Below are 72,089 nucleotides of genomic sequence, written 5' to 3'. Positions count from 1 at the left end.
GAATTCCGATGCAATTTCTGTGTTTCATCGTCAATAAGAAGGTACAAGGGATACAGTTAACCTGAAGTGAAGCGTCGGAATCTATAACTAGTGCCACAGGAATGGTTATAAACATAGACAGTAGGAAGAGTCAGTGTTCTTGTACTTAAGGCGGCATTGTTTCTTTTGTATTTAATTCCGATGCAATTTCTTTGTTTCACCGTCAATACGAGGGTCAGAGGGATACAGTAAACATGAAGTGAAGCATCGGAATCTATAACTAGTGTCACAGGAATGGTTCAAACATAGTCAGTACGAAGATTGAGTCTTCTTGTCCTTAAGTCGGCATTGTGCCCTTTGTATTTAATTCCGATGCAATTTCTGTGTTTCATAGTCAATAAGTAGTTCCAAGGGATACAGGAAACCTAGAGTGAAGCACCGGAATCTATAACTAGAGTCACAGTAAAGGATCAAAACATAGACAGTAAGAAGAGTCGGTCTTCTTGTACTTAAGTCGGCATTGTGCCTTTTGTATTTAATTGCGATGCTTTTTCTGTGTTTCATCGTCAATAAGAAGGTCCAAGGGATACAGTAAACATGAAGTGAAGCATCGGAATCTATAACTAGTGTCACTGGAATAGTTCAAAATATAGACAGTAAGAAGAGTCAATCTTCTTGTACTTAAGTCGGCATTGTGCCTTTTGTATTTAATTCCGATGCAATTTCTGTGATTCATCGTCAATAAGAATGTCAGAGGGATACAGTAAACCTGAAGTGAAGCATCGGAATACAAAACTAGTGTCACAGGAACGGTTCAAAACATAGACAGTAGGAAGAGTCAGCCTTCTTGTACGTAAGTCGGCATTGTGCCTTTTGTATTTAATTCCGATGCAATTTCTGTGTTTTATCGTCAATAAGAAGGTCCAAGGTATACAGCAAACCTGAAGTGAAGCATCGGAATCTATAACTAGTGTCACAGGAATGGTTCAAAACATAGTCAGTAAGAAGAGTCAGGCTTCTTGTACTTAAGTCGGCATTGTGCCTTTTCAATTTAATTCCGATGCAATTTCTGTGTTTCATCGTCAATAAGAATGTCAAAGGGATACAGTAAACCTGGAGTGAAGCATCGGAATCTATCACTAGAGTCACAGGAATGGTTCGAATCATAGACTGTAAGAAGAGTCAGTCCTCTTGTACTTAAGTCGACATTGTGCCTTTTCTATTTAATTCCGAAGCCATTTCTGTGTTTCATCGTCAATACGAAGGTCAGAGGGATACAATAAACCTAAAGTGAAGCATCGGAATCTATAACAAGTGTCACAGGAAAGGTTCAAAGCATAGACAGTAAGAAGACTCAGTCTTCTTGTCCTAAAGTCGGCATTGTGTCTTTTGTATTTAATTCCGATGCAATTTCTGTGTTTCATCGTCAATAAGTAGGTCTAAGGGATACAGTAAACCTGGAGTGAAGCACCGGAATCTATAACTAGAGTCACAGTAATGGTTCAAAACATGGACAGTAAGAAGAGTCGGTCTTCTTGTACTTAAGTCGGCATTGTGCCTTTTGTATTTAATTCCGATGCAATTTCTGTGTTTCATCGTCAATAAGAAGGTCCAAGGGATACAGTAAACCTGAAGTGAAGCATCGGAATCTATAACTAGAGTCACAGGAATGGTTCAAAATATAGTCAGTAAGAAGAGACCGTCTTCTTGTACTTAAGTCGGCATTGTGCCCTTTGTATTTAATTCCGATGCAATTTCTGTGTTTCATCGTCAATAAGTAGGTCCAAGGGATACAGTAAACCTGGAGTGAAGCACCGGAATCTATAACTAGAGTCACAGTAATCAATCAAAACATAGACAGTAAGAAGAGTCGGTCTTCTTGTACTTAAGTCGGCATTGTGCCTTTTGTATTTGATTCCGATGCAATTTCTGTGATTCATCGTCAATAAGGAGGCCCAAGGGATACAGCAAACCTGAAGTGAAGCTACGGAATCTATAACTAGTATCACAGGAATGGTTCAAATCATTATCAATAAGAAGAGTCAGTCTTCTTGTACTTAAGTCGGCATTGTGCCTTTTGTATTTAATGCCGAAGCAATTACTGTGTTTCATCGTCAATTAGAAGGTACAAGGGATACAGTTAACCTGAAGTGAAGCGTCGGAACCTATAAATAGTGCCACAGGAATGGTTCAAAACATAGACAGTAGGAAGAGTCAGTGTTCTTGTACATAAGTCGGCATTGTGCCTTTTGTATTTAATTCCGATGCAATTTCTGTGTTTCATCGTCAATAAGAAGGTCCAAGGGATACAGTAAACCTGAAGTGAAGCATCGGAATCTACAACTAGTGTCACAGGATTGGTTGAAATCATAGATATTAAGAAGAGTCAGTCTTCTTATACTTAAGTCGGCATTGTGCCTTTTCTATTTAATTCCGATGCAATATCTGTGTTTCATCGTCAGTAAGAGGGTCAGTGGGATACTGTAAACCTCAAGTGAAGCATCGGAATCTATAACTAGTGTCACAGGAATGGTTCAAAACATAGTCAGTAAGAAGAGTCAGTCTTCTTGTACTTAAGTCGGCATTGTGCCTTTTGTATTTAATTCCGATGCAATTTCTGTGTTTCATCGTCAATATGTAGGTCCAAGGGATACAGTAAACCTGGAGTGAAGCACCGGAATCTATAACTAGAGTCACAGTAACAGATCAAAACATAGACAGTAAGAAGAGTCGGTCATCTTGTACATAAGTCGGCATTGTGCCTTTTGTATTTAATTCCGATGCAATTTCTCTGTTTCATCGTCAATAAGAAGGTCCAAGGGAACAAGTAAACATGAAGTAAAGCATCGGAATCTATAACTAGTGTCACTGGAATAGTTCAAAATATAGACAGTAAGAAGAGTCAGTCTTCTTGTACTTAAGTCGGCATTGTGCCTTTTGTATTTAATTCCGATGCAATTTCTGTGATTCATCGTCAGTAACAACGTCAGAGGTATACAGTAAACCTGAAGTGAAGCATCGGAACCAATAACTAGTGTCACAGGAATGGTTCAAAACATAGACAGTAGGAAGAGTCAGTCTTCTTGTACTTAAGTCGGCATTGTGCCATTTGTATTTAATTCCGATGCAATTACTGTGTTTCATAGTCAATACGAAGGTCAGAGGGATACAGTAAACCTGAAGTGAAGCATCGGAATACAAAACTAGTGTCACAGGAACGGTTCAAAACATAGACAGTAGGAAGAGTCAGTCTTCTTGTACGTAAGTCGGCATTGTACCTTTTGTATTTAATTCCGATGCAATTTCTGTGTTTCATCGTCAATAAGAAGGTCCAAGGTATACAGTAAACCTGAAGTAAAGTATCGGAATCTATAACTAGTGTCACAGGAATGGTTCAAACTATAATCAGAAAGAAGAGTCAGTCTTCTTGTGCTAAAGTCGTCATTGTGCCTTTTCTATTTAAATCCGATGCAATTTCTGTGTTTCATCGTCAATAAGAAGATCCAAGGGATACAGTAAACCTGGAGTGAAGCATCGGAATCTATAACTAGTGTCACAGGAATGGTTCAAAACATAGTCAGTAAGAAGAGTAAGTCTTCTTGACCTTAAGTTCTGCATTGTGCCTTTTGTATTTAATTCCGATGCAATTTCTGTGTTTCATCGTCAATAAGAAGGTCCAAGGTATACAGTAAACCTGAAGTAAAGTATCGGAATCTATAACTAGTGTCACTGGAATGGTTCAAACTATAATCAGAGAGAAGAGTCAGTCTTCTTGTACTAAAGTCGGCATTGTGCCTTTTCTATTTAATTCCGATGCAATTTCTGTGTTTCATCGTCAATAAGAAGGTCCAAGGGATACAGTAAACCTGGAGTGAAGCATCGGAATCTATAACTAGTGTCACAGGAAAGGTTCAAATCATAGACAGTAAGAAGAGTCAGTCTTCTTGTACTTAAGTCGACATTGTCCTTTTTGTATTTAATTCCGATGCAATTTCTGTGTTTTATCATCAATAAGAAGGTCCAAGGGATACAGTTAACCTGAAGTGAAGCATCGGAATCTATAACTAGTGTCACAGGAATGGTTCATAACATAGTCAGTAAGAAGAGTCAGTCTTCTTGCACTTATGTCGGCATTGTGCCTTTTCTATTTAATTCCGATGCAATTTCTGTGTTTCATCGTCAATAAGAAGGTCCAAGGGAAACAGTAAACCTGGAGTGAAGCAACGGAATCTGTAACTAGTGTCAATGGAATGGTTCAAAACATAGACAGTAAGAAGAGCCAGTCTTCTTGTACTTAAGTCGGCATTGTGCCTTTTGTATTTATTTCCGATGCTATTTCTGAGTTTCATCGTCAATAAGAAGGTCAGAGGGATACAGTAAACCTGAAGGGAAGCATCGCAATCTATAAGTAAGGTCATAGGAATGGTACAAAACATAGTCAGTAAGAAGAGTCAGTCTTCTTGTACTTAAGTCGGCATTGTGCCTATCGTATTTAATTCAGATGCAATTTCTGTGTTTCACCGTCAATAAGAGGGTCAGAGGGATACAGTAAACCTGAAGTGAAGCATCGGAATCTATAACTAGTGTCACACTAATGGTTCAAATCATAGACAGTAAGAAGAGTCAGTCTTCTTGTACTAAAGTCGGCATTGTGCATTTTGTATTTGATTCCGATGCAATTTCTGTGTTTCATCGTCAATACGAAGGTCCAAGGGATACAGTAAACATGAAGTGAAGCATCGGAATCTATAACTAGTGTCACTGGAATGGTTCAAAATATAGACAGTAAGAAGAGTCAGTCTTCCTGTACATAAGTCGGCATTGTGGCTTTTGTGTTTCATTCCGATACAATTTCTGTGATTCATCGTCAATAAGAAGGTCCAAGGGAAACAGTAAACCTTAAGTGAAGCATCGGAATCTATAACTAGTGTCACAGGAAAGGTTGAAAACATAGACAGTAGGAAGAGTCAGTATTCTTGTACTTAAGGCAGCATTGTGCCTTTTGTATTTAATTCCGATGCAATTTCTGTGTTTCATCGTCAATACGAGGGTCAGAGGGATACAGTAAACATGAAGTGAGGCATCGGAATCTATAACTAGTGTCACAGTATTGGTTCAAACATAGTCAGTAAGAAGATTCAGTCTTCTTGTCCTTAAGTCGGCATTGTGCCCTTTGTATTTCATTCCGATGCAATTTCTGTGTTTCATAGTCAATAAGTAGGTCCAAGGGATACAGGAAACCTGGAGTGAAGCACCGGAATCTATAACTAGAGTCACAGTGAAGGATCAAAACATAGACAGTACGAAGTGGCTGTGCGGTTAAAGGCGCTGCAGTCTGGAACCGCAAGACCGCTACGGTCGCAGGTTCGAATCCTGCCTCGGGCATGGATGTTTGTGATGTCCTTAGGTTAGTTAGGTTTAACTAGTTCTAAGTTCTAGGGGACTAATGACCTCAGCAGTTGAGTCCCATAGTGCTCAGAGCCATTTGAACCACCATAGACAGTAAGAAGAGTCCGTCTTCTTGTACTTAAGTCGGCATTGTGCCTTTTGTATCTAATTCCGATGCAATTTCTGTGTTTCATCGCCAGTAATAAGGTCCAAGAGATACAGAAAACCTGAAGTGAAGCATCGGAATCTATAACTAGTGTCACAGGAATTGTTCAAATCATTGTCAATAAGAAGAGTTGGTCTTCATGTACTTAAGTCGGCATTGTGCCTTTTGGTTTAATTCCGATGCAATTTCTGTGGTTCAACGTCAATATGAAGGTACAAGGAATACAGTAAACCTGAAGTGAAGCATCGGAATCTATAACTAGTGTCACACTAATGGTTCAAATCATAGACAGTAAGAAGAGTCAGTCTTCTTGTACTAAAGTCGGCATTGTGCCTTTTGTATTTGATTCCGATGCAATTTCTGTGTTTCATCGTCAATACGAAGGACCAAGGGATACAGTAAACCTGAAGTGAAGCATCGGAATCTATAACTAGTGTCACTGGAATGGTTCAAAATATAGACAGTAAGAAGAGTCAGTCTTCCTGTACATAAGTCGGCATTGTGGCTTTTGTGTTTCATTCCGATGCAATTTCTGTGATTCATCGTCAATAAGAAGGTCCAAGGGAAACAGTAAACCTTAAGTGAGGCATCGGAATCTATAACTAGTGTCACAGGAAAGGTTGAAAACATAGACAGTAGGAAGAGTCAGTATTCTTGTACTTAAGGCAGCATTGTGCCTTTTGTATTTAATTCCGATGCTATTTCTGTGTTTCTTCGTCAACAAGTACGTCCAAGGAATACAGTAAACCTAAAGTGAAGCATCGGAATCTACAACTAGTGTCACAGGATTGGTTCAAAACATAGACAGTAAGAACAGTCAATCTTCTTGTAGTTAATTCGGCATTGTGCCTTTACTATTTAATTCCGATGCAATTTCTGTGTTTCATCTTCAATAAGAATGTCCAAGGTATACAGCAAACCTGAAGGGAAGCATCGGAATCTATAACTAGTGTCACAGGAATGGTTAAAAAATAGTCAGTAAGAAGAGTCAGTCTTCTTGTACTTAAGTCGCCATTGTGCCTTTTGTATTTAATTTCGATGCAATTTCTGTGATTCATCGTCAATAAGAAGGTCCAAGGGAAACAGTGAACCTTAAGTGAAGCATCGGAATCTATAACTAGTGTCACAGGAAAGGTTGAAAACATAGACAGTAGGAAGAGTCGGTTTTCTCGTACTTAAGTCGGCATTGTGCCTTTTGTATTTAATTGCGATGCAATTTCTGTGCTTCATCGTCAATAAGAAGGTCCAAGGGATACAGTAAACATGAAGTGAAGCATCGGAATCTATAACTAGTGTCACTGGAATAGTTCAAAATGTAGACAGTAAGAAGAGTCAGTCTTCTTGTACTTAAGTCGGCATTGTGCCTTTTGTATTTAATTCCGATGCAATTTCTGTGATTCATCGTCAATAAGAACGTCAGAGGGATACAGTAAACCTGAAGTGAAGCATCGGAATCTATAACTAGTGTCACAGGAATGGTTCAAAAATAGTCAGTAAGTAGAGTCAGTCTTCTTGTCCTTAAGTCGGCATTGTGCCTTTTGTATTTAATTCCGATGCAATTTCTGTGTTTCATCGGCAATAAGGTCAGAAGGATACAGTAAACCTGAAGTGAAGCATCGGAACCTATAACTAGTGTCACAGGAATGGTTCAGACATAGACATTAGGAAGAGTCAGTCTTCTTGTACCTAAGTCGGCATTGTGCCTTTTGTAATTGATTCTGATGCAATTTCTGTAATTCATAGTCAATAAGAAGGTCAGAGGGATACAGTAAACGTGAAGTGGAGCATCGGAATACAAAACTAGTGTCACAGGAACGGTTACAAAACATAGACAGTAGGAAGGGTCAGCCTTCTTTTACGTAAGTCGGCATTGTGCCGTTCGTATTTAATTCCGATGCAATTTCTGTGTTTCACCGTCAATAAGAAGGTCAGAGGGATACAGTAAACCTGAAGTGAAGCATCGGAATCTATAACTAGTGTCACAGGAATGGTTCAAACACATACAGTAAGAAGAGTCAGTCTTCTTGTACTTAAGTCGGCATTGTGCCTTTTTTTTCAATTCCGATGCAATTTCTGTGTTTCTTCGTCAATAAGTAGGTCCAAGGAATACAGTAAACCTGAAGTAAAGCATCGGAATCTACAACTAGTGTCACAGGATTGGTTCAAAACAGAGACAGTAAGAAGAGTCAATCTTCTTGTACTTAATTCGTCATTGTGCCTTTCCTATTTAATTCCGATGCAATTTCTGTGTTTCATCGTCAATAAGAAGGTCCACGGTATACAGCAAACCTGAAGTGAAGCATCGGAATCTATAACTAGTGTCACAGGAATGGTTAAAAACATAGTCAGTAAGAAGAGTCAGTCTTCTTGCACTTAAGCCGGCATTGTGCCTTTTGTATTTAATTTGGATGCAATTTCTGTGTTTCAACGTCAATAAGAGGGTCAGAGGGATACAGTAAACCTGAAGTGTAGCCTCGGAATCTATATCTAGTGTCACAGGAATGGTTCAAAATATTGTCAGTATGTGGAGACCGTCTTCTTGTACTTAAGTCGTCATTGTGCCTTTTGTATTTAATTCCGATGCAATTTCTGTGTTTCATCGTCAATATGTAGGTCCAAGGGATACAGTAAACCTGGAGTGAAGCACCTGAATCTATAACTAGAGTCACAGTAATAGATCAAAACATAGCCAGTAAGAAGAGTCGGTCTTCTTGTACTTAAGTCGGCATTGTGCCTTTTGTATTTAATTCCGATGCAATTTCTCTGTTTCATCGTCAATAAGAAGGTCCAAGGGAACAAGTAAACATGAAGTGAAGCATCGGAATCTATAACTAGTGTCACTGGAATAGTTCAAAATATAGACAGTAAGAAGAGTCAGTCTTCTTGTACTTAAGTCGGCATTGTGCCTTTTGTATTTAATTCCGATGCAATTTCTGTGATTCATCGTCACTAAGAACGTCAGAGGGATACAGTAAACCTGAAGTGAAGCATCGGAACCTATAACTAGTGTCACAGGAATGGTTCAAAACATAGACAGTAGGAGGAGTCAGTCTTCTTGTACTTAAGTCGGCATTGTGCCATTTGTATTTAATTCCGATGCAATTACTGTGTTTCATAGTCAATACGAAGGTCAGAGGGATACAGTAAACCTGAAGTGAAGCATCGGAATACAAAACTAGTGTCACAGGAACGGTTCAAAACGTAGACAGTAGGAAGAGTCAGTCTTCTTGTACGTAAGTCGGCATTGTACCTTTTGTATTTAATTCCGATGCAATTTCTGTGTTTCATCGTCAATAAGAAGGTCCAAGGTATACAGTAAACCTGAAGTAAAGTATCGGAATCTATAACTGGTGTCACAGGAATGGTTCAAACTATAATCAGAAAGAAGAGTCAGTCTTCTTGTACTAAAGTCGGCATTGTGCCTTTTCTATTTAATTCCGATGCAATTTCTGTGTTTTATCGTCAATAAGAAGGTCCAAGGGATACAGTAAACCTGGAGTGAAGCATCGGAATCTATAACTAGTGTCACAGGAAAGGTTCAAATCATAGACAGTAAGAAGAGTCAGTCTTCTTGTACTTAAGTCGACATTGTGCCTTTTGTATTTAATTCCGATGCAATTTCTGTTTTTTGTCATCAATAAGAAGGTCCAAGGGATACAGTAAACCTGAAGTGAAGCATCGGAATCTATAACTAGTGTCACAGGAATGGTTCATAACATAGTCAGTAAGAAGAGTCAGTCTTCTTGCACTTATGTCGGCATTGTGCCCTTTCTATTTAATTCCAATGCAATTTCTGTGTTTCATCGTCAATAAGGAGGTCCAAGGGAAACAGTAAACCTGGAGTGAAGCAACGGAATCTGTAACTAGTGTCAATGGAATGGTTCAAAACATAGACAGTAAGAAGAGCCAGTCTTCTTGTACTTAAGTCGGCATTGTGCCTTTTGTATTTATTTCCGATGCTATTTCTGAGTTTCATCGTCAATAAGAAGGTCAGAGGGATACAGTAAACCTGAAGGGAAGCATCGCAATCTATAAGTAGTGTCATAGGAATGGTACAAAACATAGTCAGTAAGAAGAGTCAGTCTTCTTGTCCTTAAGTCGGCATTGTGCCTTTTGTATTTAATTTCGATGCAATTTCTGTGTTTCATCGTCAATAAGAAGGTCCAAGGGATATAGAAAACCTGGAGTGAAGCATCGGAATCTATAACTAGTGTCACAGGAATGGTTCAAACATAGACAGTAAGAATAGTCAGTCAACTTGTACTTAAGTCGGCATTGTGCCTTTTGTATTTAATTCCGATGCAATTTCTGTGTTTCATCGCCAATAAGAAGGTCCAAGGGATACTGTAAACCTGAAGTGAAGCATCGGAATCTATAACTAGTGTCACAGGAATGGTTTAAATCATTGTCAATAAGAAGAGTCGGTCTTCATGTACTTATGTCGGCATTGTGCATTTTGTATTTAATTCCGATGCAATTTCGGTGTTTCAACGTCAATAAGAAGGTACAAGTTATACAGTAAACCTGAAGTGAAGCGTCGGAAACTATAACTAGTGTCAATGGAATGGTTCAAATCATAGACAGTAAGAAGAGTCAGTCTTCTTGTACTTAAGTCGGCATTGTGCGTTTTGTGTTTAATTCCGATGCTATTTCTGAGATTCATCGTCAATAAGAAGGTCAGAGCGATACAGTAAACCTGAAGTGAAGCATCGGAATCTATAACTAGTGTCACAGGGATGGTTCAAAACATAGTCAGTAAGAAGAGTCAGTCTTCTTGTCCGTAAGTCGGCATTGTGCATTTTGTATTTAATTCCGATGCAATTTCTGTGTTTCATCGTCAATAGGAAGGTCCAAGGAATACAGTAAACCTGGAGTGAAGCATCGGAATCTATAACTAGTGTCACAGGAATGGTTCAAAACATAGTCAGTAAGAAGAGTCAGTCTTCTTGTCCTTTAGTTCTGCATTGTGCCTTTTGTATTTAATTCCGATGCAATTTCTGTGTTTCATCGTCAATAAGAAGGTCAGAGAGATACAGTAAACCAGGAGTGAAGCATCGGAATCTATAATTAGCCTCACAGGAATGGTTCAAAACATAGTCAGTAAGAGGAGTCAGTCTTCTTGTCCTTAAGTTGGCATTGTGCCTTTTGTATTTAATTGCGATGCAATTTCAGTGTTTCATCGTCAATAAGAAGGTCCAAGGGATACAGTAAACCTGAAGTGAAGCATCGGAATCTATAACTAGTGTCACAGGAATGGTTCAATCATTGTCAGTAAGAAGAGTCAGTCTTCTTGCACTTAAGTCGGCATTGTGCATTTTCTATTTAATTCCGATGCAATTTCTGTGTTTCATCGTCAATAAGAAGGTCCAAGGGAAACAGTAATCCTGGAGTGAACCATCGGAATCTGTAACTAGTGTCAATGGAATGGTTCAAAACATAGACAGTAAGAAGAGCCAGTCTTCTTGTACTTAAGTCGGCATTGTGCCTTTTGTATTTATTTCCGATGCTATTTCTGAGTTTCATCGTAAATAAGAAGGTCAGAGGGATACAGTAAATCTGAAGGGAAGCATCGGAATCAATAACTAGTGTCACAGGAGTGGTTCAAAACATAGTCAGTAAGAAGAGACCGTCTTCTTGTACTTAAAACGGCATTGTGCCTTTTGTATTTAATTCCGATGCAATTTCTGTGTTTCATCGTCAATACGAGGGTCAGAGGGATACAGTAAACATGAAGTGAAGCTTCGGAATCTATAACTAGTGTCACAGTATTGGTTCAAACATAGTCAGTAAGAAGATTCAGTCTTCTTGTCCTTAAGTCGGCATTGTGCCCTTTGTATTTCATTCCGATGCAATTTCTGTGTTTCATAGTCAATAAGTAGGTCCAAGGGATACAGGAAACCTGGAGTGAAGCACCGGAATCTATAACTAGAGTCACAGTGAAGGATCAAAACATAGACAGTAAGAAGAGTCCGTCTTCTTGTACTTAAGTCGGCATTGTGCCTTTTGCATTTGATTCCGATGCAATTTCTGTGTTTCATCGCCAATAATAAGGTCCAAGAGATACAGTAAACCTGAAGTGAAGCATCGGAATCTATAACTAGTGTCACTGGAATGGTTCAAAATATAGACAGAAAGAAGAGTCAGTCTTCCTGTACATAAGTCGGCATTGTGGCTTTTGTGTTTCATTACGATGCAATTTCTATGATTCATCGTCAATAAGAAGGTCCAAGGGAAACAGTAAACCTTAAGTGAAGCATCGGAATCTATAACTAGTGTCACAGGAAAGGTTGAAAACATAGACAGTAGGAAGAGTCAGTATTCTTGTACTTAAGGCAGCATTGTGCCTTTTGTATATAATTCCGATGCTATTTCTGTGTTTCTTCGTCAATAAGTAGGTCCAAGGAATACAGTAAACCTAAAGTGAAGCATCGGAATCTACAACTAGTGTCACAGGATTGGTTCAAAACATAGACAGTAAGAACAGTCAAAGTTCTTGTAGTTAATTCGGCATTGTGCCTTTTCTATTTAATTCCGATGCAATTTCTGTGTTTCATCGTCAATAAGAATGTCCAAGGTATACAGCAAACCTGAAGTGAAGCATCGGAATCTATAACTAGTGTCACAGGAATGGTTAAAAAATAGTCAGTAAGAAGAGTCAGTCTTCTTGAACTTAAGTCGCCATTGTGCCTTTTGTATTTAATTTCGATGCAATTTCTGTGATTCATCGTCAATAAGAAGGTCCAAGGGAAGCAATAAACCTTAAGTGAAGCATCGGAATCTATAACTAGTGTCACAGGAAAGGTTAAAAAGATAGACAGTAGGAAGAGTCGGTCTTCTTGTACTTAAGTTGGCATTGTGCCTTTTGTATTTAATTGCGATGCAATTTCTGTGTTTCATCGTCAATAAGAAGGTCCAAGGGATACAGTAAACATGAAGTGAAGCATCGGAATCGATAACTAGTGTCACTGGAATAGTTCAAAATGTAGGCAGTAAGAAGAGTCAGTCTTCTTGTACTTAAGTCGGCATTGTGCCTTTTGTATTTAATTCCGATGCAATTTCTGTGATTCATCGTCAATACGAACGTCAGAGGGATACAGTAAACCTGAAGTGGAGCATCGGAATACAAAACTAGTGTCACAGGAACGGTTACAAAACATAGACAGTAGGAAGGGTCAGCCTTCTTTTACGTAAGTCGGCATTGTGCCGTTTGTATTTAATTCCGATGCAATTTCTGTGTTTCATCGTCAAGAAGAAGGTCCAAGGTATACAGCAAACCTGAAGTGAAGCATCGGAATCTATAACTAGTGTCACAGGAATGGTTCAAAACATAGTCAGTAAGAAGAGTCAATCTTCTTGTACTTAAGTTGGCATTGTGCCTTTTCAATTTAATTTCGATGCAATTTCTGTGTTTCGTCGTCAATAAGAATGTCCAAGGGATACAGTAAACCTGGAGTGAAGCATCGGAATCTATCACTAGAGTCACAGGAATGGTTCAAATCATAGACTGTAAGAAGAGTCAGTCCTCTTGTACTTAAATCGACATTGTGACTTTTCTATTTAATTCCGATGCCATTTCTGTGTTTCATCGTCAATACGAAGGTCAGAGGGATACAATAAACCTGAAGTGAAGCATCGGAATCTATAACAAGTGTCACAGGAAAGGTTCAAAGCATAGCCAGTAAGAAGAGTCAGTCTTCTTGTCCTAAAGTCGGCATTGTGACTTTTGTATTTAATTCCGATGCAATTTCTGTGTTTCATCGTCAATAAGTAGGTCTAAGGGATACAGTGAACCTGGAGTGAAGCACCGGAATCTATAACTAGAGTCACAGTAATGGTTCAAAGCATGGACAGTAAGAAGAGTCGGTCTTCTTGTACTTAAGTCGGCATTGTGTCTTTTGTATTTAATTCCGATGCAATTTCAGTGTTTCATCGTCAATAAGAAGGTCCAAGGGATACAGTAAACCTGAAGTGAAGCACCGGAATCTATAACTAGTGTCACTGGAATGGATCAAAATTATAGACAGTAAGAAGAGTCAGTCTTCTTGTACTTAAGTCGGCATTGTGCCTTTTGTATTTAATTCCGATGCAATTTCTGTGATTCATCGTCAATAAGAAGGTACAAGGGATACAGTTAACCGGGAGTGAAGCACCGGATTCTATAACTAGAGTCACAGTAATGGTTAAAACATAGACAGTAAGAAGAGTCGGTCTTCTTGTACTTAAGTCGGCATTGTGCCTTTTGTATTTATTTCCGATGCAATTTCTGTGTTTCATCGTCAATAAGAGGGTCCAAGGGATACAGTAAAACTGAAGGGAAGCATCGGAATCTATAACTAGTGTCACTGGAATGGTTCAAAATATAGACAGTAAGAAGAGTCAGTCTTGTTGTACTTAAGTCGGCATTGTGCCTTTTGTATTGAATTCCGATGCAATATCTGTGTTTCATCGTCAACAAGAAGGTACAAGGGATACAGTTAACCCGAAGTGAAGCGTCGGAATCTATAACTAGTGCCACAGGAATGGTTAAAATCATAGACAGTAGGAAGAGTCAGTGTTCTTGTACTTAAGGCCATATTGTGCCTTTTGTATTTAATTCCGATGCTATTTCTGTGTTTCTTGTCAATATGTAGGTCCAAGGAATACAGTAAACCTGAAGTGAAGCATCGGAATCTACAACTAGTGTCACAGGATTGGTTCAAAACATAGACAGTAAGAAGAGTCAATCTTCTTGTATTTAATTCGGCATTGTGCCTTTACTATTTAATTCCGATGCAATTTCTGTGTTTCATCGTCAATAAGAAGGTCCAAGGTATACAGCAAATCTGAAGTGAAGCATCGGAATCTATAACTAGTGTCACTGGAATAGTTCAAAATATAGACAGTAAGAAGAGTCAATCTTCTTGTACTTAAGTCGGCATTGTGCCTTTTGTATTTAAATCCGATGCAATTTCTGTGATTCATCGTCAATAAGAACGTCAGAGGGATACAGTAAACCTGAAGTGAAGCATCGGAATCTACAACTAGTGTCACAGGATTCGTTCAAACATATACAGTAAGAAGCGTCAGTCTTCTTGTACTTAAGTCGGCCTTGTGCCTTTTGTATTTAATTCCGATGCAATTTCTGTGTTTCATCGTCAATACGAGGGTCAGAGGGATACAGTAAACATGAAGTGAGGCATCGGAATCTATAACTAGTGTCACAGGAATGGTTCAAAAATAGTCAGTAAGAAGAGTCAGTCTTCTTCTCTATAAGTCGGCATTGTGCCTTTTGTATTTAATTCCGATGCAAATTCTTTGTTTCATCGGCAATAAGGTCAGAGGGATACAGAAAACCTGAAGTGAAGCATCGGAACCTATAACTAGTGTCACAGAAATGGTTCAAAACATAGACAATAGGAAGAGTCAGTCTTCTTGTACTTAAGTCGGCATTGTGCCTTTTGTATTTAATTCCGATGCAATTTCTGTGTTTTATCGTCAATAAGAAGGTCCAAGGTATACAGCAAACCTGAAGTGAAGCATCGGAATCTATAACTAGTGTCACAGGAATGGTTCAAATCATAGTCAGTAAGAAGAGTCAGTCTTCTTGTACTTAAGTCGGCATTGTGCCTTTTCAATTTAATTCCGATGCAATTTCTGTGTTGCATCGTCAATAAGAATGTCCAAGGGATACAGTAAACCTGGAGTGAAGCATCGGAATCTATCACTAGAGTCACAATAATGGTTCGAATCATAGACTGTAAGAAGAGTCAGTCCTCTTGTACTTAAGTCGACATTGTGCCTTTTCTAGTTAATTCCGATGCCATTTCTGTGTTTCATCGTCAATACGAAGGTCAGAGGGATACAATAAACCTGAAGTGAAGCATCGGAATCTATAACAAGTGTCACAGGAAAGGTTCAAAGCATAGACAGTAAGAAGACTCAGTCTTCTTGTCCTAAAGTCGGCATTGTGTCTTTTGTATTTAATTCCGATGCAATTTCTGTGTTTCATCGTCAATAAGTAGGTCTAAGGGATACAGTAAACCTGGAGTGAAGCACCGGAATCTGTAACTAGAGTCACAGTAATGGTTCAAAACATGGACAGTAAGAAGAGTCGGTCTTCCTGTACTTAAGTCGGCATTGTGCCTTTTGTATTTAATTCCGATGCAATTTCTGTGTTTCATCGTCAATAAGAAGGTCCAAGGGATACAGTAAACCTGAAGTGAAGCATCGGAATCTATAACTAGTGTCACTGGAATGGTTAAAAATTATAGACAGTAAGAAGAGTCAGTCTTCTTGTACTTAAGTCGGCATTTAGCCATTTGTATTTAATTCCGATGCAATTTCTGTGATTCATCGTCAATAAGAAGGTACAAGGGATACAGTTAACCTGAAGTGAAGCGTCGGAATCTATAACTAGTGCCTCAGGAATGGTTAAAAACATAGACAGTAGGAAGAGTCAGTGTTCTTGTACTTAATTCGGCATTGTGCCTTTTATATTTAATTCCGATTCCATTTCTGTCTTTCTTCGTCAATAAGTGGGTCCAAGGAATACAGTAAACCTGAAGTGAAGCATCGGAATCTACAACTAGTGCCACAGGATTGGTTCAAAACAGAGACAGTAAGAAGGGTCAATCCTCTTGTACTTAATTCGTCATTGTGCCTTTTCTATTTAATTCCGATGCAATTTCTGTGTTTCATCGTCAATAAGAAGGTCCAAGGTATACAGCAGACCTGAAGTGAAGCATCGGAATCTATAACTGGTGTCACAGGAATGGTTCAAAACATAGTCAGTAAGAAGAGTCAGTCTTCTTGTACTTAAGTCGGCATTGTGCCTTTTGAATTTAATTCGGATGCAATTTCTGAGTTTCATCGTCAATAAGAGGGTCAGAGAGATACAGTAAACCTGAAGTGAAGCATTGGAATCTATAACTAGTGTCACAGGAATGGTTCAAAATATAGACAGTAAGAAGAGACCGTCTTCTTGTACTTAAGTCGGCGTTGTGCCCTTTGTATTTAATTCCGATGCAATTTCTGTGTTTCATCGTCAATAAGTAGGTCCAAGGGATACAGTAAACCTGGAGTGAAGCACCGGAATCTATAACTAGAGTCAAAGTAATGGATCAAAACATAGACAGTAAGAAGAGTCGGTCTTCTTGTACTTATGTCGGCATTGTGCCTTTTGTATTTAATTCCGATGTAATTTATGTGTTTCATCGTCAATAAGAAGATCCAAGGGATACAGTAAACATGAAGTGCAGCATCTGAATCTGTAACTAGTGTCACTGGAATAGTTCAAAATATAGACAGTAAAAAGTGTCAGTCTTCTTGTACTTAAGTCGGCATTGTGCCTTTTGTATTTGATTCCGACGCAGTTTCTGTGATTCATCGTCAATAAGAAGGTCCAAGGGATACAGTAAACCTGAAGTGAAGCATCGGAATCTATAACTAGTATCACATGAATGGTTCAAATCATTACCAATAAGTAGAGTCAGTCTTCATGTACTTAAGTCGGCATTGTGCCTTTTGTATTTAATTCCGATGCACTTACTGTGTTTCATCGTCAATAAGAAGGTACAAGGGATACAGTTAACCTGAAGTGAAGCGTCGGAATCTAAAAATAGTGCCACAGGAGTGGTTCAAAACATAGACAGTAGGAAGAGTCAGTGTTCTTGTACTTAAGGCGGCATTGTGCCTTTTGTATTTAATTCCGATGCAATTTCTGTGTTTCATCGACAACAAGAAGGTCCAAGGGATACAGTAAACCTGAAGTGAAGCATCGGAATCTACAACTAGTGTCACAGGATTGGTTCAAATCATAGATAGTAAGAAGAGTCAGTCTTCTTATACTTAAGTCGGCATTGTGCCTTTTCTATTTAATTCCGATGCAATATCTGTGTTTCATCGTCAGTAAGAGGGTCAGTGGGATACAGTAAACCTCAAGTGAAGCATCGGAATCTATAACTAGTGTCACAGGAATGGTTCAAAACATAGTCAGTAAGAAGAGTCAGTCTTCTTGTACTTAAGTCAGCATTGTGCCTTTCGTATTTAATTCCGATGCAATTTCTGTGTTTCACCGTCAATAAGAAGGTCAGAGGGATACAGTAAACCTGAAGTGAAGCATCGGAATCTATAACTAGTGTCACAGGAATGGTTCAAACACATACAGTAAGAAGAGTCAGTCTTCTTGTACTTAAGTCGGCATTGTGCCTTTTGTATTTAATTCCGATGCAATTTCTGTGTTTCTTCGTCAATAAGTAGGTCCAAGGAATACAGTAAACCTGAAGTAAAGCATCGGAATCTATAACTAGTGTCACAGGAATGGTTAAAAACATAGTCAGTAAGAAGAGTCAGTCTTCTTGTACTTAAGTCGGCATTGTGTCTTTTGTATTTAATTCGGATGCAATTTCTGTGTTTCAACGTCAATAAGAGGGTCAGAGGGATACAGTAAACCTGAAGTGTAGCCTCGGAATCTATATCTAGTGTCACAGGAATGGTTCAAAATATTGTCAGTAAGTAGAGACCGTCTTCTTGTACTTACGTCGGCATTGTGCCTTTTGTATTTAATTCCGATGCAATTTCTGTGTTTCATCGTCAATAAGTAGGTCCAAGGGATACAGTAATCCTGAAGTGAAGCACCGGAATCTATAACTAGAGTCACAGTAATGGATCAAAACATAGACAGTAAGAAGAGTCGGTCCTCTTGTACTTAAGTCGGCATTGTGCCTTTTGTATTTAATTCCGATGTAATTTCTGTGTTTCATCGTCAATAAGAAGGTCCAAGGGATACAGTAAACATGAAGTGAAGTATCTCAATCTGTAACTAGTGTCACTGGAATAGTTCAAAATATAGACAGTAAAAAGAATCAGTCTTCTCGTACTTCAGTCTGCATTGTGCCTTTTGTATTTGATTCCGATGCAATTTCTGTGATTCATCGTCAATAAGAAGGTCCAAGGGATACAGTAAACCTGGAGTGAAGCATCGGAATCTATAACTAGTATCACAGGAATGGATCAAATCATTGTCAATAAGAAGAGTCGGTCTTCGTGTATTTAAGTAGGCATTGTTCCTTTTGTATTTAATTCCGATGCAATTTCTGTGTTTCATCGTCAATAAGAAGGTACAAGATATACAGTTAACCTGAAGTGAAGCGTCGGAATCTATAACTAGTGCCACAGGAATGGTTCGAAACATAGACAGTAGGAAGAGTCAGTGTTCTTGTACTTAAGTCGGCATTGTGCCCTTTGTATTTAATTCCTATGCAATTTCTGTGATTCATCGTCAATAAGAAGGTCCAAGGGATACAGTAAACCTCAAATAAAGCATCGGAATCAATAACTAGTGTCACAGGAATGGTTCAAAACATAGTCAGTAAGAAGAGTCCTTCTTCTCGTACTGAAGTCGGCTTTGTGACTTTCGTATTTAATTCCGATGCAATTTCTGTGTTTCACCGTCAATAAGAAGGTCGGAGGGATACAGTAAACCTGAAGTGAAGCATCGGAATGTATAACTAGTGACTCAGGAATGGTTCAAACACATACAGTAAGAAGAGTCAGTCTTCTTGTTCTTAAGTCGGCATTGTGCCTTTTGTATTTAATTCCGATGCAATTTCTGTGTTTCATCGTCAATAAGAGGTTCAGAGGGATACAATAAACATGAAGTGAAGCATCGGAATCTATAACTAGTGTCACTGGAATGGTTCAAAATATTGTCAGTAAGAAGAGTGTCTTCTTGTCCTTAAGTCGGCATTGTGCCTTTTGTATTTAATTCCGACGCAATTTCTGTGTTTCATCGACAGTAAGTACGTCCAAGGGATACAGTAAACCTGATGTGAAGCATCGGACTCTATAACTAGTGTCACAGAAATGGTTCAAAGCATAGACAGTACGAAGAGTCAGTCATCTCATACTTAAATCGGCATTGTGCCTTTTGTATTTAATTCCGATGCAATTTCTGTGTTTCATCGTCAACACGAAGGTCTGAGGGATACAATAAACCTGAAGTGAAGCATCGGAATCTATAAGAAGTGTCACAGGAAAGGTTCAAAACATAGACAGTAAGATGAGTCAGTCTTCGTGTACTTAGGTCGGCATTGTGCCTTTTCTATTTAATTCCGATGCAATTTCTGTGTTTCATCGTCAATAAGAAGGTCAGAGGGATACAGTAAACCTGTGGTGAAGCATCGGAATCTATAACTAGTGTCACAGGAATGGTTCAAATCATAGTCAGGAAGAAGACTCAGTCTTCTTGTACTTACTTCGGCATTGTGCCTTTTGTATTTAATTCCGATGCAATTTCTGTGTTTCATCGTCAATAAGAAGGTCCAAGGGATACAGTAATCCTGAAGGCAAGCCTCGGAATCTATAACTAGTGTCACAGGAATGGTTCAAAACATTGTCAGTAAGAAGAGTCAGTCTTCTTGCACTTACGTCGGCATTGTGCCTTTTGTATTTAATTCCGATGCAATTTCTGTAGTTCATCGTCAATAAGAAGGTCCAAGGTATACAGCAAACCTGAAGTGAAGCATCGGAATCTATAACTAGTGTCACAGGAATGGTTCAAAACATTGTCAGTAAGGAGAGACAGTCTTCTTGACCTTAAGTAGGCATTGTGCCTTTTGTATTTAATTCCGATGCAATTTCTGTGTTTCATCGTCAATAAGAAGGGCCAAGGGATATAGTAAACCTGGAGTGAAGAATCGGAATCTATAACTAGTGGCACAGGAATGGTTCAAAACATAGACAGTAAGAAGAGTCAGTCTTCTTGTACTTAAGTCGGCATTCTGCCTTTTGTATATAATTCCGAAGCAATTTCAGTGTGTCATCGTCAATTAGAATGACCAAGGGATACAGCAAACCTGAAATGAAGTATCGGAATCAATAACTAGTATCACAGGAATGGTTCAAATCATTGTCAATAAGAAGAGTCGGTCTTCATGTACTTAAGTCGGCATTATGCATTTTGTATCTAATTCCAATGCAATTTCTGTGTTTCATCGTCAAAAAGAAGGTCCAAGGGATACAGTAAACCTGGAGTGAAGCATCGGAATCTGTAACTTATGTCAGTGGAATGGTTCAAAACATAGACAGTAAGAAGAGTCAGTCTTCTTGTACCTCAGTCTGCATTGTGCCTTTTGTATTTTATACCGATGCTATTTCTGAGTTTCATCGTCAATAAGAAGGTCAGAGGGATACAGTAAATCTGAAGTGAAGCATCGGAATCTATAACTAGTGTCACAGGAATGGTTCAAACATTGTCAGTAAGAAGAGACAGTCTTCTTGTCCTTAAGTCGGCATTTTGGCTTTTGTATTTGATTCCGACGCAATTTCTGTGTTTCATCGACAGTAAGTACGTCCAAGATATACAGTAAACCTAGAGTGAAGCACCGGAATCTATAACTAGAGTCACAGTAATGGATCAAAACATAGACAGTAAGAAGAGACGGTCTTCTTGTACTTAAGTCGGCATTGTGCCTTTTGTATTTAATTCCGATGTAATTTATGTGTTTCATCGTCAATAAGAAGAGCCAAGGGATACAGTAAACATGAAGTGAAGCATCTGAATTTGTAACTAGTGTCACTGGAATAGTTCAAAATATAGACAGTAAAAAGAGTCAGTCTTCTTGTACTTAAGTCGGCATTGAGCCTTTTGTATTTGATTCCGATGCAATTTCTGTGATTCATCGTCAATAAGAAAGTCCAGGGGATACAGTAAACCTGAAGTGAAGCATCGGAATCTATAACTAGTATCACAGGAATGGTTCAAATCATTATCAATAAGAAGAGTCAGTCTTCATGTACTTAAGTCGGCATTGTGCCTTTTGTATTTAATTCCGATGCAATTACTGTGTTTCATCGTCAATAAGAAGGTACAAGGGATACAGTTAACCTGAAGTGAAGCGTCGGAATCTATAAATAGTGCCAAAGGAATGGTTCAAAACATAGACAGTAGGAAGAGTCAGTGTTCTTGTACTTAAGTCGGCATTGTGCCTTTTGTATTTATTTCCGATGCAATTTCTGTGTTTCATCGTCAATAAGAAGGTCCAAGGGATACAGTAAACCTGAAGTGAAGCATCGGAATCTACAACTAGTGTCACAGGATTGGTTCAAATCATAGATAGTAAGAAGATTTAGTCTTCTTATACTTAAGTCGGCATTGTGCCTTTTCTATTTAATTCCGATGCAATTTCTGTGTTTCATCGTCAATAAGAATGTCCAAGGTATTCAGCAAACCTGAAGTGAAGCATCGGAATCTATAACTAGTGTCACAGGAATGGTTCAATACATAGTCAGTAAGAAGAGTCAGTCTTCTTGTACTTAAGTCGGCATTGTGCCTTTCGTATTTAATTCCGATGCAATTTCTGTGTTTCACCGTCAATAAGAAGGTCAGAGGGATACAGTAAACCTGAAGTGAAGAATCGGAATCTATAACTAGTGTCACAGGAATGGTTCAAACACATAGAGTAAGAATAGTCAGTCTTCTTCTACTTAAGTCGGCATTGTGCCTTTTGTATTTAATTCCGATGCAATTTCCGTGTTTCATCGTCAATAAGAGGGTCAGAGGGATACAGTAAACCTGAAGTGAAGCCTCGGAATCTATATCTAGTGTCACAGGAATGGTTCAAAATATTGTCAGTAAGTAGAGACCGTCTTCTTGTACTTAAGTCAGCATTGTGCCTTTTGTATTTGATTCCGATGCCATTTCTGTGATTCATCGTCAATAAGAAGGTCCAAGGGATACAGTAAACCTGAAGTGAAGCATCGGAATCTATAACTAGTATCACAGGAATGGTTCAAATCATTGTCAATAAGAAGAGTCGGTCTTCATGTATTTAAGTCGGCATTGTGCCTTTTGTATTTAATTCCGATGCAATTTCTGTGTTTCATCGTCAATAAGAAGGTACAAGATATACAGTTAACCTGAAGTGAAGCGTCGGAATCTATAACTAGTGCCACAGGAATGGTTCAAAACTTAGACAGTAGGAAGAGTCAGTGTACTTGTACTTAAGTCGGCATTGTGCCTTTTGTATTTAATTCCGATGCAATTTCTGTGTTTCATCGTCAATAAGAAGGTCCAAGGGATACAGTAAACCTGAAGTGAAGCATCGGAATCTACAACTAGTGTCAAAGGATTGGATCAATCATAGATAGTATGAAGAGTCAGTCTTCTTGTACTTAAGTCGGCATTGTGCCTTTTCTATTTAATTCCGATGCAATATCTGTGTTTCATCGTCAATAAGAGGGTCAGAGGGATACAGTAAACCTCAAGTGAAGCATCGGAATCAATAACTAGTGTCACAGGAATGGTTAAAAACATAGTCAGTAAAAAGAGTCCTTCTTCTTGTACTTAAGTCGGCATTGTGACTTTCGTATTTTATTCCGATGCAATTTCTGTGTTTCACCGTCAATAAGAAGGTCAGAGGGATACAGTAAACCTGAAGTGAAGCATCGGAATATATAACTAGTGTCACAGGAATGGTTCAAACACATACAGTAAGAAGAGTCAGTCTTCTTGTTCTTAAGTCGGCATTGAGCCTTTTGTATTTAATTCCGATGCAATTTCTGTGTTTCATCGTCAATAAGAGGGTCAGAGGGATACAATAAACATGAAGTGAAGCATCGGAATCGATAACTAGTGTCACAGAAATGGTTCAAAGCATTGTCAGTAAGAAGAGTCAGTCTTCTTGTCCTAAAGGCGGCATTGTGCCTTTTGTATTTAATTCCGATGCAATTTCTGTGTTCCATCGCCAATAAGTAGGTCTAAGGGATACAGTAAACCTGGAGTGAAGCACCGGAATCTATAACTAGAGTCACAGTAATGGTTCAAAACATAGACAGTAGGAAGAGTCGGTCTTCTTGTACTTAAGTCGGCATTGTGCCTTTTGTATTTAATTCCGATGCAATTTCTGTGTTTCATCGTCAATAAGAAGGTCCAAGCGATACAGTAAACCTGAAGTGAAGCATCGGAATCTATAACTAGTGTCACTGGAATGGTTCAAAATATGGACAGTAAGAAGTGTCAGTATTCTTGACTTATGTCGGCATTGTGCCTTTTGTATTTAATTCCGATGCAAATTCTGTGTTTAATCGTCAATAAGAAGGTACAAGGGATATAGTTAACCTGAAGTGAAGCGTCGGAATCTGTAACTAGTGCCAAAGGAATGGTTAAAAACATAGACAGTAGGAAGAGTCAGTGTTCTTGTACTTAAGTCGGCATTGTGCCATTTGTATTTAATTCCGATGCAATTTCTGTGTTTCATCGTCAATAAGAAGGTCAGAGGGATACAGTAAACCTGAGGTGAAGCATCGGAATCTATAACTAGTGTCACAGGAATGGTTCAAATCATAGTCAGGAAGAAGAGTCAGTCTTCTTGTACTTACTCCGGCATTGTGCCTTTTGTATTTAATTCCGATGCAATTTCTGTGTTTCATCGTCAATAAGAAGGTCCAAGGGATACAGTAATCCTGAAGGCAAGCCTCGGAATCTATAACTAGTGTCACAGGAATGGTTCAAAACATTGTCAGTAAGAAGAGTCAGTCTTCTTGCACTTACGTCAGCATTGTGCCTTTTGTATTTAATTCCGATGCAATTTCTGTAGTTCATCGTCAATAAGAAGGTCCAAGGGATACAGTAAACCTGGAGTGAAGCATCGGAATCTGTTACTTGTGTCAATGGAATGGTTCAAAACATAGACAGTAAGAAGAGTCAGTCTTCTTGTACTTAAGTCGGCATTGTGCCTTTTGTATTTAATACCGATGCTATTTCTGAGTTTCATCGTCAATAAGAAGGACAGAGGGATACAGTAAACCTGAAGTGAAGCATCGGAATCTATAACTAGTGTCACAGGAATGGTTCAAACATAGTCAGTAAGGAGAGACAGTCTTCTTGTCCTTAAGTATTCATTGTGCCTTTTGTATTTAATTCCGATGCAATTTCTGTGTTTCATCGTCAATAAGAAGGGCCAAGGGATATAGTAAACCTGGAGTGAAGCATCGGAATCTATAACTAGTGGCACAGGAATGGTTCAAAACATAGACAGTAAGAAGAGTCAGTCTTCTTGTACTTAAGTCGGCATTCTGCCTTTTGTATATAATTCCGATGCAATTTCAGTGTTTCATCGTCAATTAGAATGACCAAGGGATACAGCAAACCTGAAATGAAGTATCGGAATCAATAACTAGTATCACCGGAATGGTTCAAATCATTGTCAATAAGAAGAGTCGGTCTTCATGTACTTAAGTAGGCATTATGCATTTGTATTTAATTCCGATGCAATTTCTGTGTTTCATCGTCAAAAAGAAGGTCCAAGGGATACAGTAAACCTGGAGTGAAGCATCGGAATCTGTAACTTATGTCAGTGGAATGGTTCAAAACATAGACAGTAAGAAGAGTCAGTCTTCTTGTACTTCAGTCTGCATTGTGCCTTTTGTATTTTATACCGATGCTATTTCTGAGTTTCATCGTCAATAAGAAGGTCAGAGGGATACAGTAAACCTGAAGTGAAGCATCGGAATCTATAACTAGTGTCACAGGAATGGTTCAAACATTGTCAGTAAGAAGAGACAGTCTTCTTGTCCTTAAGTCGGCATTTTGGCTTTTGTATTTGATTCCGACGCAATTTCTGTGTTTCGTCGACAGTAAGTACGTCCAAGGGATACAGTAAACCTAGAGTGAAGCACCGGAATCTATAACTAGAGTCACAGTAATGGATCAAAACATAGACAGTAAGAAGAGACGGTCTTCTTGTACTTAAGTCGGCATTGTGCCTTTTGTATTTAATTCCGATGTAATTTATGTGTTTCATCGTCAATAAGAAGAGCCAAGGGATACAGTAAACATGAAGTGAAGCATCTGAATTTGTAACTAGTGTCACTGGAATAGTTCAAAATATAGACAGTAAAAAGGGTCAGTCTTCTTGTACTTAAGTCGGCATTGAGCCTTTTGTATTTGATTCCGATGCAATTTCTGTGATTCATCGTCAATAAGAAAGTCCAGGGGATACAGTAAACCTGAAGTGAAGAATCGGAATCAATAACTAGTGTCACAGGAATGGTTAAAAACATAGTCAGTAAAAAGAGTCCTTCTTCTTGTACTTAAGTCGGCATTGTGCCATTTGTATTTAATTCCGATGCAATTTCTATGTTTCTTCGTCAATAAGTAGGTCCAAGGAATACAGTAAACCTGAAGTGAAGCATCGGAATCTACAACTAGTGTCACAGGATTGGTTCAAAGCATAGACAGTAAGAAGAGTCAATGTTCTTGTACTTAATTCGGCATTGTGCCGTTTCTATTTAATTCCTATGCAATTTCTGTGTTTCATCGTCAATAAGAAGGTCCAAGGTATACAGCAAACCTGAAGTGAAGCATCGGAATCTATTACTAGTGTCACAGGAATGGTTCAAAACATAGTCAGTAAGAAGAGTCAGTCTTCTTGTACTTAAGTCGGCATTGTGCCTTTTGTATTTAATTCCGATGCAATTTCTGTGTTTCATCGTCAATAAGAGGGTCAGTGGGATACAGTAAACCTGAAGTGAAGCATCGGAATCTATAACTAGTGTCACTGGAATGGTTCAAAACATAGTCAGTAAGAAGAGACCGTCTTCTTATACTTAAGTCGGCATTGTGCCTTTTGTATTTAATTCCGATGCAATATATGTGATTCACCTCAAAAAGAAGGTCAGAGGGATACAGTAAACCTGAAGTGAGCATCGGAATCTATAACTAGTGTAACTGGAATGGTTACACACATAGACAGTACGAAGAGTAAGTCTTCTTGTACTTAAGTCGTCATTGTGGCTTTTGTATTTAATTCTGATGCAATTTCTGTGTTTCATAGTCAATAAGAACGTCAGAGGGATACAGTAAACCTGAAGTGAAGCATCGGAGTCTAAAACTAGTGTCACAGGAACGGTTCAAACATAGACAGTAGGAGGAGTCAGTTTTGTTGTACGTAAGTCGGCATTGTGCCTTTTGTATTTAATTCCGATGCAATTTCTATGTTTCTTCGTCAATAAGTAGGTCCAAGGAATACAGTAAACCTGAAGTGAAGCATCGGAATCTCCAACTAGTGTCACAGGATTGGTTCAAAACATAGACAGTAAGAAGAGTCAATCTTCTTGTACTTAATTCGGCATTGTGCTGTTTCTATTTAATTCCTATGCAATTTCTGTGTTTCATCGTCAATAAGAAGGTCCAAGGTATACAGCAAACCTGAAGTGAAGCATCGGAATCTATTACTAGTGTCACAGGAATGGTTCAAAACATAGTCAGTAAGAAGAGTCAGTCTTCTTGTACTTAAGTCGGCATTGTGCCTTTTGTATTTAATTCCGATGCAATTTCTGTGTTTCATCGTCAATAAGAGGGTCCAAGCGATACAGTAAACCTGAAGTGAAGCATCGGAATCTATAACTAGTGTAACTGGAATGGTTACACGCATAGACAGTACGAAGAGTAAGTCTTCTTGTACTTAAGTCGGCATTTTACCTTTTGTATTTAATTCCGATGCAATTTCTGTGTTTCATATTCAATAAGAAGGTCCAAGGGATACAGTAATCCTGAAGTCAAGCCTCGGAATCTATAACTAGTGTCACAGGTATGGTTCAAAACATTGTCAGTAAGAGGAGTCAGTCTTCTTGCACTTACGTCGGCATTGTGCCTTTTGTATTTAATTCCGATGCAATTTCTGTTGTTCATCGTCAATAAGAAGGTCCAAGGGATACAGTAAACCTGGAGTGAAGCATCGGAATCTGTAACTAGTGTCAATGGAATGGTTCAAAACATAGACAGTAAGAAGAGTCAGTCTTCTTGTACTTAAGTCGGCATTGTGCCTTTTGTATTTAATTCTGATGCAATTTTTGTGTTTAATCGTCAATAAGAAGGGCCAAGGGATATAGTAAACCTGGAGTGAAGCATCGGAATCTATAACTAGTGGCACAGGAATGGTTCAAAACATAGACAGTAAGAAGAGTCGGTCTTCTTGTACTTAAGTCGGCATTTTGCCTTTTGTATTTGATTCCGATGCAATATTAGTGTTTCAACGTCAATAAGAAGGTCCAAGGGATACAGTAAACCTGAAGTGAAGCATCGGAATCTATAACTAGTGTCACTGGAATGGTTCAAAATATAGACAGTCAGAAGAGTCAGTCTTCTTGTACTTAAGTCGGCATTGTGCCTTTTCTATTTAATTCCGATGCAATTTCTGTGATTCATCGTCAATAAGAAGGTCCAAGGGAAACAGTAAACCTGAAGTGACGCATCGGAATCTATAACTAGTGTCACAGGAATGGTTCCAAACATAGACAGTACGAAGAGTCAGTCTTCTTGTACTTAAGTCGGCATTGTGGCTTTTGTATTTAATTCCGATGCAATTTCTGTGTTCCATCGTCAATAAGAAGGTCAGAGGGATACAGTAAACCTGAAGTGAAGCATCGGAATCTATAACTAGTGTCACAGGAATGGTTCAAAGCATAGTCAGTAAGAAGAGTCAGTCTTCTTGTCCTTAAGTCTGCATTGTGCCTTTTGTATTTAATTCCTATGCATTTTCTGTGATTCGTCGTCAATAAGAAGGTCCAAGGGATACAGTAAACCTGAAGTGAAGCATCGGACTCTATAACTAGTGGCACAGAAATGGTTCAAAACATAGACAGTAGGAAGAGTCAGTCATCTCATACTTAAGTCTGCATTGTGCCTTTTGTATTTAATTCCGATGCAATTTCTGTGTTTCATCGTCAATAAGAAGGTCCACAAGAAACAGTAAACCTGAAGTGAAGCATCGGAATCTATAACTAGTGTCACAGGAATGGTTCCACACATAGACAGTAGGAAGAGTCAGTCTTCTTGTACTTAAGTAGACATTGTGGCTTTTGTATTCAATTCCGATGCAATTTCTGTGTTTCACAGTCAATAAGAACGTCAGAGGGATACAGTAAACCTGAAGTGAAGCATCGGAATCTATAACTAGTGTCACAGGAATGGTTCAAAAAATAGTCAGTAAGAGGGGTCAGTCTTCTTGTCCTTAAATCGGCATTGTGCCTTTTGTATTTAACTCCGATGCAATTTCTGTGTTTCATCGGCAATAAGGTCAGAGGGATACAGTAAACCTGATGTGAAGCATCGGAATCTATAACTAGTGTCACAGGAATGGTTCAAACATAGACAGTAGGAGGAGACAGTCTTCTTGTACTTAAGTCGGCATTGTGCCTTTTGTATTTAATTCCGATGCAATTTCTGTGTTTCATCGTCAATAAGAAGGTCAGAGGGATACAGTAAACCTGAAGTGAAGCATCGGAATCTATAACTAGTGTCACAGGAATGGTTCAAAACATAGTCAGTATGAAGAGTCAGTCTTCTTGTCCTTAAGTCGGCATTGTGCCTTTTGTATTTAATTCCAATGCAATTTCCGTGTTTCATCGGCAATAAGGTCAGAGTGATATAGTATACCTGAAGTGAAGCATCAGAATCTATAACTAGTGCCACAGGAATGGTTCAAAATATAGACAGTCAGAAGAGTCAGTCTTCTTGTACTTAAGTCGGCATTGTGGTTTTTTTATTTAAATCCGATGTAATTTCTGTGATTCATCGTCAATATGAAAGTCCAAGGTATACAGCAAACGTGAAGTGAAGCATCGGAATCTATAACTAGTGTCACAGGAATGGTTCAAAACATAGTCAGTAAGAAGAGTCAGTCTTCTTGTACTTAAGTCGGCATTGTGCCTTTTCTATTTAATTCCGATGCAATTTCTGTATTTCATCGTCAATAAGAAGGTCCAAGGGATACAGTAAACCTGGAGTTAAGCATCGGAATCTATCACTAGGGTCACAGGAATGGTTCAAAACATAGACAGTAAGAAGAGTCAGTCCTCTTGTACTTAAGTCGACATTGTGCCTTTTGTATTTAATTCCGATGCAATTTCTGTGTTTCATCGTCAATAAGAAGGTCCAAGGTATACAGTAAACCTGACGTAAAGCATCGGAATCTATAACTAGTGTCACAGGAATGGGTCAAAACATAATCAGTAAGAAGAGTCAGTCTTCTTGTACTGAAGTCGGCATTGTGCCTTTTCTATTTAATTCCGATGCAATTTCTGTGTTTCATCGTCAATAAGAAGGTCCAAGGGATACAGTAAACCTGGAGTGAATCATCGGAATCTATAACAAGTTTCACAGGAAAGGTTCAAATCATAGACAGTAAGAAGAGTCAGTATTCTTGTACTTAAGTCGGCATTGTGTCATTTCTATTTAATTCCGATGCAATTTCTGTGTTTCATCGTCAATAAGAAGGTCAGAGGAATACAGTAAACCTGAGGTGAAGCATCGGAATCTATAACTACTGTCACAGGAATGGTTCAAAACATAGTCAGTAAGAAGAGTCAGTCTTCTTGTCCTAAGGTCGGCATTGTGCCTTTTGTATTTAATTCCGATGCAATTTCTGTGTTTCATCGTCAATAAGTAGGTCTAAGGGATACAGTAAACCTGGAGTGAAGCACCGGAATCTATAACTAGAGTCACAGTAATGGTTCATAACATAGACAGTAAGAACAGTCGGTCTTCTTGTACTTAAGTCGCCATTGTGCCTTTTGTATTTAATTCCGATGCAATTTCTGTGTTTCATCGTCAATAAGAAGGTCGAGGGGATACAGTAAACCTGAAGTGAAGCATCGGAATCTATAACTAGTGTCACTGGAATGGTTCAAAATATAGACAGTAAGAAGGGTCAGTCTTCTTGTACTTAAGTCGGCATTGTGCTTTTGTATTTAATTCCGATGCAATTTCTGTGTTTCATCGTCAATAAGAAGGTACAAGGGATAGAGTTAACCTGAAGTGAGGCGTCGGAATCTATAACTAGTGTCACAGGAATGGTTCAAAACATAGTCAGTAAGAAGAGTCAGTCTTCTTGTACTTAAGTCGGCATTGTGCCTTTTCTATTTAATTCCGATGCAATTTCTGTATTTCATCGTCAATAAGAAGGTCCAAGGGATACAGTAAACCTGAAGTGAAGCTTCGGAATCTACAACTAGTGTCACAGGATTGGTTCAAAGCATAGACAGTAAGAAGAGTCAATCTTCTTGTACTTAATTCGGCATTGTGCCTTTTCTATTAAATTCCGATGCAATTTCTGTGTTTCATCGTCAATAAGAAGGTTAGAGGGATACAATAAACCTGATGTGAAGCATCGGAATCTATAACTAGTGTCACAGGAATGGTTCAAATAATAGTCAGTAAGAAGAGACCGTCTTCTTGTACTTAAGTCGGCATTGTGCTTTTTGTATTTAATTCCGATGCAATTTCTGTGTTTCACCGTCAATAAGAAGGTCAGAGGGATACAGTAAACCTTAAGTGAAGTATCGGAATCTATAACTAGTGTCACAGGAATGGTTCAAACATTTACAGTAAGAAGAGTCAGTCTTCTTGTACTTGAGTCGGCATTGTGCCTTTTGTATTTATTTCCGATGCAATTTCTGTGTTTCATCGTCAATAAGAAAGTACAAGGGATACAGTAAACCTGAAGTGAAGCATCGGAATCTATAACTAGTGTAACTGGAATGGTTACACACATAGACAGTACGAAGAGTAAGTCTTCTTGTACTTAAGTCGTCATTGTGGCTTTTGTATTTAATTCTGATGCAATTTCTGTGTTTCATAGTCAATAAGAACGTCAGAGGGATACAGTAAACCTGAAGTGAAGCATCGGAATCTAAAACTAGTGTCACAGGAACGGTTCAAACATAGACAGTAGGAGGAGTCAGTTTTGTTGTACGTAAGTCGGCATTGTGCCTTTTGTATTTAATTCCGATGCAATTTCTATGTTTCTTCGTCAATAAGTAGGTCCAAGGAATACAGTAAACCTGAAGTGAAGCATCGGAATCTCCAACTAGTGTCACAGGATTGGTTCAAAACATAGACAGTAAGAAGAGTCAATCTTCTTGTACTTAATTCGGCATTGTGCCGTTTCTATTTAATTCCTATGCAATTTCTGTGTTTCATCGTCAATAAGAAGGTCCAAGGTATACAGCAAACCTGAAGTGAAGCATCGGAATCTATTACTAGTGTCACAGGAATGGTTCAAAACATAGTCAGTAAGAAGAGTCAGTCTTCTTGTACTTAAGTCGGCATTGTGCCTTTTGTATTTAATTCCGATGCAATTTCTGTGTTTCATCGTCAATAAGAGGGTCCAAGCGATACAGTAAACCTGAAGTGAAGCATCGGAATCTATAACTAGTGTAACTGGAATGGTTACACGCATAGACAGTACGAAGAGTAAGTCTTCTTGTACTTAAGTCGGCATTTTACCTTTTGTATTTAATTCCGATGCAATTTCTGTGTTTCATATTCAATAAGAAGGTCCAAGGGATACAGTAATCCTGAAGTCAAGCCTCGGAATCTATAACTAGTGTCACAGGTATGGTTCAAAACATTGTCAGTAAGAAGAGTCAGTCTTCTTGCACTTACGTCGGCATTGTGCCTTTTGTATTTAATTCCGATGCAATTTCTGTTGTTCATCGTCAATAAGAAGGTCCAAGGGATACAGTAAACCTGGAGTGAAGCATCGGAATCTGTAACTAGTGTCAATGGAATGGTTCAAATCATAGACAGTAAGAAGAGTCAGTCTTCTTGTACTTAAGTCGGCATTGTGCCTTTTGTATTTAATTCTGATGCAATTTTTGTGTTTAATCGTCAATAAGAAGGGCCAAGGGATATAGTAAACCTGGAGTGAAGCATCGGAATCTATAACTAGTGGCACAGGAATGGTTCAAAACATAGACAGTAAGAAGAGTCGGTCTTCTTGTACTTAAGTCGGCATTTTGCCTTTTGTATTTGATTCCAAAGCAATATTAGTGTTTCAACGTCAATAAGAAGGTCCAAGGGATACAGTAAACCTGAAGTGAAGCATCGGAATCTATAACTAGTGTCACTGGAATGGTTCAAAATATAGACAGTCAGAAGAGTCAGTCTTCTTGTACTTAAGTCGGCATTGTGCCTTTTCTATTTAATTCCGATGCAATTTCTGTGATTCATCGTCAATAAGAAGGTCCAAGGGAAACAGTAAACCTGAAGTGACGCATCGGAATCTATAACTAGTGTCACAGGAATGGTTCCAAACATAGACAGTACGAAGAGTCAGTCTTCTTGTACTTAAGTCGGCATTGTGGCTTTTGTATTTAATTCCGATGCAATTTCTGTGTTCCATCGTCAATAAGAAGGTCAGAGGGATACAGTAAACCTGAAGTGAAGCATCGGAATCTATAACTAGTGTCACAGGAATGGTTCAAAGCATAGTCAATAAGAAGAGTCAGTCTTCTTGTCCTTAAGTCTGCATTGTGCCTTTTGTATTTAATTCCTATGCATTTTCTGTGATTCGTCGTCAATAAGAAGGTCCAAGGGATACAGTAAACCTGAAGTGAAGCATCGGACTCTATAACTAGTGGCACAGAAATGGTTCAAAACATAGACAGTAGGAAGAGTCAGTCATCTCATACTTAAGTCTGCATTGTGCCTTTTGTATTTAATTCCGATGCAATTTCTGTGTTTCATCGTCAATAAGAAGGTCCACAAGAAACAGTAAACCTGAAGTGAAGCATCGGAATCTATAACTAGTGTCACAGGAATGGTTCCACACATAGACAGTAGGAAGAGTCAGTCTTCTTGTACTTAAGTAGACATTGTGGCTTTTGTATTCAATTCCGATGCAATTTCTGTGTTTCATAGTCAATAAGAACGTCAGAGGGATACAGTAAACCTGAAGTGAAGCATCGGAATCTATAACTAGTGTCACAGGAATGGTTCAAAAAATAGTCAGTAAGAGGGGTCAGTCTTCTTGTCCTTAAATCGGCATTGTGCCTTTTGTATTTAATTCCGATGCAATTTCTGTGTTTCATCGGCAATAAGGTCAGAGGGATACAGTAAACCTGATGTGAAGCATCGGAATCTATAACTAGTGTCACAGGAATGGTTCAAAACATAGTCAGTATGAAGAGTCAGTCTTCTTGTCCTTAAGTCGGCATTGTGCCTTTTGTATTTAATTCCAATGCAATTTCCGTGTTTCATCGGCAATAAGGTCAGAGTGATATAGTATACCTGAAGTGAAGCATCAGAATCTATAACTAGTGCCACAGGAATGGTTCAAAATATAGACAGTCAGAAGAGTCAGTCTTCTTGTACTTAAGTCGGCATTGTGCCTTTTTTATTTAAATCCGATGTAATTTCTGTGATTCATCGTCAATATGAAAGTCCAAGGTATACAGCAAACGTGAAGTGTAGCATCGGAATCTATAACTAGTGTCACAGGAATGGTTCAAAACATAGTCAGTAAGAAGAGTCAGTCTTCTTGTACTTAAGTCGGCATTGTGCCTTTTCTATTTAATTCCGATGCAATTTCTGTATTTCATCGTCAATAAGAAGGTCCAAGGGATACAGTAAACCTGGAGTTAAGCATCGGAATCTATCACTAGGGTCACAGGAATGGTTCAAAACATAGACAGTAAGAAGAGTCAGTCCTCTTGTACTTAAGTCGACATTGTGCCTTTTCTACTTAATTCCGATGCAATTTCTGTGTTTCATCGTCAATAAGAAGGTCAGAGGGATACAATATACCTGAAATGAAGCATCGGTATCTGTAACTAGTGTCACAGGAATGGTTCAAAACATAGACAGTAAGAAGAGTCAGTCTTCGTGTACTTAAGTCGGCATTTTGCATTTTGTATTGAAATCCGATGCAATCTCTGTGTTTCATCGTCAATACGAAGGTCCAAGGGATGCAGTAAACCTGAAGTGAAGCATCGGAATCTATAACTAGTGTCACAGGAATGGTTCAAAACACAGTCAGTAAGAAGAGTCAGTCATCTTGTCTTTAAGTTGGCATTGTGCCTTTTGTATTCAATTCCGATGCAATTTCTGTGTTTCATCGTCAATAAGAAGGTCAGAGGTATACAGTAAACCTGAAGTGAAGCATCGGAATCCACAACTAGTGTCACAGGAATGGTTCAAAACATAGGCAGTACGAAGAGTCAGTCTTCTTATACTTAAGTCGTCATTGTGCCTTTTGTATTTAATTCCGATGCAATTTCTGTGTTTCATCGTCAATAAGAAGGTCCAAGGTATACAGTAAACCTGACGTAAAGCATCGGAATCTATAACTAGTGTCACAGGAATGGGTCAAAACATAATCAGTAAGAAGAGTCAGTCTTCTTGTACTGAATTCGGCATTGTGCCTTTTCTATTTAATTCCGATGCAATTTCTGTGTTTCATCGTCAATAAGAAGGTCCAAGGGATACAGTAAACCTGGAGTGAATCATCGGAATCTATAACAAGTTTCACAGGAAAGGTTCAAATCATAGACAGTAAGAAGAGTCAGTCTTCTTGTACTTAAGTCGGCATTGTGTCATTTCTATTTAATTCCGATGCAATTTCTGTGTTTCATCGTCAATAAGAAGGTCAGAGGAACACAGTAAACCTGAGGTGAAGCATCGGAATCTATAACTACTGTCACAGGAATGGTTCAAAACATAGTCAGTAAGAAGAGTCAGTCTTCTTGTCCTAAGGTCGGCATTGTGCCTTTTGTATTTAATTCCGATGCAATTTCTGTGTTTCATCGTCAATAAGTAGGTCTAAGGGATACAGTAAACCTGGAGTGAAGCACCGGAATCTATAACTAGAGTCACAGTAATGGTTCATAACATAGACAGTAAGAACAGTCGGTCTTCTTGTACTTAAGTCGCCATTGTGCCTTTTGTATTTAATTCCGATGCAATTTCTGTGTTTCATCGTCAATAAGAAGGTCGAGGGGATACAGTAAACCTGAAGTGAAGCATCGGAATCTATAACTAGTGTCACTGGAATGGTTCAAAATATAGACAGTAAGAAGGGTCAGTCTTCTTGTACTTAAGTCGGCATTGTGCTTTTGTATTTAATTCCGATGCAATTTCTGTGTTTCATCGTCAATTAGAAGGTACAAGGGATAGAGTTAACCTGAAGTGAGGCGTCGGAATCTATAACTAGTGTCACAGGAATGGTTCAAAACATAGTCAGTAAGAAGAGTCAGTCTTCTTGTACTTAAGTCGGCATTGTGCCTTTTCTATTTAATTCCGATGCAATTTCTGTATTTCATCGTCAATAAGAAGGTCCAAGGGATACAGTAAACCTGAAGTGAAGCTTCGGAATCTACAACTAGTGTCACAGGATTGGTTCAAAGCATAGACAGTAAGAAGAGACAATCTTCTTGTACTTAATTCGGCATTGTGCCTTTTCTATTAAATTCCGATGCAATTTCTGTGTTTCATCGTCAATAAGAAGGTTAGAGGGATACAATAAACCTGATGTGAAGCATCGGAATCTATAACTAGTGTCACAGGAATGGTTCAAATAATAGTCAGTAAGAAGAGACCGTCTTCTTGTACTTAAGTCGGCATTGTGCTTTTTGTATTTAATTCCGATGCAATTTCTGTGTTTCACCGTCAATAAGAAGGTCAGAGGGATACAGTAAACCTTAAGTGAAGTATCGGAATCTGTAACTAGTGTCACAGGAATGGTTCAAACATTTACAGTAAGAAGAGTCAGTCTTCTTGTACTTGAGTCGGCATTGTGCCTTTTGTATTTATTTCCGATGCAATTTCTGTGTTTCATCGTCAATAAGAGGGTCCGAGGGATACAGTAAACATGAAGTGAAGCATCGGAATCTATAACTAGTGTCACAGGAATGGTTCAAAACATAGCCAGGAAGAAGATTCAGTCTTCTTGTCCTTAAGTTGGCATTGTGCCCTGTGTATTTAATTCCGATGCAATTTCTGTGTTTCATCGTCAATAAGAAAGTACAAGGGATACAGTTAACCTGAAGTGAAGCATCGGAATCTATAACTAGTGTCACAGGAATGGTTCCACACATAGACAGTACGAAGATTCAGTCTTCTTGTCCTTAAGTCGGCATTGTGCCTTTTGTATTTAATTCCGATGCAATTTCTGTGTTTCATCGGCAATAAGGTCAGAGGGATACAGTAAACTTGAAGTGAAGCATGGGAATCTGTAACTAGTGTCACAGGAATGGTTCAAAGCATAAACAGTAGGAAGAGTCGGTCTTCTTGTACTTAAGTCGGCATTGTGCCTTTTGTATTTAATTCCGATGCAGTTTCTGTGTTTCATCGACAATAAGAAGGTCAGAGGGATACAGTAAACCTGAAGTGAAGCATCATAATCCAAAACCAGTGTCACAGGAATGGTTCAAATCATAGACAGTAGGAAGAGTCAGTCTTCTTGTACTTAAGGCGGCATTGTGCCTTTTGTATTTAATTCCGATGCAATTTCTGTGTTTCATCGTCAATAAGAAGGTCCAAGGTATACAGCAAACCTGAAGTGAAGCATCGGAATCTATAACTAGTGTCACAGGAATGGTTCAAAACATAGTCAGTAAGAAGATTCAGTCTTCTTGTCCTCAAGTCGGCATTTTGCTCTTTGTATTTAATTCCGATGCAATTTCTGTGTTTCATTGTCAATAAGTAGGTCCAAGGGATACAGTAAACCTGGAGTGTAGCACCGGAATCTATAACTAGAGTCACAGTAATGGATCAAAACATAGACAGTAAGAAGAGTCGGTCTTCTTGTACTTAAGTCGACATTGTGCCTTTTGTATTTAATTCCGATGCAATTTCCGTGATTCATCGTCAATAAGAAGGTCCAAGGGATACAGTAAACCTTAAGTGAAGCATTGGACTCTATAACTAGTGTCACAGGAATGGTTCAAAACATAGTCAGTAAGAAGAGTCAGTCTTCTTGTCCTTAAGTCTTCATTGTGCCTTTTGTACTTAATTCCGTTGCAATTTCTGAGTTTCATCGTCAATAAGAACGTCAGAGGGATACAATAAATCTGAAGTGAAGCATCGGAATCAATAACTAGTGTCACAGGAATGGTTCAAAACATAGTCAGTAAGAAGAGTCAGTCTTCTTGTCCTTAAGTCGGCATTGTGCCTTTTGTATTTAATTCCGATGCAATTTCTGTGTTTCATCGGCAATAAGGGCAGAGGGATACAGTAAACCTGAAGTTAAGCATCGGAATCTATAACTAGTGTCACAGGAATGGCTCAAAACATAGTCAGGAAGAAGAGTCAGTCTTCTTGTACTTAAGTCGGCATTGTGCCTTTTGAATTTAATTCCGATGTAATTTCTGTGTTTCATCGTCAATAAGAATGTCAGAGGGATACAGTAAACCTGAAGTGAAGCATCGGAATCCACATCTAGTGTCACAGGAATGGTTCAAATCTTAGGCAGTAGGAAGAGTCAGTCTTCTTGTACTTAATTCGGCATTGTGCCTTTTGTATTTAATTCCGATGCAATCTCTGTGTTTCATCGTCAATAAGATGGTCCAAGGGATACAGTAAACCTGGAGTGAAGCATCGGAATCTGTAACTAGTGTCAATGGAATGGTTCAAAACATAGACAGTAAGAAGAGTCAGTCTACTTGTACTTACGTCGGCATTGTGCCTTTTGTATTTAATTCCGTTGCTATTTCTGAGTTCCATCGTCAATAAGAAGGTCAGAGGGATACAGTAAACATGAAGTGTAGCATCGGAATCTATAACTAGTATCACAGGAATGGTTCAAATCACTGTCAATAAGAAGAGTCGGTTTTCATGTACTTAAGTCGGCATTGTGCCTTTTGTATTAAATTCCTATGCAATTTCTGTGATTCATCGTCAATAAAAAGGTACAAGGGATACAGTAAACCTGAAGTGAAGCATCGGAATCTATAACTAAAATCACAGAAATGGTTCCACGCATAGACAGTACGAAGAGTCAGTCTTCTTGTGCTTAAGTCGGCATTGTGCCTTTAGTATTTAATTCCGATGCAATTTCTGTCTTTCATCGTCAATAAGAAAGTACAAGGGATACAGTAAACCTGAAACGAAGCGTCGGAATCTATAGCTAGTGTCACAGGAATGGTTCAAAACACAGCCAGTAGGAAGAGTCAGTGTTCTTGTACATAAGTCGGCATTGTGCCTTTTGTATTTAATTTCGATGCAATTTCTGTGTTTCATCCTCAATAAGTAGGTCCAAGGGATACAGTAAACCTGGAGTGAAGCACCGGAATCTATAACCAGTGTCACAGGAATGGTTCAAACATATACAGTAAGAAGAGTCAGTCTTCTTGTCCTGAAGTCGGCATTGTGCCTTTTGTATTTAATTCAGATGCAATTTCTGTTTTTCATCGTCACTAAGAAGGTCCAAGGGATATAGTAAACCTGGAGTGAAGCATCGGAATCTATAACTAGAGTCACAGTAATGGTTCAAAACATAGACAGTAAGAAGAGTCGGTCTTCTAGTACTTAAGTCAGCATTGTGCCTTTTGTATTTAATTCCGATGCAATATCAGTGTTTCAACGTCAATAAGAAGGTCCGAGGGATACAGTAAACCTGAAGTGAAGCATCGGAATGTATAACTTGTGTCACAGGAACGGCTCAAAACATAGTCAGGAAGAAGAGTCAGTCTTCTTGTACTTAAGTCGGCATTGTGCATTTTGTATTTAATTCCGATGCAATTTCTGTGTTTCATCGTCAATAAGAAGGTCCAAGGGATACAGTAAACCTGAAGTGAAGCAGCGGAATCTATAACTAGCTTCACAGGAATGGTTCAAAACATAGACAGTAGGAAGAGTCAGTCTTCTTGTACGTAAGTCGGCATTGTCCCTTTTGTATATAATTCCGATGCAATTTCTGTGTTTCATCGTCAATACGAAGGTCCAAGGTATACAGCAAACCTGAAGTGAAGCATCTGAATCTATAACTAGTGTCACAGGAATGGTTCAAAGCATAGTCAGTAAGAAGAGTCAGTGTTCTTGTACTTAAGTCGGCATTGTGCCTCTTCTATTTAATTCCGATGCAATTTCTGTGTTTCCTCGTCAATAAGAAGGTCCAAGGGATACAGTAAACCTGGAGTGAAGCATCGGAATCTATCACTAGAGTCACAGGAATGGTTCAAAACATAGACAGTAAAAAGAGTTAGTCCTCTTGTACTTAAGTCGACATTGTGCCTTTTCAATTAAATTCCGATGCAATTTCTGTGTTTCATCGTCAATAAGAAGGTCAGAGGGATACAATAAACATTAAGTGAAGCATCGCAATCTATAACTAGTGTCACAGGAATGATTCAAAACATAGACAGTAAGAAGAGTCAGTCTTCGTGTACTTAAGTCGGCATTTTGCCGTTTGTATTTAAATCCGATGCAATTTCTGTGTTTGATCGTCAATACGAAGGGCCAAGGGATACAGTAAACCTGAAGTGAAGCATCGGAATCTATAACTAGTGCACAGGAATGGTTCAAATCATAGTCAGTAAAAAGAGCCAGTCTTCTTGTCCTTAAGTTGGCATTGTGCCTTTTGTATTTAATTCCGAAGCAATTTCTGTGTTTCATCGTCAATAAGAAATTCAGAGGGATACAGTAAACCTGAAGTGAAGCATCGGAATCCACAACTAGTGTCACAGGAATGGTTCAAAACATAGGCAGTAAGAAGAGTCAGTCTTCTTGTACTTAATTCGGCATTGTGCCTTTTGTATTTAATTCCGATGCAATTTCTGTGTTTCATCGTCTATAAGAAGGTCTAAGGGATACAGTAAACCTGGAGTGAAGCATCGGAATCTGTAACTAGTGTCAATGGAATGGTTCAAAACATAGACAGTAAGAAGAGTCAGTCTTCTTGTACTTAAGTCGGCATTGTGCCTTTTGTATTTAATTCCGATGCTATTTCTGAGCTTCATCGTCAATAAGAAGGTCAGAGGGATGCAGTAAACCTGAAGTGAAGCATCGGATTCTATAACTAGTGTCACAGGAATGGTTCAAAACATAGTCAGTAAGAAGAGTCACTCTTCTTGTCCTGAAGTCGGCATTGTGCCTTTTGTATTTAATTCCGATGCAATTTCTGTTTTTCGTCGTCAATAAGAAGGTCCAAGGGATATAGTAAACGTGGAGTGAAGCATCGGAATCTATAACTAGTGTCAGAGGAATGGTTCAAAACATAGACAGTATGAAGAGTCAGTCTTCTTGTACTTAAGCCGGCATTGTGCCTTTTGTATTTAATTCCGATGCAATATCTGTGTTTCATCGTCAATAAGAATGTCCAAGAGAGACAGTTAACCTGAAGTGAAGCATCGGAATCTATAACTAATATCACAGGAATGGTTCAAATCATTGTCAATAAGAAGAGTCGGTCTTCATGTACTTAAGTCGGCATTGTGGCTTTAGTATTTAATTCCGATGCAATTTCTGTCTTTCATCGTCAATAAGAAAGTACAAGGGATACAGTAAACCTGAAGTGAAGCGTCGAAATCTATAACTAGTGTCACAGGAATGGTTCAAAACATAGCCAGTAGGAAGAGTCAGTGTTCTTGTACATAAGTCGGCATTGTGCCTTTTGTATTTAATTCCGATGCAATTTCTGTGTTTCATCGTCAATAAGTAGGTCCAAGGGATACAGTAAACCTGGAGTGAAGCACCGGAATCTATAACCAGTGTCACAGGAATGGTTCAAACATATACAGCAAGAAGAGTCAGTCCTCTTGTCCTGAAGTCGGCATTGTGCCTTTTGTATTTAATTCAGATGCAATTTCTGTTTTTCATCGTCAATAAGAGGGTCCAAGGGATACAGTAAACCTGAAGTGAAGCATCGGAATTTATAACTAGTGTCACAGGAGTGGTTCAAATCATAGACAGTAGGAAGAGTCAGTTTTCTTGTACTTAAGTTGGCATTGTGCCTTTTGTATTTAATTCCGATGCAATTTCTGTGTTTCATCGTCAACAAGAAGGTCAGAGGGATACAGTAAACCTGAAGTGAAGCATCGGAATCCAAAACTAGTGTCACAGGAATGGTTTAAAACATAGACAGTAGGAAGAGTTAGTGTTCTTGTACGTAAGTCGGCATTGTGCCTTTTGTATTTAATTCCGATGCAATTTCTGTGTTTCATCGTCAATAAGAAGGTCCAAAGTATACAGTTAACCCAAAGTGAATCATCGGAATCTATAACTAGTGTCACAGGAATGGTTCATATCATAGTCAGCAAGAAGAGTCAGTCTTCATGTAGTTAAGTCGGCATTGTGCATTTTCTATTTAATTCCGATGCAATTTCTGTGTTTCATTTTCAATGTGAAGGTCCAAGGGATACAGTAAACCTGAAGTGAAGCATCGGAATCTATAACTAGTGTCACAGGAATGGTTCAAATCATAGCCCGTAAAAAGAGTCAGGCTTCTTATCCTTAAGTTGGCATTGTGCCTTTTGTATTTAATTCCGAAGCAATTTCTGTGTTTCATCGTCAATAAGAAGGTCAGAGGGATACAGTAAACCTGAAGTGAAGCATCGGAATCCACAACTAGTGTCACAGGAATGGTTCAAAACATAGGCAGTAAGAAGAGTCAGTCTTCTTGTGCTTAATTCGGCATTGTGCCTTTTGTATTTAATTCCGATGTAATTTCTGTGTTTCATCGTCTATAAGAAGGTCTAAGGGATACAGTAAACCTGGAGTGAAGCATCGGAATCTGTAACTAGTGTCAATGGAATGGTTCAAAACATAGACAGTAAGGAGAGTCAGTCTTCTTGTACTTAAGTCGGCATTGTGCCTTTTGTATTTTATTCCGATGCTATTTCTGAGTTTCATCGTCAATAAGAAGGTCAGAGGGATGCAGTAAACCTGAAGTGAGCATCGGAATCTATAACTAGTGTCACAGGAATGGTTCAAAACATAGTCAGTAAGAAGAGTCACTCTTCTTGTCCTGAAGTCGGCATTGTGCCTCTTGTATTTAATTATGATGCAATTTCTGTTTTTCGTCGTCAATAAGAAGGTCCAAGGGATATAGTAAACCTGGAGTGAAGCATCGGTAACTATAACTAATATCACAGGAATGGTTCAAATCATTGTCAATAAGAAGAGTCGGTCTTCATGTACTTAAGGCGGCATTGTGGCTTTAGTATTTAATTCCGATGCAATTTCTGTCTTTCGTCGTCAATAAGAAAGTACAAGGGATACAGTAAACCTGAAGTGAAGCGTCGGGATCTATAACTAGTGTCACATGATTGGTTCAAAACATAGACAGTAGGAAGAGTCAGTCTTCTTGTACTTAATTCGTCATTGTGCCTTTTCTATTTCATTCCGATGCAATTTCTGTGTTTCATCGTCAATAAGAAGGTCAGAGGGATACAGTAAACCTGAAGTGAAGCATCGGAATCTACAACTAGTGTCACAGGAATGGTTCAAAACATAGTCAGTAAGAAGAGTCAGTCTTCTTGTCCTTAAGTCGGCATTGTGCCTTTTGTATTCAATTTTGATGCAATTTCTGTGTTTCATCGGCAATAAGGTCAGAGGGATACAGTAAACCGGAAGTGAAGTATCGGAATGTATAACTAGTGGTACAGGAATGGTTCAAAACATAGACAGTAGGAAGAGCCAGTCTTCTTGTACTTAAGTCGGCATTGTGCCTTTTGTATTTAATTCCGATGCAATTTCTGTGTTTCATCGTCAACAAGAAGGTCAGAGGGATACAGTAACCCTGAAGTCAAGCAACGGAATCCAAAACTAGTGTCACAGGAATGGTTCAAAACATAGACAGTAGGAAGAGTCAGTCTTCTTGTACGTAAGTCGGCATTGTGCCTTTTCTATTTAATTTCGATGCAATTTCTGTGTTTCACTGTCAATAAGAAGGTCCAAGGGATACAGTAAACCTGGAGTGAAGCTTCGGAATCCATCACTAGTGTAACAGGAATGGTTCAAAGCATAGACAGTAAGAAGAGTCAGTCTTCTTGTAGTTAAGTCGACATTGTGCCTTTTCCATATAATTCCGATGCAATTTCTGTGTTTCATCGTCAATAACAAGTTCCAAGGGATACAGTAAACCTGGAGTGAAGCATCGGAAACTATAACTAGTGTCACAGTAATGGTTCAAACATAGACAGTAAGAAGAGTCAGTCTTCTTGTACTTAAGTCGGCATTGTGCCTTTTGTATTTAATTCCGATGCAATTTCTGTGTTTCATCGACAACACGAAGGTCAGAGGGATACAGTAAACCTGAAGGGAAGCATCGGAATCCATAACTAGTATCACAGGAATGGTTCAAAACATAGACAGTAGGAAGAGTCAGTTTTATTGTACGTAAGTCGGCATTGTGCCTTTTGTATTTAATGCCGATGCAATTTCTATGTTTCATCGTCAATAGGAAGGTCCAAGGTGTACAGGAAACCTGAAGTGAAGCATCGGAATCTATAACTAGTGTCACAGGAATGGTTCAAAGCATAATCAGTAAGAAGAGTCAGTCGTCTTGTATTTAAGTCGCCATTGTGCCTTTTCTATTTAATTTCGATGCAATTTCTGTGTTTCATCGTCAATAAGAAGGACCAAGTGATACAGTAAACCTGGAGTGAAGCATCGGAATCCATCACTAGTGTCACAGGAATGGTTCAAAATATAGACAGTAAGAAGAGTCAGTCTTCTTGTACTTAAGTCGACATTGTGCCTTTTCTATTTAATTCCGATGCAATTTCTGTGTATCATCGTCAATATCAAGGTCCAAGGGATACAGTAAACCTGGAGTGAAGCATCGGAATCTACAACTAGTGTCAATGGAATGGTTCAACACATAGACAGTAAGAAGAGTCAGTTTTCTTGTACTTAAGTCGGCATCGTGCCTTTTGTATTTAATTCCGATGCAATTTCTGTGTTTCATCGTCAATAAGAAGGTCCAAAGGATTCAGTAAACCTGAAGTGAAGCATCGGAACCTATTACTAGTGTCACACTAATGGTTCAAAACAAAGTCAGTAAGAAGAGTCAGTCTTCTTGTCCTTAAGTCGGCATTGTGCCTTTTGTATTTAATTCCGATGCAATTTCTGTGTTTCATCGTCAATAAGAGGGTCCAAGTGATATAGTAAACCTGGAGTGTAGCATCGGAATCCATCACTAGTGTCACAGGAATGGTTCAAAACATAGACAGTAAGAAGAGTCAGTCTTCTTTTACTTAAGTCGGCATTGTGAATTTTGTATTTAATTCCGATGCAATTTCTGTGTTTCATCGTCAATAACATGGTCCAAGGGAACCAGTAAACCTGAAGTGAAGCATCGGAATCTATAACTAGTGTCACAGGAATGGTTCATAACATAGACAGTACGAAGAGTAAGTTTTCTTGTACTTAAGTCGGCATGGTGGCATTTGTATTTAATTCCGATGCAATTTCTGTGTTTCATCGTCAATAAGAAGGTGAGAGGGATACAGTAAACCTGAAGAGAAGCATCGGAATCTATAACTAGTGTCTCAGGAATGGTTCAAAACATAGTCAGTAAGAAGAGTCAGTCTTCTTGTCCTTAAGTCGTAATTGTGCCTTTTGTACTTAATTCCGATGCAATTTCTGTGTTTCATCGTCAATAAGACGGTAAGAGGGATACAGTAAACCTGAAGTGAAGAATCGGAATCTATAACTAGTGTCACAGGAATGGTTCAAAACATAGACAGTAGGAAGAGTCAGCGTTCTTGTACTTAAGTCGGCATTGTGCCTTTTGTATTTAATTCCGATGCAATTTCTGTGTTTCAACGTCAATAAGAAGGTACAAGGGATACAGTAAAGCTGAAGTGAGGCATCGGAATCTATAGCTAGAGTCACAGGAATGGTTCAAAGCATAGACAGTAGGAAGAGTCTGTCTTCCTGTACTTAAGTCGGCATTGTGCTGTTTGTATTTATTTCCAATGCAATTTTTTGTGTTTCATCCTCAATAAGAAGGTCCAAGGGATACAGTAAACCTGAAGTGAAGCATCGGAATCTACAACTAGTGTCACAGGATTCGTTCAAAACAAAGACAGTAAGAAGAGTCAGTCTGTTTGTACCTAAGTATGCATTGTGCCTTTCCTATTTTATTCCGATGCAATTTCTGTGTTTCATCGTCAATAAGAAGGTCTAAGGGAACCAGTAAAACTGAAGTGAAGCATCGGAATCTATAACTAGTGTCACAGGAATGGTTCAAAACATAGTCAGTAAGAAGAGTCAGTCTTCTTGTCCTTAAGTCGGCATTGTGCCTTTTGTATTTAATTCCGATGCAATTTCTGTGTTTCATCGTCAATAACAAGGTCCAAGGGATACAGTAAACCTGGAGTGAAGCATCGGAATCTATAACTAGTGTCAATGTAATGGTCCAACACATAGACAGTAAGCAGAGTCAGTCTTCTTGTACTTAAGTCGGCATCGTGCCTTTTGTATTTAATTCCGATGCAATTTCTGTGTTTCATCGTCAATAACAAGGTCCAAGGGATACAGTAAACCTGGAGTGAAGCATCGGAATCTATAACTAGTGTCAATGGAATGGTTAATAACATAGTCAGCAAGAAGAGTCAGTCTTCTTGTACTTAATTCGGAATTGTGCCTTTTCTATTTAATTCCGATGCAATTTCTGTGTTTCACCGTCAATAAGAAGGTCAGAGGGATACAGTTAACCTGAAGTGAATTACCGGAATCTATAACTAGAGTCACAGTAATGGTTCAAAACATAGACAGTAAGAAGAGTCGGTCTTCTTGGACTTAAGTCGGCATCGTGCCTTTTGTATTTCATTCCGATGCAATATCTGTGTTTCATCGTCAATAACAAGGTCCAAGGGATACAGTAAACCTGAAGTGAAGCATCGGAATCTATAAGTAGTGTCACTGGAATGGTTCAACAAATAGACAGTAAGAAGAGTCAGTCTTCTTGTACTTAAGTCGGCATCGTGCCTTTTGTATTTAATTCCGATGCAATTTCTGTGTTTCATCGGCAATAACGTCAGAGGGATACAGTAAACCTGAAGTGAAGCATCAGAATCCAAAACTAGTGTCGTGAATGGTTCAAAACATAGACAGTAAGAAGACTCAGTCTTCTTGTACGTAAGTCGGCATTGTGCCTTTTGTATTTAATTCCGATGCAATTTCTGTGTTTCATCGTTAATAAGAAGGTCCAAAGTATACAGTAAACCTGAAGTGAAGCATCGGAATCTATAACTAGTGTCACAGGAATGGTTAATAACATAGTCAGCAAGAAGAGTCAGTCTTCTTGTACTTAATTCGGAGTTGTGCCTTTTCTATTTAATTCCGATGCAATTTCTGTGTTTCACCGTCAATAAGAAGGTCAGAGGGATACAGTAAACCTGAAGTGAATTACCGGAATCTATAACTAGAGTCACAGTAATGGTTCAAAACATAGACAGTAAGATGAGTCGGTCTTCTTGGACTTAAGTCGGCATCGTGCCTTTTGTATTTAATTCCGATGCAATTTCTGTGTTTCATCGTCAATAACAAGGTCCAAGGGATACAGTAAACCTGAAGTGAAGCATCGGAATCTATAACTAGTGTCACTGGAATGGTTCAACACATAGACAGTAAGAAGAGTCAGTCTCCTTGTACTTAAGTCGGCATTGTGCTTTTGTATTTAATTCCGATGCAATTTCTGTGATTCATCGTCAACAAGAAGGTCCAAGGGATACAGTAAACCTGAAGTGAAGCATCGGACTCTATAACTAGTGTCACAGAAATGGTTCAACACATAGACAGTACGAAGAGTCAGTCTTCTTGTACTTAAGTGGGCATTGTGGCTTTTGTATTTAATTCCGATGCAATTTCTGTGTTTCATCGTCAATAAGAAGGTCAGAGGGATACAGTAAACCTGAAGTGAAGCATCGGAATCTATAACTAGTGTCACAGGAATGGTTCAAACATAGTCAGTAAGAAGAGTCAGTCTTCTTGTCCTTAAGTCGGCATTGTGCCTTTGGTATTTAGTTCCAATGCAATTTCTGTGTTTCATCGGCAATAAGGTCAGAGGGATACAGTAAACCTAAAGTGAAGCATCGGAATCTATAACTAGCGTCACAGGAATGGTTCAAAACATAGACAGTAGGAAGAGTCAGTCTTCTTGTACTTAAGTCGGCATTGTGCCTTTTGTATTTAATTCCGATGCAATTTCTGTGTTTCATCGTCAATAAGAATTTCAGAGGGATACAGTGAACTTGAAGTGAAGCATCGGAATCCAAAACTAGTGTCACAGGAATGGTTCAAAACATAGACAGTAGGAAGAGTCAGTCTTCGTGTACGTAAGTCGGCATTGAGCCTTTTGTATTTAATTCCGATGCAATTTCTGTGTTTCATCGTCAATAAGAAGGTCCAAGGGATACAGTAAACCTGAAGTGAAGCATCGGAATCTATAACTAGTGTCACTGGAATGGTTCAACACATAGACAGTAAGAAGAGTCAGTCTTCTTGTACTTAAGTCGGCATTGTGCTTTTGTATTTAATTCCGATGCAATTTCTCTGTTTCATCGTCAATAAGAAGGTCCAAGGTATACAGTAAACCTGACGTAAAGCATCGGAATCTATAACTAGTGGCTCAGGAATGGTTCAAACTATAATCAGTAAGAAGAGTCAGTTTTCTTGTACTTAAGTCGGCACTCTGCCTTTTCTATTTAATTCCGATGCAATATCTGTGTTTCATCGTCAATAAGAAGGTCCAAGGTATACAGTAAACCGGGAGTGAAGCATCGGAATCTATAACAAGTGTCACAGGAAAGGTTCAAAACAAGGACAGTAAGAAGAATCAGTCTTCTAGTACTTAAGTCGGCATTGTGCCTTTTCTATTTAATTCCGATGCAATTTCTGTGTTTCATCGTCAATAAGAAGGTCAGAGGGATACAGTAAACCTGAGGTGAAGCATCGGAATCTATAACTAGTGTCACAGGAATGGTTCAAAACATAGTCAGTAAGAAGAGTCAGTCTTCTTGTACTGAAGTCGGCATTGTGCCTTTTGTATTTAATTCCGATGCAATTTCTGTGTTTCGTCGTCAATACGAAGGTCAAAGGGATACAGTAAACCTGGAATGTAGCATAGGAATCTATAACTAGTGTCACAGGAATGGTTCAAAACATAGACAGTAAGAAGAGTCAGTCTTCGTGTACTTAAGTCGGCATTTTGCCTTTTGTATTTAATTCCGATGCAATTTCTGTGTTTCATCGTCAATAAGAAGGTCCAAGGGATACAGTAAACCTGAAGTGAAGCATCGGAATATATAACTAGTGTCACAGGAATGGTTCAAAACATAGTCAGTAAGAAGAATAAGTCTTCTTGTACTTAAGTCGGCATTGTGCCTTTTGTATTTAATTCCGATGCAATTTCTGTGTTTCATCGTCAATAAGAAGGTCAGAGGGATACAGTAAACTTGAAGTGAAGCATCGGAATCCAAAACTAGTGTCACAGGAATGGTTCAAAACATAGACAGTAGGAAGAGTCAGTCTTCGTGTACGTAAGTCGGCATTGAGCCTTTTGTATTTAATTCCGACGCTATTTCTGTGTATCATCGTAAATAAGAAGGTCCAAAGTATACAGCAAACCTGAAGTGAAGCATCGGAATCTGTAACTAGTGTCACAGGAATGGTTCAAGACATAGTCAGTAAGAAGAGTCTGTCTTCTTGTACTTAAGTCGGCATTGTGCCTTTCCTATTTAATTCCGATGCAATTTCTGTGTTTCATCGTCAATAAGATGTTCCAAGGGATACAGTAAACCTGGAGTTTAGCATCGGAATCTATCACTAGTGTCAAGGGAATGGATCAAACATAGACAGTAACAAGAGTCAGTTCTCTTGGACTGAAGTCGACATTATGCCTTTTCTACTTAATTCCGATGCAATTTCTGTGCTTCATCGTCAATAAGAAGGTCAGAGGGATACAACAAACCTGAAGGGAAGCATCGGAATCTATAACTAGTGTCACAGGAATGGTTCAAATCATAGGCAGTAAGAAGAGTCAGTCTTCGTGTACTTAAGTCCGCATTTTGCCTTTTGTATTTAATTCCGATGCAATTTCTGTGTTTCATCGTCAATAAGAAGGTCCAAGGGATACAGTAAACCTGAAGTGAAGCATCGGAATCTATAACTAGTGTCACAGGTATGGATCAAAACATAGTCAGTAAGAAGAGTCAGTGTTCTTGTCATTAAGTTGGCGTTGTTCCTATTGTATTTAATTCCGATGCAATTTCTGTGTTTCATCGTCAATAAGAAGGTCAGAGGGATCAGTAAACCTGATGTGAAGCATAGGAATCCACAACTAGTGTCACAGGAATGGTTCAAAACATAGACAGTTGGAAGAGTCAGTCTTCTTGTACTTATGTCGGCATTGTGCCTTTTGTATTTAATTCCGATGCAATTTCTCTGTTTCATCGTCAATAAGAAGGTCCAAGGTATACAGTAAACCTGACGTAAAGCATCGGAATCTATAACTAGTGGCTCAGGAATGGTTCAAACTATAATCAGTAAGAAGAGTCAGTTTTCTTGTACTTAAGTCGGCATTGTGCCTTTTCTATTTAATTCCGATGCAATATCTGTGTTTCATCGTCAATAAGAAGGTCAAAGGGATACAGTAAACCTGGAGTGAAGCATCGGAATCTATAACAAGTGTCACAGGAAAGGTTCAAAACAAGGACAGTAAGAAGAGTCAGTCTTCTTGTACTTAAGTCGGCATTGTGCCTTTTCTATTTAATTCCGATGCAATTTCTGTGTTTCATCGTCAATAAGAAGGTCAGAGGGATACAGTAAACCTGAGGTGAAGCATCGGAATCTATAACTAGTGTCACAGGAATGGTTCAAACATAGTCAGTAAGAAGAGTCAGTCCTCTTGTACTGAAGTCGGCATTGTGCCTTTTGTATTTAATTCCGATGCAATTTCTGTGTTTCATCGTCAATAAGAAGGTCAAAGGGATACAGTAAACCTGGAATGTAGCATAGGAATATATAACTAGTGTCACAGGAATGGTTCAAAACATAGACAGTAAGAAGAGTCAGTCTTCGTGTACTTAAGTCGGCATTTTGCCATTTGTATTTAATTCCGATGCAATTTCTGTGTTTCATCGTCAATAAGAAGGTCAGAGGGATACAGTAAACCTGAAGTGAAGCATCGGAATCTATAACTAGTGTCACAGGAATGGTTCAAACATAGTCAGTAAGAAGAGTCAGTCTTCTTGTCCTTAAGTCGGCATTGTGCCTTTGGTATTTAGTTCCAATGCAATTTCTGTGTTTCATCGGCAATAAGGTCAGAGGGATACAGTAAACCTAAAGTGAAGCATCGGAATCTATAACTAGCGTTACAGGAATGGTTCAAAACATAGACAGTAGGAAGAGTCAGTCTTCTTGTACTTAAGTCGGCATTGTGCCTTTTGTATTTGATTCCGATGCAATTTCTGTGTTTCATCGTCAATAAGAAGGTCAGAGGGATACAGTGAACTTGAAGTGAAGCATCGGAATCCAAAACTAGTGTCACAGGAATGGTTCAAAACATAGACAGTAGGAAGAGTCAGTCTTCGTGTACGTAAGTCGGCATTGAGCCTTTTGTATTTAATTCCGACGCAATTTCTGTGTTTCATCGTCAATAAAAATGTCCAAAGTATACAGCATACCTGAAGTGAAGCATCGGAATCTATAACTAGTGTCTCGGGAATGGTTCAAACTATAATCAGTAAGAAGAGTCAGTCTTCTTGTACTTAAGTCGGCATTGTGCCTTTCCTATTTAATTCCGATGCAATTTCTGTGTTTCATCGTCAATAAGATGTTCCAAGGGATACAGTAAACCTGGAGTGAAGCATTGGAATCTATCACTAGTGTCAAGGGAATGGATCAAACATAGACAGTAAGAAGAGTCAGTCCTCTTGGACTTAAGTCGACATTATGCCTCTTCTATTTAATTCCGATGCAATTTCTGTGCTTCATCGTCAATAAGAAGGTCAGAGGGATACAACAAACCTGAAGGGAAGCATCGGAATCTATAACTAGTGTCACAGGAATGGTTCAAATCATAGGCAGTAAGAAGAGTCAGTCTTCGTGTACTTAAGTCCGCATTTTGCCTTTTGTATTTAATTCCGATGCAATTTCTGTGTTTCATCGTCAATAAGAAGGTCCAAGGGATACAGCAAACCTGAAGTGAAGCATGGAATCTATAACTAGTGTCACAGGTATGGATCAAAACATAGTCAGTAAGAAGAGTCAGTGTTCTTGTCCTTAAGTTGGCTTTGTGCCTATTGTATTTAATTCCGATGCAATTTCTGTGTTTCATCGTCAATAACAAGGTCAGAGGGATTCAGTAAACCTGATGTTAAGCATAGGAATCCCCAACTAGTGTCACAGGAATGGTTCAAAACATAGACAGTAGGAAGAGTCAGTCTTCTTGTACTTAAGTCCGCATTTTGCCTTTTGTATTTAATTCCGATGCAATTTCTCTGTTTCATCGTCAATAAGAAGGTCCAAGGTATACAGTAAACCTGACGTAAAGCATCGGAATCTATAACTTGTGGCTCAGGAATGGTTCAAACTATAATCAGTAAGAAGAGTCAGTTTTCTTGTACTTAAGTCGGCACTCTGCCTTTTCTATTTAATTCCGATGCAATATCTGTGTTTCATCGTCAATAAGAAGGTCAGAGGGATACAGTAAACCTGAGGTGAAGCATCGGAATCTATAACTAGTGTCACAGGAATGGTTCAAAACATAGTCTGTAAGAAGAGTCAGTCTTCTTGTACTGAAGTCGGCGTTGTGCCTTTTGTATTTAATTCCGATGCAATTTCTGTGTTTCATCGTCAATAAGAAGGTCAAAGGGATACAGTAAACCTGGAATGTAGCATAGGAATCTATAACTAGTGTCACAGGAATGGTTCAAAACATAGACAGTAAGAAGAGTCAGTCTTCGTGTACTTAAGTCGGCATTTTGCCTTTTGTATTTACTTCCGATGCAATTTCTGTGTTTCATCGTCAATACGAAGGTCCAAGGGATACAGTAAACCTGAAGTGAAGCATCGGAATCTATAACTAGTGTCACAGGAATGGTTCAAAACATAGTCAGTAAGAAGTATAAGTCTTCTTGTACTTAAGTCGGCATTGTGCCTTTTGTATTTAATTCCGATGCAATTTCTGTGTTTCATCGTCAATAAGAAGGTCAGAGGGATACAGTAAACCTGACGTAAAGCATCGGAATCTATAACTAGTGTCACTGGAATGGTTCAAGACATAGACAGTAGGAAGTGTCAGTCTACGTGTACGTAAGTCGGCATTGAGCCTTTTGTATTTAATTCCGACGCAATTTCTGTGTTTCATCGTCAATAAGAAGGTCCAAAGTATACAGTAAACCTGAAGAGAAGCATCGGAATCTATAACTAGTGTCACAGGAATGGTTCAAAACGTAGTCAGTAAGAAGTATAAGTCTTCTTGTACTGAAGTCGGCATTGTGCCTTTTGTATTTAATTCCGATGCAATTTCTGTGTTTCATCGTCAATAAGAAGGTCCAAGGGATACAGTAAACCTGAAGCGAAGCATCGCAATCCAAAACTAGTGTCACAGGAATGGTTCAAAACATAGACAGTAGGAAGTGTCAGTCTACGTGTACGTAAGTCGGCATTGAGCCTTTTGTATTTAATTCCGACGCAATTTCTGTGTTTCATCGTCAATACGAAGGTCCAAAGTATACAGCAAACCTGAAGTGAAGCATCGGAATCTATAACTAGTGTCACAGGAATGGTTCAAGACATAGTCAGTAAGAAGAGTCAGTCTTCTTGTACTTAAGTCGGCATTGTGCCTTTCCTATTTAATTCCGATGCAATTTCTGTGTTTCATCGTCAATAAGATGTTCCAAGGGATACAGTAAACCTGGAGTGAAGCATCGGAATCTATCACTAGTGTCAAGGGAATTGATCAAACATAGACTGCAAGAAGAGTCAGTCCTCTTGGACTTAAGTCGACATTATGCCTTTTCTATTTAATTCCGATGCAATTTCTGTGCTTCATCGTCAATAAGAAGGTCAGAGGGATACAACAAACCTGAAGGGAAGCATCGGAATCTATAACTAGTGTCACAGGAATGGTTCAAATCATAGGCAGTAAGAAGAGTCAGTCTTCGTGTACTTAAGTCCGCATTTTGCCTTTTGTATTTAATTCCGATGCAATTTCTGTGTTTCATCGTCAATAAGAAGGTCCAAGGGATACAGTAAACCTGAAGTGAGGCATCGGAATCTATAACTAGTGTCACAGGTATGGATCAAAACATAGTCAGTAAGAAGAGTCAGTGTTCTTGTCATTAAGTTGGCGTTGTTCCTATTGTATTTAATTCCGATGCAATTTCTGTGTTTCATCGTCAATAAGAAGGTCAGAGGGATTCAGTAAACCTGATGTGAAGCATAGGAATCCACAACTAGTGTCACAGGAATGGTTCAAAACATAGACAGTAGGAAGAGTCAGTCTTCTTGTACTTATGTCGGCATTGTGCCTTTTGTATTTAATTCCGATGCAATTTCTCTGTTTCATCGTCAATAAGAAGGTCCAAGGTATACAGTAAACCTGACGTAAAGCATCGGAATCTATAACTAGTGGCTCAGGAATGGTTCAAACTATAATCAGTAAGAAGAGTCAGTTTTCTTGTACTTAAGTCGGCATTGTGCCTTTTCTATTTAATTCCGATGCAATATCTGTGTTTCATCGTCAATAAGAAGGTCAAAGGGATACAGTAAACCTGGAGTGAAGCATCGGAATCTATAACAAGTGTCACAGGAAAGGTTCAAAACAAGGACAATAAGAAGAGTCAGTCTTCTTGTACTTAAGTCGGCATTGTGCCTTTTCTATTTAATTCCGATGCAATTTCTGTGTTTCATCGTCAACAAGAAGGTCAGAGGGATACAGTAAACCTGAGGTGAAGCATCGGAATCTATAACTAGTGTAACAGGAATGGTTCAAAACATAGTCAGTAAGAAGAGTCAGTCCTCTTGTACTGAAGTCGGCATTGTGCCTTTTGTATTTAATTCCGAGCCAATTTCTGTGTTTCATCGTCAATAAGAAGGTCAAAGGGATACAGTAAACCTGGAATGTAGCATAGGAATATATAACTAGTGTCACAGGAATGGTTCAAAACATAGACAGTAAGAAGAGTCAGTCTTCGTGTACTTAAGTCGGCATTTTGCCATTTGTATTTAATTCCGATGCAATTTCTGTGCTTCATCGTCAATAAGAAGGTCCAAGGGATACAGTAAACCTGGAGTGAAGCATCGGAATCTGTAACTAGTGTCAATGGAATGGTTCAAAACATAGACAGTAAGAAGAGTCAGTCTTCTTGTACTTAAGTCGGCATTGTGCCTTTTGTATTTAATTCCGATGCTATTTCTGAGTTTCATCGTCAATAAGAAGGTCAGAGGGATTCAGTAAACCTGATGTGAAGCATAGGAATCCACAACTAGTGTCACAGGAATGGTTCAAAACATAGACAGTAGGAAGAGTCTGTCTTCTTGTACTTAAGTCGGCATTGTGCCAGTTGTATTTAATTCCGATGCAATTTCTCTGTGTTATCGTCAATAAGAAGGTCCAAGGTATACAGTAAACCTGACGTAAAGCATCGGAATCTATAACTAGTGGCTCAGGAATGGTTCAAACTATAATCAGTAAGAAGAGTCAGTTTTCTTGTACTTAAGTCGGCATTGTGCCTTTTCTATTTAATTCCGATGCAATATCTGTGTTTCATCGTCAATAAGAAGGTCCAAGGGATACAGTAAACCTGGAGTGAAGCATCGGAATCTATAACAAGTGTCACAGGAAAGGTTCAAAACAAGGACAGTAAGAAGAGTCAGTCTTCTTGTACTTAAGTCGGCATTGTGCCTTTTCTATTTAATTCCGATGCAATTTCTGTGTTTCATCGTCAATAAGAAGGTCAGAGGGATACAGTAAACCTGAGGTGAAGCATCGGAATGTATAACTAGTGGCACAGGAATGGTTCAAAACATAGTCAGTAAGAAGAGTCAGTCTTCTTGTACTGAAGTCGGCCTTGTGCCTTTTGTATTTAATTCCGATGCAATTTCTGTGTTTCATCGTCAATAAGATGTTCCAAGGGATACAGTAAACCTGGAGTGAAGCATCGGAATCTATCACTAGTGTCAAGGGAATGGATCAAACATAGACAGTAAGAAGAGTCAGTCCTCTTTGACTTAAGTCGACATTATGCCTTTTCTATTTAATTCCGATGCAATTTCTGTGCTTCATCGTCAATAAGAAGGTCAGAGGGATACAACAAACCTGAAGGGCAGCATCGGAATCTATAACTAGTGTCACAGGAATGGTTCAAATCATAGGCAGTAAGAAGAGTCAGTCTTCGTGTACTTAAGTCCGCATTTTTGCCTTTTGTATTTAATTCCGATGCAATTTCTGTGTTTCATCGTCAATAAGAAGGTCCAAGGGATACAGTAAACCTGCAGTGAAGCATGGAATCTATAACTAGTGTCACAGGTATGGATCAAAACATAGTCAGTAGGAAGAGTCAGTGTTCTTGTCCTTAAGTTGGCGTTGTGCCTATTGTATCTAATTCCGATGCAATTTCTGTGTTTCATCGTCAATAAGAAGGTCAGAGGGATTCAGTAAACCTGATGTGAAGCATAGGAATCCACAACTAGTGTCACAGGAATGGTTCAAAACATAGACAGTAGGAAGAGTCAGTCTTCTTGTACTTAAGTCGGCATTGTGCCTTTTGTATTTAATTCCGATGCAATTTCTCTGTTTCATCGTCAATAAGAAGGTCCAAGGTATACAGTAAACCTGACGTAAAGCATCGGAATCTATAACTAGTGGCTCAGGAATGGTTCAAACTATAATCAGTAAGAAGAGTCAGTTTTCTTGTACTTAAGTCGGCATTCTGCCTTTTCTATTTAATTCCGATGCAATATCTGTGTTTCATCGTCAATAAGAAGGTCCAAGGTATACAGTAAACCTGGAGTGAAGCATCGGAATCTATAACAAGTGTCACAGGAAAGGTTCAAAACAAGGACAGTAAGAAGAGTCAGTCTTCTAGTACTTAAGTCGGCATTGTGCCTTTTCTATTTAATTCCGATGCAATTTCTGTGTTTCATCGTCAATAAGAAGGTCAGAGGGATACAGTAAACCTGAGGTGAAGCATCGGAATCTATAACTAGTGTCACAGGAATGGTTCAAAACATAGTGAGTAAGAAGAGTCAGTCTTCTTGTACTGAAGTCGGCATTGTGCCTTTTGTATTTAATTCCGATGCAATTTCTGTGTTTCATCGTCAATAAGAAGGTCAAAGGGATACTGTAAACCTGGAATGTAGCATAGGAATCTATAACTAGTGTCACAGGAATGGTTCAAAACATAGACAGTAAGAAGTGTCAGTCTTCGTGTACTTAAGTCGGCATTTTGCCTTTTGTATTTAATTCCGATGCAATTTCTGTGTTTCATCGTCAATAAGAAAGTCCAAGGGATACAGTAAATCTGAAGTGAAGCATCGGAATCTATAACTAGTGTCACAGGAATGGTTCAAAACATAGTCAGTAAGAAGAATAAGTCTTCTTGTACTTAAGTCGGCATTGTGCCTTTTGTATTTAATTCCGATGCAATTTCTGTGTTTCATCGTCAATAAGAAGGTCAGAGGGATACAGTAAACTTGAAGTGAAGCATCGGAATCCAAAACTAGTGTCACAGGAATGGTTCAAAACATAGACAGTATGAAGAGTCAGTCTTCGTGTACGTAAGTCGGCATTGAGCCTTTTGTATTTAATTCCGACGCAATTTCTGTGTTTCATCGTCAATAAGAAGGTCCAAAGTATACAGCAAACCTGAAGTGAAGCATCGGAATCTATAACTAGTGTCTCAGGAATGGTTCAAAACATAGTCAGTAAGAAGAGTCTGTCTTCTTGTACTTAAGTCGGCATTGTGCCTTTCCTATTTAATTCCGATGCAATTTCTGTGTTTCATCGTCAATAAGATGTTCCAAGGGATACAGTAAACCTGGAGTGAAGCATCGGAATCTATCACTAGTGTCAAGGGAATGGATCAAACATAGACAGTAAGAAGAGTCAGTCCTCTTGGACTTAAGTCGACATTATGCCTTTTCTATTTAATTCCGATGCAATGTCTGTGCTTCATCGTCAATAAGAAGGTCCGAGGGATACAACAAACCTGAAGGGAAGCATCGGAATCTATAACTAGTGTACAGGAATGGTTCAAATCATAGGCAGTAAGAAGAGTCAGTCTTCGTGTACTTAAGTCCGCATTTTGCCTTTTGTATTTAATTCCGATGCAATTTCTGTGTTTCATCGTCAATAAGAAGGTCCAAGGGATACAGTAAACCTGAAGTGAAGCATCGGAATCTATAACTAGTGTCACAGGTATGGATCAAAACATAGTCAGTAAGAAGAGTCAGTGTTCTTGTCATTAAGTTGGCGTTGTGCCTATTGTATTTAATTCCGATGCAATTTCTGTGTTTCATCGTCAATAAGAAGGTCAGAGGGATTCAGTAAACCTGATGTGAAGCATAGGAATCCACAACTAGTGTCACAGGAATGGTTCAAAACATAAACAGTAGGAAGAGTCAGTCTTCTTGTACTTATGTCGGCATTGTGCCTTTTGTATTTAATTCCGATGCAATTTCTCTGTTTCATCGTCAATGAGAAGGTCCAAGGTATACAGTAAACCTGACGTAAAGCATCGGAATCTATAACTAGTGGCTCAGGAATGGTTCAAACTATAATCAGTAAGAAGAGTCAGTTTTCTTGTACTTAAGTCGGCATTGTGCCTTTTCTATTTAATTCCGATGCAATATCTGTGTTTCATCGTCAATAAGAAGGTCAAAGGGATACAGTAAACCTGGAGTGAAGCATCGGAATCTATGACAAGTGTCACAGGAAAGGTTCAAAACAAGGACAGTAAGAAGAGTCAGTCTTCTTGTACTTAAGTCGGCATTGTGCCTTTTCTATTTAATTCCGATGCAATTTCTGTGTTTCATCGTCAATAAGAAGGTCAGAGGGATACAGTAAACCTGAGGTGAAGCATCGGAATCTATAACTAGTGTCACAGGAATGGTTCAAAACATAGTCAGTAGAAAGAGTCAGTCTGCTTGTACTGAAGTCGGCATTGCGCCTTTTGTATTTAATTCCGATGCAATTTCTGTGTTTCATCGTCAATAAGAAGGTCAAAGGGATACAGTAAACCTGGAATGTAGCATAGGAATCTATAACTAGTGTCACAGGAATGGTTCAAAACATAGACAGTAAGAAGAGTCAGTCTTCGTGTACTTAAGTCGGCATTTTGCCTTTTGTATTTAATTCCGATGCAATTTCTGTGTTTCATCGTCAATAAGAAGGTCCAAGGGATGCAGTAAACCTGAAGTGAAGCATCGGAATCTATAACTAGTGTCACTCGGTATGGATCAAAACATAGTCAGTAAGAAGAGTCAGTGTTCTTGTCATTAAGTTGGCGTTGTGCCTATTGTATTTAATTCCGATGCAATGTCTGTGTTTCATCGTCAATAAGAAGGTCAGAGGGATTCAGTAAACCTGATGTGAAGCATAGGAATCCACAACTAGTGTCACAGGAATGGTTCAAAACATAGACAGTAGGAAGAGTCAGTCTTCTTGTACTTATGTCGGCATTGTGCCTTTTGTATTTAATTCCGATGCAATTTCTCTGTTTCATCGTCAATAAGAAGGTCAGAGGGATACAGTAAACTTGTAGTGAAGCATCGGAATCCAAAACTAGTGTCACAGGAATGGTTCAAAACATAGACAGTAGGAAGAGTCAGTCTTCGTGTACGTAAGTCGGCATTGAGCCTTTTGTATTTAATTCCGACGCAATTTCTGTGTTTCATCGTCAATAAGAAGGTCGAAAGTATACAGCAAACCTGAAGTGAAGCATCGGAATCTATAACTAGTGTCACAGGAATGGTTCAAAACATAGTCAGTAAGAAGAGTCAGTCTTCTTGTACTTAAGTCGGCATTGTGCCTTTCCTATTTAATTCCGATGCAATTTCTGTGTTTCATCGTCAATAAGATGTTCCAAGGGATACAGTAAACCTGGAGTGAAGCATCGGAATCTATCACTAGTGTCAAGGGAATGGATCAAACATAGACAGTAAGAAGAGTCAGTCCTCTTGGACTTAAGTCGACATTATGCATTTTCTATTTAATTCCGATGCAATTTCTGTGCTTCATCGTCAATAACAAGGTCAGAGGGATACAACAAACCTGAAGGGAAGCATCGGAATCTATAACTAGTGTCACAGGAATGGTTCAAATCATAGGCAGTAAGAAGAGTCAGTCTTCGTGTACGTAAGTCCGCATTTTGCCTTTTGTATTTAATTCCGATGCAATTTCTGTGTTTCATCGTCAATAAGAAGGTCCAAGGGATACAGTAAACCTGAAGTGAAGCATCGGAATCTATAACTAGTGTCACAGGTATGGATCAAAACATAGTCAGTAAGAAGAGTCAGTGTTCTTGTCATTAAGTTGGCGTTGTGCCTATTGTATTTAATTCCGATGCAATTTCTGTGTTTCATCGTCAATAAGAAGGTCAGAGGGATACAGTAAACCTGAGGTGAAGCATCGGAATCTATAACTAGTGTCACAGGAATGGTTCAAAACATAGTCAGTAAGAAGAGTCAGTCCTCTTGTACTGAAGTCGGCATTGTGCCTTTTGTATTTAATTCCGATGCAATTTCTGTGTTTCATCGTCAATAAGAAGGTCAAAGGGATACAGTAAACCTGGAATGTAGCATAGGAATATATAACTAGTGTCGCAGGAATGGTTCAAAACATAGACAGTAAGAAGAGTCAGTCTTCGTGTACTTAAGTCGGCATTTTGCCATTTGTATTTAATTCCGATGCAATTTCTGTGTTTCATCGTCAATAAGAAGGTCAGAGGGATACAGTAAACCTGAAGTGAAGCATCGGAATCTATAACTAGTGTCACAGGAATGGTTCAAACATAGTCAGTAAGAAGAGTCAGTCTTCTTGTCCTTAAGTCGGCATTGTGCCTTTGGTATTTAGTTCCAATGCAATTTCTGTGTTTCATCGGCAATAAGGTCAGAGGGATACAGTAAACCTAAAGTGAAGCATCGGAATCTATAACTAGCGTTACAGGAATGGTTCAAAACATAGACAGTAGGAAGAGTCAGTCTTCTTGTACTTAAGTCGGCATTGTGCCTTTTGTATTTGATTCCGATGCAATTTCTGTGTTTCATCGTCAATAAGAAGGTCAGAGGGATACAGTGAACTTGAAGTGAAGCATCGGAATCCAAAACTAGTGTCACAGGAATGGTTCAAAACATAGACAGTAGGAAGAGTCAGTCTTCGTGTACGTAAGTCGGCATTGAGCCTTTTGTATTTAATTCCGACGCAATTTCTGTGTTTCATCGTCAATAAAAATGTCCAAAGTATACAGCATACCTGAAGTGAAGCATCGGAATCTATAACTAGTGTCTCAGGAATGGTTCAAACTATAATCAGTAAGAAGAGTCAGTCTTCTTGTACTTAAGTCGGCATTGTGCCTTTCCTATTTAATTCCGATGCAATTTCTGTGTTTCATCGTCAATAAGAAGGTCAAAGGGATACAGTAAACCGGGAATGTAGCATAGGAATCTATAACTAGTGTCACAGGAATGGTTCAAAACATAGACAGTAAGAAGAGTCAGTCTTCGTGTACTTAAGTCGGCATTTTGCCTTTTGTATTTACTTCCGATGCAATTTCTGTGTTTCATCGTCAATACGAAGGTCCAAGGGATACAGTAAACCTGAAGTGAAGCATCGGAATCTATAACTAGTGTCACAGGAATGGTTCAAAACATAGTCAGTAAGAAGTATAAGTCTTCTTGTACTTAAGTCGGCATTGTGCCTTTTGTATTTAATTCCGATGCAATTTCTGTGTTTCATCGTCAATAAGAAGGTCAGAGGGATACAGTAAACCTGACGTAAAGCATCGGAATCTATAACTAGTGTCACAGGAATGGTTCAAGACATAGACAGTAGGAAGTGTCAGTCTACGTGTACGTAAGTCGGCATTGAGCCTTTTGTATTTAATTCCGACGCAATTTCTGTGTTTCATCGTCAATAAGAAGGTCCAAAGTATACAGTAAACCTGAAGTGAAGCATCGGAATCTATAACTAGTGTCACAGGAATGGTTCAAAACATAGTCAGTAAGAAGTATAAGTCTTCTTGTACTGAAGTCGGCATTGTGCCTTTTGTATTTAATTCCGATGCAATTTCTGTGTTTCATCGTCAATAAGAAGGTCCAAGGGATACAGTAAACCTGAAGCGAAGCATCGCAATCCAAAACTAGTGTCACAGGAATGGTTCAAAACATAGACAGTAGGAAGTGTCAGTCTACGTGTACGTAAGTCGGCATTGAGCCTTTTGTATTTAATTCCGACGCAATTTCTGTGTTTCATCGTCAATACGAAGGTCCAAAGTATACAGCAAACCTGAAGTGAAGCATCGGAATCTATAACTAGTGTCACAGGAATGGTTCAAGACATAGTCAGTAAGAAGAGCCAGTCTTCTTGTACTTAAGTCGGCATTGTGCCTTTCCTATTTAATTCCGATGCAATTTCTGTGTTTCATCGTCAATAAGATGTTCCAAGGGATACAGTAAACCTGGAGTGAAGCATCGGAATCTATCACTAGTGTCAAGGGAATTGATCAAACATAGACTGTAAGAAGAGTCAGTCCTCTTGGACTTAAGTCGACATTATGCCTTTTCTATTTAATTCCGATGCAATTTCTGTGCTTCATCGTCAATAAGAAGGTCAGAGGGATACAACAAACCTGAAGGGAAGCATCGGAATCTATAACTAGTGTCACAGGAATGGTTCAAATCATAGGCAGTAAGAAGAGTCAGTCTTCGTGTACTTAAGTCCGCATTTTGCCTTTTGTATTTAATTCCGATGCAATTTCTGTGTTTCATCGTCAATAAGAAGGTCCAAGGGATACAGTAAACCTGAAGTGAGGCATCGGAATCTATAACTAGTGTCACAGGTATGGATCAAAACATAGTCAGTAAGAAGAGTCAGTGTTCTTGTCATTAAGTTGGCGTTGTTCCTATTGTATTTAATTCCGATGCAATTTCTGTGTTTCATCGTCAATAAGAAGGTCAGAGGGATTCAGTAAACCTGATGTGAAGCATAGGAATCCACAACTAGTGTCACAGGAATGGTTCAAAACATAGACAGTAGGAAGAGTCAGTCTTCTTGTACTTATGTCGGCATTGTGCCTTTTGTACTTATTCCGATGCAATTTCTCTGTTTCATCGTCAATAAGAAGGTCCAAGGTATACAGTAAACCTGACGTAAAGCATCGGAATCTATAACTAGTGGCTCAGGAATGGTTCAAACTATAATCAGTAAGAAGAGTCAGTTTTCTTGTACTTAAGTCGGCATTGTGCCTTTTCTATTTAATTCCGATGCAATATCTGTGTTTCATCGTCAATAAGAAGGTCAAAGGGATACAGTAAACCTGGAGTGAAGCATCGGAATCTATAACAAGTGTCACAGGAAAGGTTCAAAACAAGGACAATAAGAAGAGTCAGTCTTCTTGTACTTAAGTCGGCATTGTGCCTTTTCTATTTAATTCCGATGCAATTTCTGTGTTTCATCGTCAATAAGAAGGTCAGAGGGATACAGTAAACCTGAGGTGAAGCATCGGAATCTATAACTAGTGTAACAGGAATGGTTCAAAACATAGTCAGTAAGAAGAGTCAGTCCTCTTGTACTGAAGTCGGCATTGTGCCTTTTGTATTTTATTCCGAGCCAATTTCTGTGTTTCATCGTCAATAAGAAGGTCCAAGGGATACAGTAAACCTGAAGTGAAGCATCGGAATCTATAACTAGTGTCACAGGAATGGTTCAAATCATAGGCAGTAAGAAGAGTCAGTCTTCGTGTACTTAAGTCCGCATTTTTGCCTTTTGTATTTAATTCCGATGCAATTTCTGTGTTTCATCGTCAATAAGAAGGTCCAAGGGATACAGTAAACCTGAAGTGAAGCATCGGAATCTATAACTAGTGTCACAGGTATGGATCAAAACATAGTCAGTAAGAAGAGTCAGTGTTCTAGTAATTAAGTTGGCGTTGTGCCTATTGTATTTAATTCCGATGCAATTTCTGTGTTTCATCGTCAATAAGAAGGTCAGAGGGATTCAATAAACCTGATGTGAAGCATAGGAATCCACAACTAGTGTCACAGGAATGGTTCAAAACATAGACAGTAGGAAGAGTCAGTCTTCTTGTACTTATGTCGGCATTGTGCCTTTTGTATTTAATTCCGATGCAATTTCTCTGTTTCATCGTCAATGAGAAGGTCCAAGGTATACAGTAAACCTGACGTAAAGCATCGGAATCTATAACTAGTGGCTCAGGAATGGTTCAAACTATAATCAGTAAGAAGAGTCAGTTTTCTTGTACTTAAGTCGGCATTGTGCCTTTTCTATTTAATTCCGATGCAATATCTGTGTTTCATCGTCAATAAGAAGGTCAAAGGGATACAGTAAACCTGGAGTGAAGCATCGGAATCTATGACAAGTGTCACAGGAAAGGTTCAAAACAAGGACAGTAAGAAGAGTCAGTCTTCTTGTACTTAAGTCGGCATTGTGCCTTTTCTATTTAATTCCGATGCAATTTCTGTGTTTCATCGTCAATAAGAAGGTCAGAGGGATACAGTAAACCTGAGGTGAAGCATCGGAATCTATAACTAGTGTCACAGGAATGGTTCAAAACATAGTCAGTAGAAAGAGTCAGTCTGCTTGTACTGAAGTCGGCATTGCGCCTTTTGTATTTAATTCCGATGCAATTTCTGTGTTTCATCGTCAATAAGAAGGTCAAAGGGATACAGTAAACCTGGAATGTAGCATAGGAATCTATAACTATTGTCACAGGAATGGTTCAAAACATAGACAGTAAGAAGAGTCAGTCTTCGTGTACTTAAGTCGGCATTTTGCCTTTTGTATTTAATTCCGATGCAATTTCTGTGTTTCATCGTCAATAAGAAGGTCCAAGGGATACAGTAAACCTGAAGTGAAGCATCGGAATCTATACCTAGTGTCACTCGGTATGGATCAAAACATAGTCAGTAAGAAGAGTCAGTGTTCTTGTCATTAAGTTGGCGTTGTGCCTATTGTATTTAATTCCGATGCAATGTCTGTGTTTCATCGTCAATAAGAAGGTCAGAGGGATTCAGTAAACCTGATGTGAAGCATAGGAATCCACAACTAGTGTCACAGGAATGGTTCAAAACATAGACAGTAGGAAGAGTCAGTCTTCTTGTACTTATGTCGGCATTGTGCCTTTTGTATTTAATTCCGATGCAATTTCTCTGTTTCATCGTCAATAAGAAGGTCAGAGGGATACAGTAAACTTGTAGTGAAGCATCGGAATCCAAAACTAGTGTCACAGGAATGGTTCAAAACATAGACAGTAGGAAGAGTCAGTCTTCGTGTACGTAAGTCGGCATTGAGCCTTTTGTATTTAATTCCGACGCAATTTCTGTGTTTCATCGTCAATAAGAAGGTCCAAAGTATACAGCAAACCTGAAGTGAAGCATCGGAATCTATAACTAGTGTCACAGGAATGGTTCAAAACATAGTCAGTAAGAAGAGTCAGTCTTCTTGTACTTAAGTCGGCATTGTGCCTTTCCTATTTAATTCCGATGCAATTTCTGTGTTTCATCGTCAATAAGATGTTCCAAGGGATACAGTAAACCTGGAGTGAAGCATCGGAATCTATCACTAGTGTCAAGGGAATGGATCAAACATAGACAGTAAGAAGAGTCAGTCCTCTTGGACTTAAGTCGACATTATGCCTTTTCTATTTAATTCCGATGCAATTTCTGTGCTTCATCGTCAATAAGAAGGTCAGAGGGATACAACAAACCTGAAGGGAAGCATCGGAATCTATAACTAGTGTCACAGGAATGGTTCAAATCATAGGCAGTAAGAAGAGTCAGTCTTCGTGTACGTAAGTCCGCATTTTGCCTTTTGTATTTAATTCCGATGCAATTTCTGTGTTTCATCGTCAATAAGAAGGTCCAAGGGATACAGTAAACCTGAAGTGAAGCATCGGAATCTATAACTAGTGTCACAGGTATGGATCAAAACATAGTCAGTAAGAAGAGTCAGTGTTCTTGTCATTAAGTTGGCGTTGTGCCTATTGTATTTAATTCCGATGCAATTTCTGTGTTTCATCGTCAATAAGAAGGTCAGAGGGATTCAGTAAACCTGATGTGAAGCATAGGAATCCACAACTAGTGTCACAGGAATGGTTCAAAACATAGACAGTAGGAAGAGTCAGTCTTCTTGTACTTATGTCGGCATTGTGCCTTTTGTATTTAATTCCGATGCAATTTCTCTGTTTCATCGTCAATGAGAAGGTCCAAGGTATACAGTAAACCTGACGTAAAGCATCGGAATCTATAACTAGTGGCTCAGGAATGGTTCAAACTATAATCAGTAAGAAGAGACAGTTTTCTTGTACTTAAGTCGGCATTGTGCCTTTTCTATTTAATTCCGATGCAATATCTGTGTTTCATCGTCAATAAGAAGGTCAAAGGGATACAGTAAACCTGGAGTGAAGCATCGGAATCTATGACAAGTGTCACAGGAAAGGTTCAAAACAAGGACAGTAAGAAGAGTCAGTCTTCTTGTACTTAAGTCGGCATTGTGCCTTTTCTATTTAATTCCGATGCAATTTCTGTGTTTCATCGTCAATAAGAAGGTCAGAGGGATACAGTAAACCTGAGGTGAAGCATCGGAATCTATAACTAGTGTCACAGGAATGGTTCAAAACATAGTCAGTAGAAAGAGTCAGTCTTCTTGTACTGAAGTCGGCATTGCGCCTTTTGTATTTATTTCCGATGCAATTTCTGTGTTTCATCGTCAATAAGAAGGTCAAAGGGATACAGTAAAACTGGAATGTAGCATAGGAATCTATAACTAGTGTCACAGGAATGGTTCAAAACATAGACAGTAAGAAGAGTCAGTCTTCGTGTACTTAAGTCGGCATTTTGCCTTTTGTATATAATTCCGATGCAATTTCTGTCTTTCATCGTCAATAAGAAGGTCCAAGGGATACAGTAAACCTGAAGTGAAGCATCGGAATCTATAACAAGTGTCACAGGTATGGATCACAACATAGTCAGTAAGAAGAGTCAGTGTTCTTGTCATTAAGTTGGCGTTGTGTCTATTGTATTTAATTCCGATGCAATGTCTGTGTTTCATCGTCAATAAGAAGGTCAGAGGGATTCAGTAAACCTGATGTGAAGCATAGGAATCCACAACTAGTGTCACAGGAATGGTTCAAAACATAGACAGTAGGAAGAGTCAGTCTTCTTGTACTTATGTCGGCATTGTGCCTTTTGTATTTAATTCCGATGCAATTTCTCTGTTTCATCGTCAATAAGAAGGTCAGAGGGATACAGTAAACTTGAAGTGAAGCATCGGAATCCAAAACTAGTGTCACAGGAATGGTTCAAAACATAGACAGTAGGAAGAGTCAGTCTTCGTGTACGTAAGTCGGCATTGAGCCTTTTGTATTTAATTCCGACGCAATTTCTGTGTTTCATCGTCAATAAGAAGGTCCAAAGTATACAGCAAACCTGAAGTGAAGCATCGGAATCTATAACTAGTGTCACAGGAATGGTTCAAAACATAGTCAGTAAGAAGAGTCAGTCTTCTTGTACTTAAGTCGGCATTGTGCTTTTCCTATTTAATTCCGATGCAATTTCTGTGTTTCATCGTCAATAAGATGTTCCAAGGGATACAGTAAACCTGGAGTGAAGCATGGGAATCTATCACTAGTGTCAAGGGAATGGATCAAACATAGACAGTAAGAAGAGTCAGTCCTCTTGGACTTAAGTCGACATTATGCCTTTTCTATTTAATTCCGATGCAATTTCTGTGCTTCATCGTCAATAAGAAGGTCAGAGGGATACAACAAACCTGAAGGGAAGCATCGGAATCTATAACTAGTGTCACAGGAATGGTTCAAATCATAGGCAGTAAGAAGAGTCAGTCTTCGTGTACGTAAGTCCGCATTTTGCCTTTTGTATTTAATTCCGATGCAATTTCTGTGTTTCATCGTCAATAAGAAGGTCCAAGGGATACAGTAAACCTGAAGTGAAGCATCGGATTCTATAACTAGTGTCACAGGTATGGATCAAAACATAGTCAGTAAGAAGAGTCAGTGTTCTTGTCATTAAGTTGGCGTTGTGCCTATTGTATTTAATTCCGATGCAATTTCTGTGTTTCATCGTCAATAAGAAGGTCAGAGGGATTCAGTAAACCTGATGTGAAGCATAGGAATCCACAACTAGTGTCACAGGAATGGTTCAAAACATAGACAGTAGGAAGAGTCAGTCTTCTTGTACTTATGTCGGCATTGTGCCTTTTGTATTTAATTCCGATGCAATTTCTCTGTTTCATCGTCAATAAGAAGGTCCAAGGTATACAGTAAACCTGACGTAAAGCATCGGAATCTATAACTAGTGGCCCAGGAATCGTTCAAACTATAATCAGTAAGAAGAGTCAGTTTTCTTGTACTTAAGTCGGCATTGTGCCTTTTCTATTTAATTCCGATGCAATATCTGTGTTTCATCGTCAATAAGAAGGTCAAAGGGATACAGTAAACCTGGAGTGAAGCATCGGAATCTATGACAAGTGTCACAGGAAAGGTTCAAAACAAGGACAGTAAGAAGAGTCAGTCTTCTTGTACTTAAGTCGGCATTGTGCCTTTTCTATTTAATTCCGATGCAATTTCTGTGTTACATCGTCAATAAGAAGGTCAGAGGGATACAGTAAACCTGAGGTGAAGCATCGGAATCTATAACTAGTGTCTCAGGAATGGTTCAAAACATAGTCAGTAGAAAGAGTCAGTCTTCTTGTACTGAAGTCGGCATTGCGCCTCTTGTATTTAATTCCGATGCAATTTCTGTGTTTCATCGTCAATAAGAAGGTCAAAGGGATACAGTAAACCTGGAATGTAGCATAGGAATCTATAACTAGTGTCACAGGAATGGTTCAAAACATAGACAGTAAGAAGAGTCAGTCTTCGTGTACTTAAGTCGGCATTTTGCGTTTTGTATTTAATTCCGATGCAATTTCTGTGTTTCATCGTCAATAAGAAGGTCCAAGGGATACAGTAAACCTGAAGTGAAGCATCGGAATCTATAACTAGTGTCACAGGTATGGATCAAAACATAGTCAGTAAGAAGAGTCAGTGTTCTTGTCATTAAGTTGGCGTTGTGCCTATTGTATTTAATTCCGATGCAATGTCTGTGTTTCATCGTCAATAAGAAGGTCAGAGGGATTCAGTAAACCTGATGTGAAGCATAGGAATCCACAACTAGTGTCACAGGAATGGTTCAAACATAGACAGTAGGAAGAGTCAGTCTTCTTGTACTTATGTCGGCATTGTGCCTTTTGTATTTAATTCCGATGCAATTTCTCTGTTTCATCGTCAATAAGAAGGTCAGAGGGATACAGTAAACTTGAAGTGAAGCATCGGAATCCAAAACTAGTGTCACAGGAATGGTTCAAAACATAGACAGTAGGAAGAGTCAGTCTTCGTGTACGTAAGTCGGCATTGAGCCTTTTGTATTTAATTCCGACGCAATTTCTGTGTTTCATCGTCAATAAGAAGGTCCAAAGTATACAGCAAACCTGAAGTGAAGCATCGGAATCTATAACTAGTGTCACTGGAATGGTTCAAAACATAGTCAGTAAGAAGAGTCAGTCTTCTTGTACTTAAGTCGGCGTTGTGCCTTTCCTATTTAATTCCGATGCAATTTCTGTGTTTCATCGTCAATAAGATGTTCCAAGGGATACAGTAAACCTGGAGTGAAGCATCGGAATCTATCACTAGTGTCAAGGGAATGGATCAAACATAGACAGTAAGAAGAGTCAGTCCTCTTGGACTTAAGTGGACATTATGCCTTTTCTATTTAATTCCGATGCAATTTCTGTGCTTCATCGTCAATAAGAAGGTCAGAGGGATACAACAAACCTGAAGGGAAGCATCGGAATCTATAACTAGTGTCACAGGAATGGTTCAAATCATAGGCAGTAAGAAGAGTCAGTCTTCGTGTACGTAAGTCCGCATTTTGCCTTTTGTATTTAATTCCGATGCAATTTCTGTGTTTCATCGTCAATAAGAAGGTCCAAGGGATACAGTAAACCTGAAGTGAAGCATCGGAATCTATAACTAGTGTCACAGGTATGGATCAAAACATAGTCAGTAAGAAGAGTCAGTGTTCTTGTCATTAAGTTGGCGTTGTGCCTATTGTATTTAATTCCGATGCAATTTCTGTGTTTCATCGTCAATAAGAAGGTCAGAGGGATTCAGTAAACCTGATGTGAAGCATAGGAATCCACAACTAGTGTCACAGGAATGGTTCAAAACATAGACAGTAGGAAGAGTCAGTCTTCTTGTACTTATGTCGGCATTGTGCCTTTTGTATTTAATTCCGATGCAATTTCTCTGTTTCATCGTCAATAAGAAGGTCCAAGGTATACAGTAAACCTGACGTAAAGCATCGGAATCAATAACTAGTGGCTCAGGAATCGTTCAAACTATAATCAGTAAGAAGAGTCAGTTTTCTTGTACTTAAGTCGGCATTGTGCCTTTTCTATTTAATTCCGATGCAATATCTGTGTTTCATCGTCAATAAGAAGGTCAAAGGGAAACAGTAAACCTGGAGTGAAGCATCGGAATCTATAACAAGTGTCACAGGAAAGGTTCAAAACAAGGACAGTAAGAAGAGTCAGTCTTCTTGTACTTAAGTCGGCATTGTGCCTTTTCTATTTAATTCCGATGCAATTTCTGTGTTTCATCGTCAATAAGAAGGTCAGAGGGATACAGTAAACCTGAGGTGGAGCATCGGAATCTATAACTAGTGTCACAGGAATGGTTCAAAACATAGACAGTAAGAAGAGTCAGTCTTCGTGTACTTAAGTCGGCATTTTGCCGTTTGTATTTAATTCCGATGCAATTTCTGTGTTTCATCGTCAATAAGAAGGTCCAAGGGTTACAGTAAACCTGAAGTGAAGCATCGGAATCTATAACTAGTGTCACAGGTATGGATCAAAACATAGTCAGTAAGAAGAGTCAGTGTTCTTGTCATTAAGTTGGCGTTGTGCCTATTGTATTTAATTCCGATGCAATGTCTGTGTTTCATCGTCAATAAGAAGGTCAGAGGGATTCAGTAAACCTGATGTGAAGCATAGGAATCCACAACTAGTGTCACAGGAATGGTTCAAACATAGACAGTAGGAAGAGTCAGTCTTCTTGTACTTATGTCGGCACTGTGCCTTTTGTATTTAATTCCGATGCAATTTCTCTGTTTCATCGTCAATAAGAAGTTCAGAGGGATACAGTAAACTTGAAGTGAAGCATCGGAATCCAAAACTAGTGTCACAGGAATGGTTCAAAACATAGACAGTAGGAAGAGTCAGTCTTCGTGTACGTAAGTCGGCATTGAGCCTTTTGTATTTAATTCCGACGCAATTTCTGTGTTTCATCGTCAATGAGAAGGTCCAAAGTATTCAGCAAACCTGAAGTGAAGCATCGGAATCTATAACTAGTGTCACAGGAATGGTTCAAAACATAGTCAGTAAGAAGAGTCAGTCTTCTTGTACTTAAGTCGGCATTGTGCCTTTCCTATTTAATTCCGATGCAATTTCTGTGTTTCATCGTCAATAAGATGTTCCAAGGGATACAGTAAACCTGGAGTGAAGCATCGGAATCTATCACTAGTGTCAAGGGAATGGATCAAACATAGACTGTAAGAAGAGTCAGTCCTCTTGGACTTAAGTCGACATTATGCCTTTTCTATTTAGTTCCGATGCAATTTCTGTGCTTCATCGCCAATAAGAAGGTCAGAGGGATACAACAAACCTGAAGGGAAGCATCGGAATCTATAACTAGTGTCACAGGAATGGTTCAAATCATAGGCAGTAAGAAGAGTCAGTCTTCGTGTACGTAAGTCCGCATTTTGCCTTTTGTATTTAATTCCGATGCAATTTCTGTGTTTCATCGTCAATAAGAAGGTCCAAGGGATACAGTAAACCTGAAGTGAAGCATCGGAATCTATAACTAGTGTCACAGGTATGGATCAAAACATAGTCAGTAAGAAGAGTCAATGTTCTTGTCATTAAGTTGGCGTTGTGCCTATTGTATTTAATTCCGATGCAATTTCTGTGTTTCATCGTCAATAAGAAGGTCAGAGGGATTCAGTAAACCTGATGTGAAGCATAGGAATCCACAACTAGTGTCACAGGAATTGTTCAAAACATAGACAGTAGGAAGAGTCAGTCTTCTTGTACTTATGTCGGCATTGTGCCTTTTGTATTTAATTCCGATGCAATTTCTCTGTTTCATCGTCAATAAGAAGGTCCAAGGTATACAGTAAACCTGACGTAAAGCATCGGAATCTATAACTAGTGGCTCAGGAATCGTTCAAACTATAATCAGTAAGAAGAGTCAGTTTTCTTGTACTTAAGTCGGTATTGTGCCTTTTCTATTTAATTCCGATGCAATATCTGTGTTTCATCGTCAATAAGAAGGTCAAAGGGAAACAGTAAACCTGGAGTGAAGCATCGGAATCTATAACAAGTGTCACAGGAAAGGTTCAAAACAAGGACAGTAAGAAGAGTCAGTCTTCTTGTACTTAAGTCGGCATTGTGCCTTTTCTATTTAATTCCGATGCAATTTCTGTGTTTCATCGTCAATAAGAAGGTCAGAGGGATACAGTAAACCTGAGGTGGAGCATCGGAATCTATAA

The sequence above is a fragment of the Schistocerca americana genome, chromosome 4 (genome assembly GCF_021461395.2).
Source record: "Schistocerca americana isolate TAMUIC-IGC-003095 chromosome 4, iqSchAmer2.1, whole genome shotgun sequence".
NCBI lineage: Eukaryota > Metazoa > Arthropoda > Insecta > Orthoptera > Acrididae > Schistocerca > Schistocerca americana.
Note: the sequence above shows the minus strand (reverse complement) of the source record.